The sequence below is a fragment of the Aquarana catesbeiana genome, linkage group LG12 (assembly GCF_042186555.1).
Source record: "Aquarana catesbeiana isolate 2022-GZ linkage group LG12, ASM4218655v1, whole genome shotgun sequence".
Lineage (NCBI taxonomy): Eukaryota > Metazoa > Chordata > Amphibia > Anura > Ranidae > Aquarana > Aquarana catesbeiana.
In genome coordinates, this window is record NC_133335.1 from 61,629,926 (window position 1) to 61,702,014 (window position 72,089).

General features: G+C 43.6%; 1 pseudogene; it reads left to right on the plus strand.

Annotated features, from left to right (window-relative positions):
• The first annotated feature begins 17,155 nt into the window (after positions 1-17,155).
• LOC141113759 (BET1 homolog pseudogene) lies at positions 17,156-17,492 on the plus strand (annotated as a pseudogene).
• The last annotated feature ends 54,597 nt before the right edge of the window (positions 17,493-72,089 follow it).

Consider the following 72,089-nt stretch of genomic DNA (forward strand, 5'->3'; position numbering starts at 1 on the left):
TACAGGTAACGAGCCGAGATTAGGAGTACTTCTTAAAGAGAGTGCTCCTAATCTCAGCTTGTTACCTGTATAAAAGACACCTGTTCACAGTAGCAATCAATCAGATTCCAATCTCTGCACCATGACCAAGACCAAAGAGCTATCCAAGGATGTCAGGGACAAGATTGTAGACCTACACAAGGCTGGAATGGGCTACAAGACCATCGCCAAGAAGCTTGGTGAGAGCGTGACAACAGTTGGTGCGATTATTCACAAATGGAAGAAACACAAAATAACTGTCAATCTCCCTCGGTCTGGGGCTCCATGCAAGGTCTCACCTCGTGGAGTTTCAATGATCATGAGGACGGTGAGGAATCAGCCCAGAACTACATGGGAGAATCTTGTCAATGATCTCAAGGGAGCCGGGACCATAGTCACCAAGAAAACAATTGGTAACACACTACACCGCAAAGGACCAAAATCCTGCAGCGCTCGCAAGGCCCCCCTGTTTAGAAAGCACATGTACAGGCCCGTCTGACGTTTGATAATGAACATATGAATGATTCAGAGGAGAACTGGGTAAAAGTGTTGTGGTCAGATGAGACCAAAATCAAGCTCTTTGGCATCAACTCAACTTGCCATGTTGGGAGGAGGAGGAATACTGCATATGACCCCAAGAACACCATCCCCACCGTAAAACATGGAGGTGGAAACATTATGCTTTGAGGGTCTTTTTCTGCTAAGGGGACAGGACAATTTCACCACATCAAAGGGACGATTGATGGGGCCATCAAATCTTGGATGAGAACCTCCTTCCCTCAGCCAGAGCATTGAAAATGGGTCTTAAAACAAAACAGATATGGGCTTTGAGGCCATAGAAAGGCCCCAGGGACTTTTAAACGGTGCTGGAGTCAATGAGGTAGAGAATGTAAGATAAAACAATTCCTTTATTAAACAATGTTTTAAAAAAACAGACATTGACTAAAGACAAAACATTTAGAAATAGATTTACAAAGTAAATACAGAAAATTCATTTCATGGATGCAGAAATTAATACCACTTTCTCAACATGTTTCGCTTTCCTAAGCTTCTTCAGGAGATATATTATGGTATTATGATCGGCTATAAAGGTAAAAACATATATATGAAAATGAGAAATACATGTCTGCTGAATATATCTTAATCATAAATTGTTTTAGGTTTAATCATGAAGGGAAAAACAATAATTCATAAACACATTAATACAAATAAATAAAAATATATATATATATATTTACATTAATAGAAAAAAAAAAAAAAAAAAAAAAAAAAAATATATAACTACAAACACCACATAATACATCTCATCACAGATTCCTTTTGGATCTTACCCATAAAGAGGGAAATATAGTGAGAAGTAGATTAGTGCTTGACTGATGTTTTGCTCTTCAGTCTGAACCTCATTAAAAAGGCATGCAGAGAGGGATAAAAAAGTTTCTAAAAATAAAATTTTTCGAAAGAGAGAAAATTTGAAAACAAGAAAATTAGCAAAAAGAAGCTTCTTTAAGTATATATGTATAAGGTTAATTAGCAAAAAACGCTAAACTTAAGAATAAAGATGTCATCCAAGATGGAGGTAAAATTATATACCTTTAAATAGAATCAATTTACAAGTAATCCAAACATTACATCCGAAGGATGGTGAAACGCCAAGTTGCTGTGTATATAAACCGATGGTCCTTATGATGCAGCAGGACGGCAGAAAATAATGGGCAGCAAATAGGGCCAAGATCACCGCAATTAACCTGTGGATAGCTAAGCCTGGAGGTATAACTGCAGCCCACCACAAAAGAACCTGAGGGTATAAGTAAAGAAAGGGGATTGACTGAGTTGAAGTTGAAATTGAAAATGGGTCGTGGATGGGCATTCCAGCATGACAATGACCCAAAACACATGGCCAAGGCAATAAAGGAGTGGCTCAGGAAGAAGCACATTAAGGTCCTTGCGTGGCCTAGCCAGTCTCCAGACCTTAATCCCATAGAAAATATGTGGAGGGAGCTGAAGGTTTGAGTTACCAAACGTCAGCCTCGAAACCTTAATGACTTGGAGAAGATCTGCAAAGAGGAATGGGACAAAATCCCTCCTGAGATGTGTGCAAACCTGGTGGTCAATTACAAGAAACGTCTGACCTCTGTGATTGCCAACAAGGGTTTCCCCACCAACCACTAAGTCATGTTTTGCGAAGGGGTCAAATACTTATTTCACTCATTAAATGCAAAACAATTTATAACTTTTTTGAAATGCGTTTTTCTGGATATTTTTGTTGTTATTGTGTCTCTCACTGTTAAAATAAATCGACCATTAAAATTATATACTGATCATTTCTTTGTCAGTGGGCAAACGTACAAAATCAGCGGGGGGTCAAATACTTTTTTCCCTCACTGTATATATGCTTCTCCGTATTTACGGTTTGCTCCGGTCTTAGCGCCAGTCGGAGGGTTAATAACTAATGCCATGTTTGATATCAGTATTATCATATGTAGCAGTGATTGTTATTCCCTTTGAACTATTTGTTTGTGTTTATTTAGAATATTTGTCTAAGCTCCTGAGGAAGCGCTGAAGCGCACAACATGTAGAGCATTATTATACTACAAATCATTGGTAAAAAAGTAAACACAGTAATTGAAATCCAAAATGAGTGTGTATACATCAAAAAAAGTCCAAATCAAAGTGATAAATTTGTGACAATAATCATGAGTGTCCATAATCTTGGCGAATCTTCTAAATAGACAATTATGTTGTGAAATTGATGTCAATCTTCGTGACTAGTCACGTAATGCTCCCAGAGCTCTTACCTTTAGATGGAGAACAATAAGCCTTAGATTGGTATCCTGAGATGGGATTGCTGTATAACCGTGTTTCCAGTCGATGTCCGTGTGGATGGTTATGGACGTGGTTCGCGATCTGCTGAATAAACCTTCTCCCTGCTGACAGCTTGGTTAGCCTCAGGATCCTGTGGTTCCGTTATGGACGTTCAATATTCGCCATTAAAAGAAATAAAAGAAAACAGGTCTCCCATAGTGTAATATGTAAAGATAATACAGTTTTTTTTTTAAATGCCAAGTTGCCACTTACGTTTAAAAAAATAAAACAAGCTTCTCTGTGTGTATCCATGTGTCAAACATGCTCCTTGCATCACTTTCTGTCTCTCAGACTTCCGGCCAATCCCTACGCACGTTACATCACAACACGTGACTTCATCAGGGTAACCCCAGATAAGCTTGTTTTTATCTTTTTAAATATAAGAGGCAACTTGGCATTTCTAATAAACGGTATTATCTTTACATATTACACTATAGGAGGCCTGTTTTCTTTTATTTGTTTTAATGGCGAATATTGAACGTCCATAATGCAACCAAGAGATCCTGAGGCTAACCAAGCTGTCAATCAAGGCAACCAAGTTGCCTCTTATGTTTAAAAAAATAAAACAAGCTTATCTGTGTGTATCCATGTGTCAAACATGCTCCTTGCATCACTTTCTGTCTCTCAGACTTCCGGCCAATCCCTACGCATGCATGACCTCCGGCCAATCCCTACGCAGGTTACATCACAACACTTGACTTCATCAGGGTAACCCCAGATAAGCTTGTTTTTATCTTTTTATATATAAGAGGCAACTTGGCATTTCTAATAAACGGTATTATCTTTACATATTACACCATGGGAGGCCTGTTTTCTTTTATTTGTTTTAATGGCGAATATTGAACGTCCATAATGGAACCACGAGATCCTGAGGCTAACCAAGCTGTCAGCAGGGAGAAGGTTTATTCAGCAGATCGCGTCCATAACCATCCACATCGACATCGATTGGAAACACGGACGATATACAGGCGATCCCATCTTAGGATACTGATCTAAGGCTTATTGTTCTCCATCTAGAGGTAAGAGCTCTGGGAGCATTACGTGACTATCTAGTCACTGAGATTGACATCAATTTCACAACATAATTGTCTATTTAGAAGATTCACCAAGATTATGGACACTCATGATTATTGTCACTAATTTATCACTTTGATTTGGATTTTTTTTGATGTATACACAATCATTTTGGATTTCAATTACTGTGTTTACTTTTTTACCAATGATTTGGATTATTTCACCTCAATATTAATGTGTTAGAAGTCTGCGTGGATCACTTTTATTATCATTTACCCTTTTTTGTGTTTAAGTGTACACTTTAGATCCTGCAGCGATTTCACTGACTTCACATTAGTTTATATCATACATTCACTTAATTAGTAGCGCGAAGGTCCTCGATTTAAATTATTATACTACATCTACCCTCACCAAGCCCGATTGGACACTGGTTATCGTCCCATTTGGATGCCATACATCTACCAGGAATGGGTTTTGGTTGTTATGGTGGTGTTATATATATTCTCTAGGCAGTATTTGTTTTGTGTAATTTTATAATATGTCTATATTTTAACTATTTTTGTAATAAAATAACATAATCTTTTATCAAACCTCGTGTACTTGTGCCTATAAAGTCCATGATATTGTCCACATATAGTTTTACAATGTAGTTAGGATATGGCATCTCCCCTACTATTCTTGTAAGCATCCATCCTGTTGTGATACAAGTGGTTTAATTTAATTTACTCAGTAAAATAATTGGCCTCAGGTGATACACAGCGGGGAGACAAATCCTTCTACATAAGCTGTACCTGTTTATCTGCAGTCTTCTCTTCTCTACATCGGTTCAAAGTCCAGAGTTTGTAAAGCTTGTCTAATTTTACCGAAAGCAGGGGGCAGGGAGCTGAAGTTACACTCTGCAGATCTCAGCGAGAAGAGGTCTGAGAGAAGGGAAGAGATACACTCCCTTCACAGAGGAACACAGCGGAAGCTGTCAATCACAGGCTGTGTGCTGGAGCTCCCTCCCCCTGTCACCATTTTATCTCTTGGTGTCAGGAAAACTTGTCAGAAGTGATGACAACTGTGAGAAATGACACTTAGTGCTCTGTTTCGAGACAAGTACACACTATAGAGGGTTATGCTTTGTTCATATTTCATGTCAGAGGTTTACAACCACTTTATTATAGCCTCATAGCTGATGTGTTTGAAAAGCTTCATCCCCTTCTGACTTTGGAGGATGAGTGCTCTTTGGAACTTTATAATGTTCTCGTGGGACTTCAGTTCAATCTAAAACATGAAATACTGAATTCTAGACAGGAGTGCTAAAACAAAGCAAATTAATCTGTTTTCTGTAAAATTCATATCTTTTCCGTCATTTGTTTTTCTACCAGTAGTGGTCAGGGGTGGACTAAACATGGGTGCAGACTGTACCACTGCACAAGGGGAGTTAGGGACCCATTTGTACTAGATCAAGATCAAAGGGATTGTGGGAACCCTATCTTCTGTCATGTAGACCCAGGCACTGTTCACTTTTAGGGAAGATAAGAGGCAGGAGGCAACCCTTATGATGCCCCAACTGTTCTCCTGATTTTGTACTATGCAAGTGGTATCAGTCAGAGAGCACCTCCTTCATTTCCTTCTGAACAGCACCAAGTCATACAGAATGCTTCTATTATTTCCCTCTTGATATCATTCAAATTGGTAAGTTCCGAAGATGTTCACGAACACTGTTTGCATACTATGAAATAGAGTTTAGGGCAGACTTTCTCAACAAAGTTTCCTCCAGAAGTTGCTAGGGGTTTCTTGAGCAGTGAGCAATTTCTGCTTCTCGATTAAGTAACCACTGCCACCAATGATCTTTTCCAAATAACATAAACTTGAGTAACAAAAGTACTTTTTTTAATATCATTTTTTTTCTTTCTTTGGCTGTCAGAAGAAGGGAAGCCCAAGTAAGCTCCATTGGCATGACTTAAATTGAGTCCGTAAGCATCCAATCATCAAGGTCTAGAAAGACCACATCAACTATTTGTGGTAACACATCAAGTGTGTTGGTGCAGTACAGTGTCTTTCTTTCTGAATGGCTTCCCAATGCACTTATAATGGATGTGCGTGTGTTGTGCACAACCAAAAACTGGTGCGTGCATAGTGTGAATAGGCTATTAGGGGGAAGGAAGTGAGTCATATGCTACTCTAAAAAACCCTGAAGAACCTTGTATTTTTCCATGCTCCTGGAAACGGAATAGATCATTCCTGAAGCAAAATGGCGGTTAAATAACTAGTCCTCATACACTTTTGTCTCCTGCCACACACATAATCATAAACGCTTGCTTCAGCCCATGTGAAGGTGGATGGAGCCTCCAGACACTGGTAAAACTGGCTTTTTGGAGGAAACAATAGGCAACCATTGTTGCCCCGTGGCTTTACCACACCCAAAGATATGGATCCAGAAGGCCAGATTGGCCAATGAGAAAAATTATTTCCCAGCACAGTTTTTCAGTCCATTGGTACAGCACAATAAATGTCAGCGAAGGAGTTAATACGCCTTGTCACTATTGAAGTACATGCCATTGACTTGCTCCCGGTTCTGTTACCGAGTGATAGATAAGCAGGCCATTATCAGATACTCGTTATCTCAGGTCGCATGTTAAAAAATTACCCTTTGAAAAGGTCTCCTGGAGAATTAAAAATAGATTTTTTCATGACATGTGGACCTTTTAGTCACTTTTCTGTTTGAGTGAAATAGTTTAAGTGAAATGTAAAAGCCTAAAGGAAATGTGCACCTTGTCCTAGGACACATTAGGTGTATAAACACTGAATGTACTCACGACTTAAAACAGTATTAAACCCAAAACAGAAAATGGAATATATTGCAGCTTACCAATCATTAGATGTGGTTATTGTATTTGTTTTCTTTCTTTTTTTTGTTGCTTTTTTCCCTCTGTTTTTACTTGGTGATCTTTCCAGTATCACGCCTGTGGTGGCCATAGACTTAAAGGGGTTGTAAAGGTAAAAATTTTTTCACCTTAATGCATTCTATGCATTAAGGTGAAAAAACTTCTGACAGAACCGCCGCCCCCAGCCCCCCCGTTTTACTTACCTGAAGCCTCGAAAGTCAGCTTCGCGTTCCCGACATCTGTTCCTCCGCTCACCCTGGCCGCTGATTGGCTGCAGTGGATGGATTGAAAGCAGCGCAGCCATTGGCTCGCGCTGCTGTCAATCACATCCGATGACGCGGCGCGCCGGGGGGCGGGGCCGAGTGATACAGCGAGCGGCTATAGCCGCCGGCTGTATCACGGGAGCGCGCCCGCAAGCACTCACCACCGTGCGAGGGAGCTCGCATTAAGGTGGTGAATGCTTGCGGGGAGGAGCTGAAACAGCCGCCGAGGGACCCCAGAAGACCAGGTTCGGGGCCACTCTGTGCAGAACGAGCTGCACAGTGAAGGTAAGTATAACATGTTTGTTATTTTTAAAAAAAAAAAAAAACACCTTTACAAACGCTTTAAAGTGTATCTGTACTTTGTTCATGGAGGGGTAGACAAAAGGTTGACTTTAATAGTGCCACATCAACCCCAACCCCCCCAGCTGCCAATCACCAAACACTGTCATATGGTGGAAAGGAGAGTAAGTCACATGTTTCCCATACAATGAAGTACTGGGCATTTCTTTTTGCTCCTGATGGCTGAGGAGCTAAGGGTAGGTAAGTATGGAAATACTGCTGCTAGGCTGCCATGAAAGTGAACCTATTGCTCTGCACTGCATGTTCACCAATGATGGATGATCACATTTGCAGGTATAATTTAACTATCCTCCAGTCATTCTGTATTGTTTAATATGTATGTTCCTGTCACCAAAAGCATGCTTGATCATGCATGTTTAACTGAATGAAGAGCACATGGGCTGAGACTTCCCAGCTCAAGAGGATAACAGTGATTGGAAAAGAAAGGGTATTGGTTGGGTAACCAAAATTCTGACTTTTAGGGCATGGAAACAATGGAGAGGTAATGAAGAGGCAACAAAAAATAATCATAATATTATTTATTGAAAAAAGTACATAGTATATCACAATGTTCAAAAAAGGTTAAAAACACGAAAAGATCATTTGTACAGTGAGCCCTGAGCCCTCACCGAGAGGCTTCTTCAGGGCACCATCAAGGTTTAGAGATGTAAAATATACAGAGAAAGAGCAAATCTCACTATCTGTAATAAGATATATGTCCAATAAAATCAAAACAAAAAACATAAACATTGCATGAACATATTGAATCATATTAAATTAAAAAGCATATGTTTCCACGAGAAACCACAGGAGACATAGACATCAACAAAAAAGATACCTTCAAATGGAACTAGGCCTCCTGTACAGGTTCGCTACAATCGGAAGGTTTCCAAAGATGTAGGATATTTACAGTAAACTGTAAAAAAAGAGAGGGAGGTTGGGGGGTGAACAAGATGCAATTGATTCTCATGGCTAATGTACCAAGCAATAGATGCTAAAAGTGGCATAAGGGACAGAAAATTACCTACTTTATTTATAGCCTTTCAATGTAATTCTGGCAGGGGCAGGGACGTGTACATCTTCGGTTCAAAAATTAAACAAAAGGCATTAGGAGTGTTTTCCCCCCTCTTTTTATAGTGATTGGAAAAGGTTGGATAGATCCTGCTTATTAGGAGAGGGAAACAGTAAATAAAAAGGTTGGATGGATCCTGCTTGTTAAGAGAGGGTAACAGTGATTAGAAAATGTGGGATGGATCCCACTTACTAGGAGAGGTAACAGTGATTGGAAAAGGTTGGATGTCCACCTCTTATGAGCAGAGGGTAACAGTGATTGGAAAAGGTTAGATGGATTCCACTTATGAGGAGAGGGTAACAGTGATTGGAAAAGGTTGGATGGATCCCATTTATTGGGAGAGGGAAACAGTAACTGGAAAAGGTTGGATAGATCCTGTTCATTAGGAGGGTCTAACAGTGATCGTAAAAGGCTGTATGGATCCCTCCTATTAGGAGAGGGTATCAGTGATTGGAAAAGGTTGGATAGATCCCACTTATTGGGAGTGGGAAACGGTGATTGGAAAAGGTTGGCTAGATCCAGTTTATTAGGAAAGGGTAGTACTCATTGGAAAAGGTTGGATAGATCCCACTTATTGGGAGAGCGAAATGGTGATTGGAAAACGTTGGATAGATCCCGTTTATTAAGAAAGGTTAGTACTGATTGGAAAAGGTTGGATAGATCCAACCTATTAGGAGAGGGTAACAGTGATTGGAAAAGGTTGGATGGATCCCACCTATTATGAGAGGGTAAAACTGATTGAAAAAGTTTAGATGAATCCTACTTATTGGGAGAGGGTAACAGTGACTGGAAAAGGTTGGATTGATCCCGTTTATTAGGAGAGGGTAGTAGTGATTGGAAAAGATTGGACAGATTCAACTTATTAGGAAAGGGAAACAGTGATTGGAAATGGTTGGATAGATCCTGCTTATTATGAGAGCGTAATACTGATTGGAAATAGTTGGATGGATCCCCCAAAGACAAATACATTTCTGCTGCTGCTGCCTATCAGCGGCTGCAAAGGGGCACTTGGCTGACAATCACTAAGTACAATCAGCAAATCTCAGGAATATCTAGCCTAGCTCCAAATTTCAGGGGTCACTACCTAAAATGGAAAATAATTGTAGTTAAAAAATGATATATACTTATATTTTTTAATCATCCACTTTAGGGTACAGAATGCTTCAAAGAAAACTCCTGATTTGTTAAAAATTAAATAATTTTTAGATCCTACAGTACTCGCTGAAGTGCAGTGATCTGAAGGAGGCGGGAGGGGCTGGCTCAGGCTTCCAGCGGGAGCCTGTATTGGGTATTCTGTTTAGCCACCATGCCCCCCGACCAAACAAAGCCTGCCTCTTGCACACATTTCCTTGCAATTACAGCTTGGCTCTTGAACACACCCCCCCCCCCCCCCCCCACACACACACACACAAGCACAGCCTGCCCTTGCTTTAGGCTCAAAAGTTTGCACAGTGTCCTGTAACCTCCCCCCACTATCAGGAAGAAGAGATGCATAGTCACATGACAGTACTTTTTAACCTTTTAAAAATTATTAGAAAGATAATTTCTTAGGAGAAAGAGGGCATAAAGAGGAACTTTCCATTTAAGGTGAATTTTTGCTTTAAGGTAGTATGCAACAGACAGCTTCTGACTTTAAGATCCTCCACCCAAAACTTTCATAAAAATATGGAGCAGAGTTATACTACCTAATCGTTTCTCATATGTTGTGATAAAATGTCTGAAATTGAGATCCCAGATCTTCACATCCAATGCAGCCATGAGAAGGGGGTTCAACTCTCCTGGATGTGTGATTCTTGGGATATTTTTGGATGTGCATACAATAGAAGAAGTGGAAACAGAGCAAGAAACTATTGTAATGCAATAACATTTTGGGAGACATAAGAAGCCAGTGGGCGACTAAGCCCAGCACTTGTAACTGAAATTTCACGTTTTGGTGGACTGACCCTTTAACTACAGGTGGCACAAAGGATATGGTGGTGGTACACAAAGAACTATGGGAAACACTGAATTACAGAAATGCCAGTCACCACAGACTTAAAGTGCAACTAAGCACCACAAACCAAAGACACTATTTATTCATTTGTAATATTCAAACCAAACTCACTCATGAATCCATTCCTCCAAGCTTTATTTTGTTGAGAAATCACTTTAAAAAAACACTTCAATACCATTTTTTGGCCATGACCATCTTGAGTAAGGGCAGATGATTCATGTACCTTTTACTTCCTGGAATCCATCTCCCCTTAGCTCAGACATGCAGGCAGGGAGGAGGGTGTGCTTAGGTAAGAAAACTTCTCCTCCCCTCCTGAAGACTCCTGAGATGTATGACATCATTTGCCTAGGCCAGAAACCAGAAAGAAACTGAAGAAATGTGAAAAAAAAAAGTTCAAAACAAGTAAATGTAAAAAACTTTCCTAAATAGTTACTAAGGATAGCAGCATAAGGACCTAAGAGTTGCTGGAGTTTCACCTTGGATATATTTATGCCTAGCTACAATATTGGGCTCATAGCTGTTTGTTGCAATGCATTGTATTCAATTGAATGAGCTACCAACACACCAGAATAGACAAAAAATCAGACACGCGCCATTTCTTCTGACAATGAATGTGCAGTGTGGTGTGCTGGATTAATTTTCCGGGTAACCATTGACAATGGATGACACTGCAACATGTTAATGCATGGAACATGTGTTGACCTATATGGCAGTAATGCATGTTACCACAACACAAATGCATGACTGGGTGCTTAAAGTCAGGTGCACATGGGCATGGCGGTTCACAGAACAATATAATACACAGAATCCTAGCAATAAATTAACAAAAAGTCTAAACTGTTTCATCAATTTATGTTGGGTTGATGCTGGATACATTTGCAAATATATGTGAAGCCGCACTTCCGTGTCAAGGTCCCACTGCAAAGTGCAGTCCCTAACTCTACTCTAACATTGTTTCCAAATAGAGCCATACAGACCAAGAAATACGAGGTTTTGGTTGCATACATCTGCAATCATATGTGAAAACACCTTGCCTGGTCTAAAACATTCCTGAGAAAAAGTACCAGCCTCCAACCTCCCCTCATAGGCGGTCCAACGCACGCATACAGAAAAGACAACCAGCCTCCAACCTCCTCTCATAGCCGGGCCAACGCACACATACAGAAATAACAACCAGCCTCCAACCTCCCCTCATAGGCGGTCCAACGCACGCATACAGAAAAGACAACCAGCCTTCAACTTCCTCGCATAGCCAGTCCAATGCACACCTACAGAAAAGACAACCAGCCTCCAACCTCCTCTCATAGACAGTCCATCGCATGCCTACAGAAAAGACAACCAGTCTCCAACCTCCTCTCATAGCCAGTCCATCGCACGCCTACAGAAAAGACAACCAGCCTCCAAACTCCCCTCATAGCCAATTCCAGTGCACAACTGCAAAAAAGACTACTGGCCTTCAACATCCCCTCATAGCCAGTCCAATACACACCTGCAAAAAAAGACTACCAGCCTCCAACCTCCCCTTATAGCCGGTCTAACACATGCCTGAAAAAAAAAGTACCAGCTTCCAACCTCCCCTTTTAGCAGGTGCAACGCACGCCTGCAGCTAAGACTACCAGCCCATCAGTGCCACCCATCAGTGCCTCCTCACAAGTGCCCATCAGTGCAGCCTATCAGTGCCCAACAATATCCATCAGTGCCGCCTCAGCAGCGCACATCAGTGAAGAAAATTTACCTGTTTTCAAAATTTTATAACAAACTATGAAAAAGGTTTTTTGTTTTCAAAATTTTCAGGTCTTTTTTCATTTATTTAGCAAAAAAATTAAAACCCAGTAGCGATTAAATACCACCAAAAGAAAGTGCTATTTGTGTGAAAAAAATTATAATTTTATTTGGGTTGCATGTGCAACAGTGTTGATTGAGCATGCAATTGTCATTCAAAGTGCGACAGCGCTGAAAGCTGAAAATTGGCCTGGGCAGGAAGGGGGTGAAAGTGCCCAGTATGCAAGTGGTTAAAATGTGAAAAAGTACCTAAAGCGCCATCTGCTGGTTAAGAAGCAGAAAGCAAAATATTAAATCTACATATTTAATGGTACATTTTGTACAGATATAAAATAGATAAGTTATTGCAGCTCTGTGATAAATAACACTTAATTAATATATTTTGAATTTGATGCGGTATCAGTCTTTTACTGTACAGCAGGGCTTGAGTGTCAGTGGAAAAAGCAGCATAAGGAATCCGTGGGTTCATGTGATGACAAGAGGCACGCTGATAGAGAGATAAAGAGGAGCGATAGAGAGATGCGCTCATCTCTGTGCTCCTTCTCCATTCACTGTCCAGTCACAATCTTGGACGGGTCCTGGACTAACTGGGCTCAGAGGAAGTGGGTTAAATGATGCTGGCTGGAAAACTGAGGACATCTAGTGGCAACGAGAAGAACTACAGAAGATAGCTCTTGATTGGAGAAGAATATCGCATCAAAAGCTGCTTTTTATTTTATCTTTTAATAAACTATATCTTTTGATTTGTATAATTTTATTTTTTCAGTCTCAAGCATAGTAAATAAACAAAAATGAAGCACAGAATTACTATACATCCCATTTAAATCTTCACAGCTGGCACCTATAAATAGTTCATGTTCCCTTTAAGTGCTGAACACTTACATCAATTAAATACACAATTTCAACTGAGGCAGAGGGATTTGTTAGAAAAGAGGGATAATAGATAGCTGCAAGGCCACAGGTGATTCAGTGGATTGGTGGAAGGAAAGTAATGAGATTTTTAGGACTCCAAACTGCATACCAAAGATAATGGAATGAGCCCTGAAGAGTCGATAGGCAGCATGTTTACTGGTATGGCCCTATAGCGTTGTTCCTCCGCCCTCCCTTCATGTAGATCATGACGTTTTACTGATATCTACTAAACGGTAATAGGGAGCACTGGGAATGGTTTGATAATTACTGAGCCTAAAATAAACTCGTCTCTAGTGACTATATTATATCTAGTACTTGAGATACGAGATGGGAGAGAAATAATATGTTCCATACTGGAGCAGTCATTTTCTTTCTTTTCTTTTTTTTTTTTTTTAATTATACATCCCAAAATCCATAACCATGTTCAATATTTTTTTTCACATAAGAATGAAATATGTCCATGAATTGTTATGATGGTACATTTTTTATAAAATTACAGAAAGTTTGCTCTTCTGTGGGTTCCCAAATTGATGGTAAAATTAAAGGCGGCTTGTTCCCGCCAGAAGTGACTCTGCCTTAAAGGAAACCTGCACTGGGAGCTATGTAAACTGCCTCTGGAAAATCCTAGTTGCCTGGCATTCTTTGGTTTCCATAGTTTCAAGTCATGGACCTGGAAAGAGAAGGGAAATCAGGAAAATCATAGTGAAGTCAGGAACTCTGATCTGCATACCTGTTCACATCCTTGGTCTCTACTTAGAAAGCAGTAAAACTGTTAAAGGCTTTTTGAATAAAAAATAAAAATAAATGAACCCATATTGCAAAAAGAAAAAACGTGCATTTATTTTTTTATGCATTGGAGCACACAAAGCATTGCAACCATGGTCAGTGGATCATGGATGCAATGCACAGGCTCCTGTAGACCAAAGGTCCATAAAACCGGCTGTAGACCGGTGCCGGCCCATGGCTTCATGGGGGCCAGGCCATGTGACAGGGGGTGGGCAGTGTGCAAGGCTTAATGTTCATTGGCGGCCACTTGCATTGCTGCCTGGGGCTCCGCATCTTGACGGTGGTGGGGGGCCTGCTGTGGCCTGCACGTATGGGGGAGTCCTTGTGTGGGTTTAGTGCGCTGCCACCCTCCCACTGCCAGAGGGTGCCTCCCCTCCCCTTCTCCCACTAATTCTACTCACTTGCCTCTTTATTTGCATCTGTTTGACTAACCACATGAGCCCTATTTAATATTGAATTACGCACATGCAATCAGCCAAACAGAAACAAAAAAAGATTAAAAACATATTTTTTTCAATAATAATATTTTTTCATATTAATATTTTTTCAATAATAATAGATTGTGGTTATGAAATCAGCCGGATACAAATAAAGATTTAAATCTTTGACTGACCACATAAGCACAATCTATTATTATAGAAAAAAATATGTTTTTAATCTTTATTTGCATCTGTTTGGCTAATCACATGAGCCCTATTTAATATTATTATTGTAATCAGCCAAACAGATATAAATAAAGATTAAAAACATATTTTTTTCAATAATAATATTTTTTTCTATAATAATAGATTGTGCTTATGTGGTGCTGATTTCATAACTGCAATCTATTATTATTGAAAAAATATTAATATGAAAAAATATTATTATTAAAATATATGTTTTTAATCTTTTTTTGTATCTGTTTGGCTGATTGCATGTGCGTAATTCAATATTATTAATAATATTCAATAGGACTCATGTGATCAGCTAAACAGATGGAAATAAAGATTTAAAAAATATTTTTTTTTTTCAATAAGTTTATTTCACCAGTAGTATCACCATGCATTTTCCTGAAGAAGCCTGAAGAGGCGAAACATGTTGAATAACATGCGTGATGAATGACATTATATGACTGTACGGTATGCTTTTAATCTAAAAACATTTTTTTGCAATTGAATCAAACTTTGTAACAAATAATTTGTATACAAAATATTTCTCTGTGTATTTATGTGTCCATGCACCTGAAAAGCCCCATACAGTATTTCTCCCATTTTCCTTTAGTGCTTTGTCAAGGTGAGTGAATAACTTAGGCTTTATGTACACTGCTGCTGGTAAACAGATGTTTAGGAGTAGTTGGGTGTTTCTTTCAGCTGACCCTGATCTCTCCTCTAAGTTATCTTATCAGTACATGTACACAGGGTTGTTTCTAGTAGTTTCTAGGCAGTTGTGTTTATAAGCATTTTTTGGAAAGCAAAATAATGCTTTCGGGACGGGACAGAAATAAATCAAAACATTTGAAACGCTAAATGACTTTAACAGCTTGTAAATGCAGCAACTCGTGTTCAGCTACGTTTCGTTTACAGGCGTTTTTAATGGAGATACATTTTGACATTTGAAAAAAAAAACGTTGGTTACTATCTGTCAAGGAGAGGTTTTAAAACGTCCCGTGTACATTAAGCCTAAATGTTGGTATCCTGTAGGACAGGTGTTGGGAGTAGTGCCCTTTATTTGTTTGTTGGTTATTTGTTTATTTGTTGCTCCTCCTCTGGTGATGTAGTGGGTGAAGTCTATGTCCTTCAAATATCAGATGTGGTTGGGGCCTGGCAGTTTGGGTATGATAACAGGTTATGCCTGACCAACATTAAGTAAGTCTGTGGCCTGTGGGAGAGAGCCCACTGCAGGCCAGGATATGGATACTGAAGGGAGAAGGTTGGAGAACCTTGGCCACCCCTGACCTTTGCCTAGCAGGTCTGTGGCTCAGTTTAGGATGACCTTGGGGCCTAGGACCGAGGAACACCTTGTGTGTGTAACCACCTTTGGGGTATCACTGGAAACAACTTAGAAAATGGCTGGATGTGTGTGCCTGATTAATGCAGTAAAGCGTTGAAAGACATCTGCACTGGACATTCTTTATTCTAATTTCCAGGTAATAGGGTTTAAGCTGGGAAAATAGGGGAAGGCAGACTTTAGGCCAAGAGATTGAGTGATACAAGATGGCGGGGTATCTCCAAAAAGGCTGGTACGTGACTCCCACCTGGAGAAGAATATGGACAGGATCTAGGTCAGTTTGGCTTGAACCGCTTTCCACTCCAGGTCCCTTACACAGGTGTGACCAGTTGTGTGGATCTAATATTAAAAAAAGGAAAAAACTAACACCGCTGATACCTACTTTTCCTTATCTCTGCGCTATGGTGTTTAAATTTCAACCGCAGGCACAGTGTAAAAACTAAATACTACAACAAATTATTTCACATGTTATGTGTATATCAGCAGCCGCTTAAACAAACAGATCAATTGCTCTAATAAGATAAATACTTCCCAATACTACACAGTATCAAGCAATTCATCAAAAGCAGCGTTCCTGTCACTATTTAAAATGACTGGCTAACAAATGTCTGTCGATATAAGTGAACAAAGAGCAACAATAGGGGTAGCAGGTGGTGATGAGAAGGATTCCAAAGTAGACACAGGTGGTAATCTTAGTATTGTCTGTAAAACGTGCACCTTTCACCAGATTCCTCAAGACAGTGTGCCACACTCCCCTCTGGGGTTTAAACTCACCGAACCGCTGTAATGCACAAGCCTCAACAGATATCCAGATGCTACCATCGTGTGACATTGTGTGGAGGTAGCATCTGGATATCTGTTGAGGCTTGGTTCGGTGAGTTTAAACCCCAGAGGGGAGTGTGACACACTGTCTTGAGGAATCTGGTTAAAGGTGCACGTTTTACAGACAACACTAATGCCCTGTACACACGATAGGATTTTCCGACAACAAAATCCATGGATTTTTTTTTTTTCCGACGGATGTTGGCTCAAACTTGTCTTGCATACACACGGTCACACAAATCTTGTCTGAAATTCCAAACGTCAAGAACACGGTGACGTACGACACGTACGAAGAGCCGAGAAAAAAGTTCAATAGCCAGTGCGGCTCTTCTGCTTGATTCCGAGCATGCGTTGAACTGTGTGCGTCGGAATTGTGTACACACGTTTGGAATTTACGACAACGGATTTTGTTGACCGAAAATTGAGATCCAGCATGGACCGGGATGGGATGAAGCATTGGGACGGCCGCCCAGAGATGAGCGGCTACAACGTCTATGAACAACAGAACGATAGGCTGACCGAGAGCATCCGCCTCAAAGCGAACGCCCTGAAGTCACTTTCCATTGATATTGGTACAGAAGTGAAATTCCACAATAAATTACTGGGAGAGATGGATTCAGACTTTGACTCCACAGGCGGTATCCTGGGCTCCACAATGGGCCGACTGAAAGCGCTCTCCAGAGGCAGCCAGATCAAACTTCTGTGCTACATGATGCCTTTTGCTCTCTTTGTCTTCATTGTCATTTATTGGTTTGTGAAGCTTAGGTGATGATTTTTGTATATATTTTTATATATTGTGCCACTGTTGTAAAAAAAGAAAAAAAAAAAAAAAAAAAAAGGAAAATTTGAGATCCAGATTTCAAATTTTGTGTGACGGAAATTCCGATGGAAAATGTCCGATGGAGCCTACACACGGTTGGAATTTCCGACAACAAGCTCCCATCGAACATTTTCCGTCGGAAAATCTTATCGTGTGTACGGCGCGTAAGGTTACCACCTGTGTCTACTTCGGACTCTTTCTCATCACCACCTGCTACCCCTATTGTTGCTCTTTGTTCACTTATGTTGATAGACGTTTGTTAGACAGTCATTTTAAATAGTGACAGGAGCGCTGCTTTTGACAAATTGCTTGATACTGTGTAGTATTGGGAAGTATTTATCTTATGAGATATATGTGGATCTGTATAGAGAACAACAGACTCAAAACAAAGTGTAAATAAAGAGATTTATTAAGAAAACAGCACAGGGGCGTGGCCAAGCAAGGCATGCAGTAGGAAGTGCTTCTGTGTGCTCTGCTGAGAATCCTGCTTCCAGCACCGCCATCCTGCCTCGTACTGGTCCGGGACACACACCGTGGGTAGCTGCCATGCCTCCACAGTCCTTGGCTGCCTGTATTGCCAGCACCAAGATGTCTAAAAGAGGACAGGGCCTCCGTTATCCACCCAATACTCCTGGTTAAGATTGCTTCCTCCCACCCCGTTCGGCAAAGGAGGCCGTACAGACATACCTGCCAACTTTCTGAGATGGGAATGAGGGACACCCATTGGCAAAAGCATGAATGCATAGGAAACACCCCCTGCCAAGCCCCCTTAAAGGAGAATTATACAAAAAAAAATATTAGATAAACCCACGAGTGCTTTTTTTACCACTACTATTCCTTTATATTGGCTTTTGGAATTTAGAAATGCAGCAATTTAGAAATTGGATGAAAGGTTTAGTACTGGGAAACACTCTCTGAAAGATAAAAAGTCCATTTTATATACAACTATATAGATCAGACCAAAATGAGGGACAAATGAGGAGGAAAGGGGGACAGAGGGACATTGTTCAATCAGGAACAGTCCCTACAAATCAGGGACAGTTGGGAGCTATGCACACAGAGACTCTTCTCCAAAGCTGTAAAGGACCCTCCACCAACCCTATCACTGGATCCTAGAGGGATTGAGTCGGATGGGGAATCGGAGGACATGGATTCCATCCCCCTGCTGCTGGCTGATCCTCCTGTCTCCTCAAATGTGAGTACACAGTACACACAGCTACATGCTTTCAAAATGGTGGCAAGTGAACTGCAGGCCTGCACTGATCCTGAACCTACACTTAGAGAGATGCTGGCTGCTATCACTACCTGTAATGCATCTGTCCAGACTCTTCTCCAAAGCTGTAAAGGACCCTCCACCAACCCTATCACTGGATCCTAGAGGGATTGAGTCGGATGGGGAATCGGAGGACATGGATTCCATCCCCCTGCTGCTGGCTGATCCTCCTGTCTCCTCAAATGTGAGTACACAGTACACACAGCTACATGCTTTCAAAATGGTGGCAAGTGAACTGCAGGCCTGCACTGATCCTGAACCTACCCTTAGAGAGATGCTGGCTGCTATCACTACCTGTAATGCATCTGTTGCTGACTCCTACCGGACTCATACCGTCCTCTTTCACTACTGAATACGGACATAAAACTTCTGGCTCGGGTTTTAGGCAACAGACTCTCGGGGGTGATTGGCCACTTGGTCCATCATGACCAATCTGGGTTCATTCCTACATGCTCGATTGCAGATAGTATAAGGCGTTTGTTCCTTAATTTGCAGATTCTGGCAGACAACCTTGGGGGTAGAGCCGTTCTTTCATTGGATGCTGCCAAAGCGTTTGACAGTGTGGAGTGGCCCTACCTCTGGGAAATCCTAGCCCGCTTTGGCCTAGGGGACAACTTTATCAGCTGGGTGCAAGTTCTATACTCAGCGCCTTGTGCCAGGCTTCATATCAATGGCTCCCTTTCCTCATAATTTTTACTGCACAGGGGCACTAGACAGGGGTGTCCATTGCCCCCCCTTTTGTTCGCATTAGTGATTGAACCCTTGAACCCTCGTGAGAACCCTGCTATTGTGGGCCTGCGTAGGGGTCAGCTGGAGGAGAAAATGCGGATGATGCGCTGTTGTACCTGGGAGATACCGGTAGTTTATTAGAAAATTTAATGGAAACTATCAAAAAATGTGGTGAATTCTCTGGATTTACCATGAACTAGTCTAAATCTATACTTATACCTCTCGATCCATTGGTATCGCCTCTACCTGCTGGTGCCTCCCAGAGAGCCATGGCTTCGTCATTTAGGTATTTAGGAGTGGTGGATTCACCAAACCCTTCTGAATATCTAAGGTTTAATTTAACCCCTCTTAAGTGCCAGGGTTGGTGTAAATTGCCTCTGTCGGTGGTGGGCCGAGTAAATCTGATAAAGATGATTTGGGCCCCACAGCTCCTGCATATCTTTTATAACTCCCCTGTGTGGATATCTAATCAATGGTTCGAGCGCATTGACTCCCAAAGTAGAGATCTTATATGGAAGAGGAAGCAGGCCCAAATTAGATTATGTACCTTGCAATATGGCAAAGACAGGGGTGGATTAACGGTCTCACATTTCAAAATGTATTTCCTGGTGTCTCAACTCCAACAACTGGCTGGATGGGGAATTAAGTAAAATTCAGACCCTATAGCTCAATTAATCTCTCTATCCAAACCCACTTTGAAAGCCGATTCTCATTTAGAAATGGATCTCCTGGGTATTCCCCCTTCCTCTCCAATGGCAGATTTGCTTAGGAGGGTTTGACAGGCAGTTAGGGAGGCCTTGTCTATCACAGGCCCTATGAACTTTACTCCATTGTGGAATAATCCTAATTAGCCTGAATCGTGTAAATTGCAGGGATTCTCCTCATAGAGACAGCATGGGATCTGGTTCTTTCCCTAGCTGTATAATGGTAGTACTCTGAAGGCGTTTGATCAGCTGTGTGCGGAGGTCTCTGTGCAAAGTAAACAATTCTATCAATATCTTCAACTCTGGCATGCAATCCAGACTCAAGCATGAACGCACTCCTTAGTTATATCTAGCTCCTCGCTAATGGGGGAAATCCTGTACACTACCACTCGCAAGGGTCTGATATCGAGGGCCTACTCTGTCTTGCTGTTCTCTATTCAGGATCACACATTGTTAAAAAGTAGGGCTTGTTGGGTCACTGATATTGGAGCTATAGATGGGGATCAGTGGGATATGGCCCTAAGGGCATTCCCTCCTTTCCCAACTATTTACCTTACACAGAGCCTATTGCACCCCTGATAGGCTGTACGATTGGGACCAAAGGGACTCCCCCTTATGCCCAAAGTGCTCGATGGTAAGGGAAGACTTTATACACATGATATGGCGCTGCCTGAAACTTGCCCGCTATTGGGCAGAGATTGTGCATGTTATTTCTGATCTAGCACAAATACCTATACCTCTTGATCCTCTGGGGTGCTTGTTGGGAGCAACTGATGCTGAAATGTATCCAAAAGGTACCGGTATTTATATTATGGTATCCAGGTTATTATACCTAGCTAGAAAGCTGATTGTCCGATTTTGGTTGGCGCCCACTGTGCCTTCTAGGGCACAGTGGATCACCTATGTTAATTCTCTTCTACTTAGAGATCAGTTGGCTTATCGCCATAGAAAAGCGGTAAACAAATTTAACTTCTTTTGTCAAAGTTGGCTTGATAACCCAAGTCTTGCCCCACTACAATTAGTGATGGATTAGTTATTACAATTATAAGACCACTTAGAGTTATCATTGTTATACCCCAAGTTTGGAAATTTCTCAGTTGCGCATCCGAGAGTAGACAAAGGAGACTTCTGACTAAACGTTCCACAATAAACTTGGGCTGTTTTGTCTTATTTTGTTTTGCTCTTTTGTTATGTTTTTCTTTTTTACTGTTTTTGTGTTTAAAAAAAAAGTTTTGGATATGCTTTACATATGATGTGATGCTCTCTGTACCTGGTTCTATATTCCATTTTCAATGCAAGTGTTGATGGTTGACATCTTCCAACGCTATAATTTACAAGCACTTTTTTTTCTTCCTTGTCAATAAAAAAAGTTTTGATTCAAAAAGAAAACAGCACAAGTCACAATCAACATATACACAATAATCCATACAAAAACCCAAATACAGCAAAAAATACAAAAACTCTACAAACCCATATATAAAAAAGTGAACCTAACCAGTGGAAGTGAATCAAAGTAAAGCAAAACACAAGCAAACCTACCTAAACTAACTAACTAAGCTATGTACAGACAGCAGGATGAATAGGCAAGAACAGGATCAGGCTAAGAAGCAATAAATAGCAGGACAGAAACAGGCCAGAATTGGGAGCAGGTACACAGGAGCAAGGACAAGCATAAGGATTTTAGGGTCACTGGTTACACAGACCAAAGAGCATGGGCACACAGGCAAAACGCTGAGGCACAGAGTGATTTTTAAGTCACTAAATTCTTTCCCAACAACCAGCATCAGTTGCACACTTCTTCCTGGGACCTGTAGGGCTCTGGGACACACCCACTGTTGGACACCGGGAGTATACCTTTCAGGTCTGAGGACCACAGTGCCACCAACAGGTGCTCCTGGTTCCTGACACTCATTAAGTATAATAAAGACAGCATGGACCATGCCCCGTAAAAGGTGGAAGTTCCTGTATTTTGACCCTGAGAACTTCCTATTAACCAAACAAAAATAAACAATGAATAGCAGCACTAAATAAACTTAAACAACATACACCAGTGATATTGAAATCAGCAGTATAAAAAACAATATAAAACGTCCATGAATGTGAATAAGTAGTGCTTCAAGAATCAGCCAAAAGGTTTGCAATACAGTCCAAAATAGTGAATTTCGTCCTCCACCGCACCACCAGTGATAAACCATAAAAAATGCTCGCTTACCAGATGGCAAGCTATAAACGCTTGCGACCTATACCCGGCCAGGGCCTTTATCCCAATGGGGGGCCACAGGAGGACTCCAGGTAAAACCCTTCTAGATGATCAGCATGGGGAACGCCAAACTCATCAGCCAAAGATCGTGACAGTATGGAATATGGTGGTATTCAGATGTTCCCAGAACAAGAAAGGATCACCATAGCATAATACTGTTACACATCATTTATTCAAGTAAAAGAAAGCCACTTACAATGTTTCGAAGCAATAAAAACAAAACAGTCGGCCGGCTTGTACGGACACCCGTCCCTCGAACAGTCCACGCGAGACGTCAGCACGTCAGCTCCTCCCGACGCGCGTTTCGTCACACAATGACGTCTGGGGCACGGGCGACGCACTGACGTGTCGCGTATAAGTAACAACAAAGTAAACCAAGCCTCGATGTGAGTCCGGACTAGGAAATCATCTAGCGTTCCACCTAAGAGCATGGAAAGAGTCCCGATCCGCCATATTGGACACTGGAAAGGTGACCGTCTACGGCGGGGCAGACAAATAATACAAACAAAACCCAAAGGTGTTAAAAGCATAGTCCCCCATGTAAATTAATTAGCGACTACATGGCACCAGTCATGTTAGACTTCTACACCGAGAGAAGACCATAGGGACTGCTTGGGATTACTAATAAACAATTTCTTAAAAAATTAAAAATAGGGTATTAAAGAGGACAAAAAGAACCAAATTAAACATGACAAAAACATAAGGATATTAATAAAAGTGGAGAATAATAGTAAAAAATAGGGTGTTTACCAAATATTGGGCAAACAACTCAGTAAAAACAATATTTAATAATTGAGAAAAATCCTATCAAGATAGATCCCTATAAGGTCTATGTGAGTAAACCACATATACCAGATGAGTGGCCACTAACCTCCACCCCCCTGCAAAAAAAATTTTATTGAAAAAACTGACACCTCATTAATGCAATAACAAGGACAAAAATTATTTCCTATGGCCCACATCAAGTCTGGTTTGTATCACACAAATGAGTCAAATAACAAAACCTATAAAAAACATACACTAGGATATCCAATTGGCTGAATATCAGACAGGAGTAAAGATTTCATCATAATGAAAAAATAAAGGAATAAAAATAAGGTACAATTACAGATTAAGAATTAAACACCAGGAAGTGCAGATGTAAACTCCTCCCACTACCCCAAACAAAAAACGCCCTCAAGAGTTGTCTATGAAGGCATTTGTGTCAATATCCACGTTAAGTCCATACGGGGTATAGCATTTAATTTTGTGGATCCATAGCATCTCAAGTCTGGAGATACTCCTGACGAGAGAGCTACCCCTCCAATGTGGTAGATATTTATCAATCCCCAAGAAAATAGTGTTAGAGGGATCTTTGTTGTGTGTAGTTAAATAATGCTTAGAGACTGAATGTTTTGGGAATACATTTCTAATATTAGTAATATGCTCGTTGAGTCTGATGGAGAGGGGTCGCCTAGTCCTGCCCACATACTGTAACCCGCAAGGGCACTGGAGCAGATAGACGACCCCCTCCGTCGAGCATGTAATAAATGGCTCAATATCATGTTCCATTTGTGTACTATGAGCAGTAAACCTGTGGGTGCGTCTTTGTGTGCCTATATTAATGGAGCACACTCGATATCTACCACATTTATAATATCCTGTCAGATTACCAAAAAAACAGGGTTTTGTAACAGGGGGATCCAAAACGTTGGGGGCCAATCTGTCTTTAAGACACAACGCTCCTCTGAATACCACCTGCGGTCTGGCGGGTAAGATGGATTTAAGGATAGGATCATTTTCCAAAATGTACCAATGTTTCCATATCAAGTTTTTAATACTATTATGCTGCACAGAATAGGTAGTAATAAATGGGATACGAGAAGAGTCCCATTCACAAGATGGCCTAACACCCAATAGTTCACTTCTATCCAAATTGTTAACTGCTTCCAAGGTGGATTTCAAAGATTCTAGGGGGTAACCCTTCTCCAGGAATCTTTCAATCAGTACGTCTGCCTGTTCCAAAAATTTTGTAGCATCCGAGCAGTTCCGCTTGAGACGCGTAAACTGGCTCTTAGGCACAGACTGGAGCCATGATTTATGGTGGCAACTGTAAAAATATATCAACGGATCCGCGCTTCTAGACTAACTAACACCTGCAGCCCCCCTAAATGGGAAGGGGACACCTATGTGATCCCCCAAATAGTACAGTACAAGGTATAGGGAGTGGCGCTGTGTTAGGAGTGTAACTGGAATTTAAAAAAATTTTTGAATGTATGAATTAATTTAAATAATTTTTTGGTATGATCCAGAAGTTTTTTAACAGAAAAAACTATTCTTATTATAGTGAAAACACCTTAGTAAGTGAAAAAATGCTTCTATATGTGCAAAAAATCGCAAATCTTAAACAACACCATAAAATATAAATACATTTACATATTTGATAAATGTAAAGTGATAAATGCCCGAAGCAGTGATTATCAAACAGCAATATATAAATGTGCAGTAATCATACGCAGTAAAGAAATCATTAATAATGTGTCAAAATCGCAGATAGAAAATCGCAAACTAAAAAGTCACAGCTAAAAAATCAAAAAACCATATGTTATTCAGTGCAAAAATGTTCATAGAAATAGTGCAACAAAAGTTCTTCTTTGAGTGATAAAGTGCCGTGCTGTAGCAACTAATGATCCCCCCAATGTGGTTGCACTCACCGGAGCGCTCCACCCCTGCAGGGGTACGAGCGTATACTGTTAATCCTGTCAATCCAGTCCCGTGGGTGTCAATTTCCTTCCACGCTGCCCCAATCCAGAAAACCAGCTGTACACATAGAGAGGTGGGGACTACCTGTCCCTTGAAGTGTCAAAAAATCCCCTCTGGATATCCACTTAGGTAAAAGATATTAAAAGAAGAGGTATCCACATAGCGTGATTCTGTTTAAAATATGTTAATTTATTTAAATAAAAACAGTTCAGTCACAGTAGGCTGATATCACACTAGCGGTTATTTAAAAATATATCCAAGTGTTTCCGAATATGAGAGGGAGCCCACAGTTTCCTACAACCTCCCTGTATTCCGGGGCCGCAGCGTCAGCGTGAACCGCCGCTTGCGTTCCACCACTCGAATATCCGGAACCACGATCCGCGGAAATGACGTTGTGCGTGCCAAGATAGTCCCGCCTTACGCGTTTCGTCACTCGGACGTCATCGGAGGCGCTGCCATCTTGGCACTCCCAACGTCCTTTATCGAAGGTGTAGCTATAGCTGCGGCCAATCAAAACCCGGCTATTGAACCCACATGTCCCGCGGCCTAAATCAGATTAGGGAATTGATCACTTGCGAAAGTACCCACGTCACATATGTGATCGAATGTCCCTGCCGATTACAATATGTGGGAAGGACCACCAGGCCGCTTTATGTTAGGATCAGGGAACATATTAATAATATTAAAAAAGGTTTCCCAAAACACAATCTTTCGAGGCACTTCGATGAATTTCACAATAGGGACCCCACGGGACTGATTTTTTATGGCATTGACCTGATTAAAGACTATTGGAGGGGGGGTAACAAGAAAATAAAAATATCCCAGAATGAAACTAAATGGATTTATCGTCTGGGCAGTCTGGTACCAAGAGGGTTGAATGTAGATATAGACCTTAACTGCTTCCTGTCTAATTTTTAACACTATTATTTCCCTTTAAACCATTAGGGAATTTTAGATATCAAACAGTATGCCAAATAAAAAATCTTTTTAGATTTCAGTAGATTTTCATGAATTACTTAGGGATTATTAGAGACCTCACTAATACTTTTTATGTAGGTATGAGATAGGAATATGTACATATACACATGATTTGAGTTCCTTATCTCAGTACATTCGATTTTTAATGATTTTTAATTACTTCTAATCCTTAGTAGACTTATTAATAAAATATTTGATCATTTATGAATCAAAAATCTCTATCCTGACACAATAATAGAAACATTTTTTTATATATTTTATCCAACTTTGTTATATACTTTACACATATCTGAGTCCAACTGTGTTCTTAGGGATCCCCAGAAGTCAGAGTACAGAGTAATAAATTGAGGAATACTCAGTTATTAATGAATCTAAGGCCTTCATATATATTAAATCCTTTACCTTTATAACTTTGCCTACCCCCCTTCTTTTCTAACACACGGGTATGGTCAGAGTTTTTATTAAGCACAAGAAATATTTCTTATTTATATCTATATCTATAATAAATACTCATTTTTATAATAAAAACTCATATTTGGGATAAGGGATTTTCTAAAAAAGAATTTAATATTTTTATGTATTTTTTATTTATATTCTTTCTCTTATGATCTTTGATTTTATTGTTTGATTTTTTCTTCTGGAACTCAAGATGAAATAAGAATTTTAAAAAAACCTCGTTCCTCTTGGGAATACTGTAACATAAGGTGTTTCTAACAATGGTTTAAAACATTTATTTTTACATTTATTTTTACTGGAGTAGGAATACCACTGTATATTTATGAGTCTGTATAATATTTATGCTGTGGTGCACTTATTGATGTGGGTTATCGCTGCGGCTATTGTAGTATTCGTTTTGGGTACGCCAGTAGAGGGCGCAATGGAGCTAGGTTACGCTCCTATAGGATTTCCCATTACTACATTGTTTGCTGTAGGCCTAATCTACCTGGTAACCAATTACTAAATTAGGCCGCGGGACATGTGGGTTCAATAGCCGGGTTTTGATTGGCCGCAGCTATAGCTACACCTTCGATAAAGGACGTTGGGAGTGCCAAGATGGCAGCGCCTCCGATGACGTCCGAGTGACGAAACGCGTAAGGCGGGACTATCTTGGCACGCACAACGTCATTTCCGCGGATCGTGGTTCCGGATATTCGAGCGGTGGAACGCAAGCGGCGGTTCACGCTGACGCTGCGGCCCCGGAATACAGGGAGGTTGTAGGAAACTGTGGGCTCCCTCTCATATTCGGAAACACTTGGATATATTTTTAAATAACCGCTAGTGTGATATCAGCCTACTGTGACTGAACTGTTTTTATTTAAATAAATGAATATATTTTAAACAGAATCACGCTATGTGGATACCTCTTCTTTTAATATCTTTTACCTAAGTGGATATCCAGAGGGGATTTTTTGACACTTCAAGGGACAGGTAGTCCCCTCCTCTCTATGTGTACAGCTGGTTTTCTGGATTGGGGCAGCGTGGAAGGAAATTGACACCCACGGGACTGGATTGACAGGATTAACAGTATACGCTCGTACCCCTGCAGGGGTGGAGCGCTCCGGTGAGTGCAACCACATTGGGGGGATCATTAGTTGCTACAGCACGGCACTTTATCACTCAAAGAAGAACTTTTGTTGCACTATTTCTATGAACATTTTTGCACTGAATAACATATGGTTTTTTGATTTTTTAGCTGTGACTTTTTAGTTTGCGATTTTCTATCTGCGATTTTGACACATTATTAATGATTTCTTTACTGCGTATGATTACTGCACATTTATATATTGCTGTTTGATAATCACTGCTTCAGGCATTTATCACTTTACATTTATCAAATATGTGAATGTATTTATATTTTATGGTGTTGTTTAAGATTTGCGATTTTTTGCACATATAGAAGCATTTTTTCACTTACTAAGGTGTTTTCACTATAATAAGAATAGTTTTTTCTGTTAAAAAACTTCTGGATCATACTAAAAAATTATTTAAATTAATTCATACATTCAAAAAATTTTTTAAATTCCAGTTACACTCCTAACACAGCGCCACTCCCTATACCTTGTACTGTATGGTGGCAACTATCAATAGAAATATAAGAGTTGCGGTCCATGCTTTTAAAGAACGTGGAGGTGGTAAACTGGTTATGACAGATGGTTATATTTCAATCAAAAAAGTTAATATCAGATTGACTAGCCTCAAAGTTCCAAAAAATCCCTCTGGTGTTCCTATTAAGGTCTTCCATGAAGAGATCTAATTCATTCCGAGGTCCATCCCACAGGAGGAGGACGTCGTCAATGTACCTGGCCCACAGCTCAAGCTGGGGCCTCTGGCAAACATTGACGACATCCTCCTCCCACAGGGCTATAAAGAGGTTAGCGAGGCTGGGGGCATATTTCGCCCCCATAGCCACTCCCCGGTCTTGACAATAAAACTGTTTGTCAAACCAGAAATAGTTGTGTGACGCCGCATATCTCAAAAGATCCATGATGAAGTTAATTTGTTCATCATACAACTCTGAATCTCGCCTCAGATAGTACTCAACAGCAAAGAGGCCTAAATCATGGGGTAATATCGTGTACAAAGATGTCACGTCTGTGGTAACCATCCACATAGACGGAGTAGGGGTATGATTGGACAATATGTTAATCACATGCTTCGAATCTTTAATAAGGGAAGGCATTTTAGCAACTAAAGGCTGTAAGAAGAAATCTATATACTTGCCCACCCGGGACGTGAGGGAATCTATCCCACTCACAATAGGACGTCCCGGGGGGGCAAGTAGGGTGTTTGTGAACCTTAGGTAAATAGTATATAACAGGCGTGTGAGGTGCCTTTGGAATTAGATAGAGCCTCTCCTTTTTATTAATGATCCCTTGTGAAAAACCATTATCTACTATCTTGGTTAATTCACCAAGATAGGAACTCTTGGGGTCTGATTTCAAGGGAGTGTAGGTATCCCTATCATTCAGGATCCTATACATCTCCACTAAATAATCACACCGGTTAAGAATGACAATCCCCCCCCCCCCCTGTCAGCAGGTCTGATGACTATCTCCTTATTATTACATAATGAGTCAAGGCCTGCCTGAAACTCCTGATTATTTCTTGCCCTCTTAATGGGCATCTTTTCAAGATCTCTAAGCAAAACATCTCTAAATACTTTTACAGACGGAGCCATTGCCCCAGGGGGATTGAACAAAGAAGCGTTGGCAAGTCCGGTATGTTGGTAATCATTAAACAAATCCCTTCTTTAAGTAATTGGATTGGAAAGCATATATCTTTTGACATTGACTCTACGGATAAATTTATGAACATCCATATAAGTTTCAAATTTATTAAGCTTTCGGGGGGGTGCAAACTTAAGACCCTTATCAAGTACCTGTTTCTCTTTATCATTTAAAATGACTGTACTTAAATTAAAAATACCTTTCCCAACTAAAATTTTTTTCTTTTTTGTTCGTATTCGTCTGCCACCTCTGGTTCCTCTTCTTGATCTGCGGTTCTCTTGGTACCCTGGTTGGGCTTGTGAAAACCCCATTGTTGGGAGTCATGGCCCACAGGGGCTAAATTATTAGGGTTCATCCCCCCACCATTCTTATGCCTCGTACACACGGTTGGATTTTCCGATGGAAAATGTCCGATCGGAGCGTGTTGTCGGAAATTCCGACCGTGTGTGGGCTCCATGGGACATTTTCCATCGGATTTTCCGACACACAAAGTTTGAGAGCAGGACATAAAATTTTCCGACAACAAAATCCGTTGTCGGAAATTCCGATCGTGTGTACACAAATCCAACGAAGTGCCACGCATGCTCAGAATAAATAAAGGAATGAAAGCTATTGGCCACTGCCCCGTTTATAGTCCCCACGTATGTGTTTTACGTCACCGCGTTCAGAACGATCGGATTTTCCTTCAACTTTGTGTGACCGTGTATGCAAGACAAGTTTGAGCCAACATCCGTCGGAAAAAATCCTAGGATTTTGCTGTCGGAATGTCCGAACAAAGTCCGACCGTGTGTACGGGGCATTAGAATAATGGGGTAAGCTCAAAGCTTCTCTATTCTTAGTGGGGTAGGGATTACCGCTACCCTCAGCAAATTCAACTACTGGACCATCCAGTTTGTGGACCACCCGCAATGTACTGTGGGCGGGGCAGCCTGTACAGGCACTGTGGCGTACCTGTATGTTGCTGCCTGTTTCCAGGTACAGGGCATACACTACCCCCCACCCCCGCCTATTCCTGCTGTGATTGTACACAGCGGGAGTTTGTCAGCAGGTCCCAGCCATTGATTCATGGCAGGGACCTGCTGATTGGCTGTGTCCAACAACCATGTGATGGCTACAATAAGGCGAAAAGCCCACTTGTTAACACTGAATAATTTCACTAATGGAAGGATAAGCTCCATGTTCCTCCTGGGACAAAGCCGCGGCATTGCCACAGGAGGGACGTGGAGCTTATCGCCCTATTGCAGCCATCTCATGGTTTGATCTTATACTACCCTACAAATAGAATTAGATGTGGATCTCAAAGGACCAGGAGATGTCCATCTGTATGGATTTCTTTCTTTTACAATAGTGGCAATCTGTTGTCTTGTATTCTCCCCGGTGGTTCACTGATATCTCCACAAAATATCCTGCTGATGTATGATCTATAGCTTTGATTTATCAGAATGATTGTGTTATAACACAGTGATTTTGTATGCAGTTATCTGTAAAGTCTCCTGAAGAAGCCATAATCTGGCGAAACATGTTACTGCATCTTTATTGTAGCTGCATGGATGTTCTTTGATGGTTTTATATGAAATCTCTATAATTTTAAAATGTTTATAATAAAATTTGGATATTATATATAAATTTGTGTTTGGCACCTTTAAAATCCTGTCATCTTTCTATACATGCTTTGAATTCAATTTAAGGGTGTGGTGCCTGTTACTCTCAGACACCAGACAATCTCCTATCAAAATTTTAAAAAGACTTCTAGATTGAGCCTGAACTGGTTGGTGTGCCACTGGACAGGTAAGGGGGACTCGGTTTTGTTCAAAGCAATTGGGGGGGTGGTGGGTTAGGTTTGGTCAGAGCAAAAAGAATTTGCACTTTAAAGAAAAATATAGTACTGTTAAAAATAATTGTATTTCAAGAAATGTATGTATAAATACCTTGTACTATTTGCTCTGTAAACTGCAATCATTTTCTTGCATAAAAATACATTTTTCTTTGTCTATTCCCTCCACTCTGCTGCTCCCCAACAGGAGCCAAATCTGCGGGCGTTACTGTTGTGGATAGTGTCGGAGCCCAGCTGCCACCACCCCTTGGTGTCATTTTTACCACCCCCATATGTAGTGAGCTCCCCCTCTTGCGTTCCTCTGACTGCACTTGTCTCGGAAAAGTGCAGGGGGAGTGAGATAAGAGCCGCCAATTAATGCTTCCATCTCTTTTGGACAGCGTTGTTGGAAATGAGGGGAGCATGCCATCAGCCTGGGACTAAGTTCTATATGCGAGCTAAGCATCCTTAGCAAACCAAAATGAGCCTTCTTCTTTTAACTACACTTATCCTTTAAGTCCATGTGTCTGGCCATGCCAAGACATTTGAATGTAATAATCTGATCTGTTTTTAGAAACAGTCCAGCACAACTAATCAGACACAAGTCAAGTGCAAGGGTAAAAGGTAAGGGTCAATGCTCTCGCGTCTGCCATCGATCTTCCGTCTGAATCAGCTTTACAAACACATTGTCAAACAGATTACCTTTGAGTAATGAAGCAGAAGTAAACCTGTGGATAAGATGGGAGGACTATGCCGATATCATCTGTACTCCGGAGGAATATTAGAGGCAATTGTTTCACTATCAGTGATGAGCCCGAGACAGCAAAGGGAAGAATTAGCTGTAGGATCTTTCCTCTGAAAATCTGATGGAAGTTATTGAAGCGTATGTTTCATACAAAATGAATCATAGGACGATATTAGGGTGTTACAGGGTCCAATACATACATAGGTTGGACTTAATGGACTTGTGTCTTTTTTTAACCTCACCTACTATGTAACTATGTAATAGGATCATGTGTTTTATATACGGTATATACAGTGCCTTAAAAAAGTATTCATACATAAATGTATTTTATTGGAATTTTATGTGATAGACCAACACAAAGTGTGTAATTGTGAAGTGGAAGGAAAATGATAAATGGTTTTCAATTTTTTTTTACAAATAAATATCTGAAAAGTGTGGTGTGCATTTGTATTCAGCCCCCTTTACTCTGATACCCCTAACTTGTGGAACCAATTACCTTCAGAAGTCACCTAATTAGTAAATAGAGTCCACCTGTGTGTAGTTTAATCTCAGTATAAATACAGCTATTCTGTGAAGCCCTCATAGGTTTGTTAGAGAACCTTAGTTAAACAGCACCATGAAGGCCAAGGAACACACCAGACAGGTCAGGGATAAATGTTGTGCAGGGTTAGGTTATAAAAAAGTATCCCAAGCTTTGGACATCTCATGGAGCACTATTCAATCCAACATCCGAAAATGGAATGAGTATAGCACAACTGCAAACCTACCAAGACATGGCCACCCACCTAAACTTACAGGCCGGGCAAGGAGAGCATTAATCAGAGAAGCAGCCAAGAGGCCCATGGTAACTCTGGAGGAGCTGCAGAGATCCACAGCTCAGGTGGGAGAATCTGTCCACAGGACAACTATTAGTTGTGCACACCACAAATCTGGCCTTTTGTGGAAGAATGGCAAGAAGAAAGCCATTGTTGAAAGAAAGCTATAAGAAGTCCAGTTTGCAGTTTGCGAGAAGCCATGTGGGGGACACAGCAAACAAGTGGAAGAAGGTACTCTGGTCAGATGAGACCAAAATTGAACTTTCTGGCCGAAAAGCAAAAAGCTGCAAAAAAAAGAAGAAAACTAACACTGCACATCACCCTGGACCCACCATCCCCACGTGAAACATGGTGGTGGCAACATCATGTTGTGGGGATGCTGTTCTTCAGCAGGGACAGTGAAGCTGGTCAGAGTGGATAGAAAGATAGATGGAGCCAAATACAGGGCAATCTTAGCAAAAAACCTGTAATGCCCCGTACACGCGGTCGGATTTTCCATCGGATTTTCCAACACACGAAGTTTGAGAGCAGGCTATAAAATTTTCCGACAACAAAATCCGTTGTCGGAATTTCCGATCGTGTGTACACAAATCCGACTCACAAAGTGCCACGCATGCTCAGAATAAATAAAGAGATGAAAGCTATTGGCTACTTCCCCGTTTATAGTCCAGACGTACGTGTTTTACGTCACTGCGTTCAGAACGATCGGATTTTCCGACAACTTTGTGTGACCGTTTGTATGCAAGACAAGTTTGAGCCAACATCCGTCGGAAAAAATCATAGGATTTTGTTGTCGGAATGTCCGATCAATGTCCGACCGTGTGTACGGGGCATTAGAGTCTGCAAAAAACTTGAGACTGGAGTGGAGATTCAACTTCCAGCAGGACAACAACCCTAAGCATACAGCCAGAGCTACAATGGAATGGTTTAGATCAAAGCATATTCATGTGTTAGAATGGCCCAGTCAAAGTCCAGACCTAAATCCAAAAATTTGGGTCACTTTTATTCCTGTTATAAGGCATGTAAACATCCCTTATAATAGAAAAAAAGCATGACAGGACCTCTTAAATATTAGATCTGGGGTCAGAAAGACCTCAGATCTCATATTTACACTAAAATGCAATAATAAAAATAAAAAAAAGTCATTTGAAAAAAAAAAAATTAACCACTTCAATACTGGGCATTTATACAACTTCCTGCCCAGACCAATTTTCAGCTTTCAGCACTGTCGCACTTTGAATGACAATTGCGCGGTCATACTACACTGTACCCAAACAAAATTTTTATAATTTTGTTCCAACAAACAGAGCTTTCTTTTGGTGGTATTTGATCACCTCTGGGATTTTTATTCTCTGCTAAACAAATTAAAAAATGACTGAAAATTTTGAAAAAAAAATGTTTTTTTTTTTGTTTCTGTTACAAAACTTTGTAAATAAGTCATTTTTCTCCTTCACTGATAGGCACTGATGGGGCTGCACTGATGGGCACTGATAAGGCGGCACTGATGGGCATCAATGAGGTGGCACTGATGGGCACTGATGATGGGCACTGATAGGTGGCACTGATAGGCGGCACAGATGAGCACTAATAGGCGGCATGGATGGGCACTGATAGGCGGCACGGATGGGCACTGATAGGCGGCACGGATGGGCACTGATAAGCGGCACAGATGGGCACTGATAGGCGGCACAGATGGGCACTGATAGGTGACATGGATGGGCACTGATAGGCGGCACTGTACACTAATAAATGTTACTGATGATGCCAATCAGTGCCAAACAATAATGCCTGCCAATCAGTGATGCCCATTGTGAGCACTGATTGGCATCCATTGTGGGCACTGATTGGCATCCCTGGTGGTCTAGGGTGGCATACCTGGTGGTGACTAGTGGTGGCATCCCTGGTGGTCCAGTGTAGGCATCCTGGGGGGGGGCTGCGCTGATAATCGATCAGCACAGACCCCCCCTATCAGAGGAGCAGCCGATCAGCTCTCCTCTACTTGTGTCTGACAGATGTGAGTGAGGAAAAGCCGATCTCCGGCTCTTCCTGTTTACACTGTGATCAGCCATGATTGGACACGGCTGATCACGTGGTAAAGAGTCTCTGTCAGAGACTCTTTACCTAGATCGGTGTTGCGGAGACTGACTGACTGACACTAGAGTTGCCACCTCATCCCTTTAAACCCGAACACATATTAATTACACAGCGGCTTGATATCCTGCCGGACATCATATGACGTCCAGTCAGGATATTGAAACCACTTTGCCGCCTTCATTTTGCTATATGGCGGGCGGAAAGTGGTTAAGAAAATTGAGCGGAAATGACGTTTATCGTTGCTTCCGCCAGTCAATGCTATGGAGCCAAGTGGGGGCCATCTTCCCCTCACTCGGCAGCCAGCCAAGCAGGAGAGAGGACCCGATCGTTTCCGCCGCTACCGGTGGCTCCGGTAAGCGGCGGAGACCACTGGATCGTTACAGGAGGGGGGCCCTCACACTCCCCCGATAAAAGTGATCTCGCTGTGAATCCGCCACTGAGACCACTTTGATCTGACAGCGGACTGCCGGCTGAAGAAGAGGATACTGGGGTTATGGCAGCTATCTGCTGCCATAACAACGGTATTCCTCTTCAAACAGCTAACGTATATCGTTGTGAGCCGGTCCGGAAGTGGTTAAAAAGGGGCGTATTTTAGAGATGTTACGGAGGTGAATTCTACAAGTTTTTGACAACGATTGGATTTGGGGCTGAAAGGACAGGTCAGAGTCTAGGATTACACCTAACACCCTGGCATGAGGAGAGGGATTGATGATTGCATTATTGATTTTGATGAAAAAGTCATGGAGGGGGCACGGGCGGGGGGGAAATTACCAGTTCAGTTTTAGAGAGATTTCATTTAAGGAAGTAGTGCGACATCCATGGTAAAAAGGGTCAGTTAGTAACTTAGTAATGCGAGAGGAGACTAAAGGAGTGAGGTGAGGAGTAGATAGATAGATTTGGGTGTTATCGGTGTATAGATGTGTAGCAATAACTCTCGGTGGAGCTGCTGGTTTAAGCGGGTCTGTTACCTTCACTCTGCTTCCCTCTGTTTCACCGGCACCGGGTCTAGGGTTCCGTTGAGTTTACCTCTGGACGACACACGCACACTGGAGTACGTTTTCAATGCTTTATTAAACACTTGACTTAGGAAATAGCAGGAAAGAGGCGGAAAGGAAACTGCAGAAGAAACTCAAACATCTTCTTGTAGGGTTCTTATAACAAATGTTCGGGTAGAATTCAGATATTGTATGGAATGCACTCCCCTCGTGGGACACACACCTTGCTCGTCTGGATAGGCCTCTCTCACCAGCCTAGCAGCCAGTACGCAGCACGAATCAAAGTCTCTGCCACAGACTTGCTTGGGAACAAAATCCGTACGATCCTCTGCCACAGGATGTATCAGATTTTCTGTAATGAATGTCAGTCACAGTGCCTGAACCTTTAAGCCAACCCGGCAACACTATGCTGTATAGTTACTTTCGGATACGTTCTCCAACCAAGTCACCAGGCCCCTCTATAGACCAGAATGCTGCGTGATCCCTCCAAGACGGGTCCTCCCCTGGGATCTCCTCGGTTGTCCAGCTTCGTCACACAGGACCGACAGCTCAGGCCCATTCCTCGGCCGCGGTGGTAGGCCCCAGACAAGCCTCTGGACCCACCCCTGCGCCATAGTATCGTGGGCCTCCCGATCGGAGGACCACGAGGTAGCTCCTTAATACATACCTGTCGGCCAGGAGGGCCAGCAGGTGGCTGTAAAACGAACCCCAAAATATGGCGTCTGTCCCATAAATACCCTCGCCGAGAATGCAACTCGGAGAACCACCTCCACCGAGTTGTCTCTGGGACAGAAGAGCATCCATACGCTTCAACACGTTGCCTTTCCAACACTAACCAGTGATAACAGCGACACCCACCGGTCAGCACCGAAACACACACAACGTCAGCCAAGCTGGAACAGAGGCAAACTTAACCTTCCTAATGAACAAATTACTAAATTTACCTAACATGCGGTAGATTGCAAATCTACCAGCGCTACAGATGGTATTGGAAGCCGTGGGTGGTTATCAAGTAACCAAGGAAGGAGGTGTAGATAGAGAAGAGAAATGGTCCAAGAACAGAGCCTTGGGGGACCCCCACAGAAAGGGGCAATAGAGAGGAGGAGACAGAGTTGTAGGTAAGGAGCGCTGTGATAAGTAGGAGGAGAACCAGAATAGAGTCCAAGGGAATGGAGTTCACTGAGAAGGAGCGGGTAGTCAACAGTATCAAAGGCTGCAGAGAGGTAGTAGGAGTATGAAGTAGTGGCCATTGGTTTTAGCAAGTAGTAAATCATTGTTCATTCCAAAGGCATTTTCCAACACCCGTCATGCCCTTGAAAGCCTATGATTGAATATTGTTTGTTCACACATAGCGTTTTGCTTTTAGGTCAAAAAGTTCAATTTTGGTCTCATCTGACCAGACACCTTCTTCCACATGTTTCCTGTGTCCCCCACATGGCTTCTCGCAAACTGCAAACAGGACTTCTTATGGCTTTTTTTCAACAATAGTAGTGAAATATGAGTGGTGTATCCGCGCAACGGAACAGAAGATAAATAAAAATTGAAAAAAAATCCAAAAAAGGACTGCTGCCTCCACAGATGTGATTTCCACCAAGATGGAAAAGACAAGAGGTAAATGAAGGGTTAGTGTGTGGGTGTGGCGCTGTCCTAGTTCATAGAAATACTTTGTGAATCGTGTGTACCAAATCCCATTTATGAAGTCGCATATAAAATACAAACAAAATCGCATATAGCAAATTCAACAAAATAAAACAATAAAGTGACCCCCTTTGAATTGGGGGAAGAGTGGGGGAGAAAACTGGGGGTGAAATCAAAAGAAAAACATCAAAAAGTGACTATGTTAGCAAAAATAATTCCAACCACATAAAGACCCCATACAGTAATTAATATAAAAGTCTTTAGCAAACATAAAATTGCTGGATAGATTGCATAGATTAAATAGTGAGTGGTGCTCAGTGCAACTTAGGTGAAACTCTTGACATCTCTGTAAATCTAGGCAGCTGTCTATATTAATCTTGGTGACCAGGTGCTCGTGTCTTGTGATCATGCGGACACTCACCAGCTTCATTAACCCCTGCGGGGGTAATGCCCAGTCACAGTGTATGCCACTGTGCGGCAATCCACAGGCTGTTTCTGGGTCACGGTGACGTTTTAGGCATAGGAGAAGAAAGAGGAGATTCCATAGCGTAAAACCATAAAACACTCTTTATTGAACGCAGATGACAGAATGATACTCACATTTAAGCAGTTTATAATAGGCAACCAAATGTCATCAAAACAGGAGAGCATCAGGTTTAAATTGGTGATCCTCTGGGAGATGATGCAAAAGCGTCAAATAGGCCACCCTCTACGCGTTTCGTCATAGGGACGTCAACTGGGCTTCTCCTTAACTTTATTCCCGACCTGTCTGGTGTGTTCCTTGGCCTTCATGATGCGGTTTGTTCACTAAGGTTCTCTAACAAACCTCTGAGGGCATCACAGAACAGCTGTATTTATACTGAGATTAAATTACACACAGATGGACTCACTAATGGATTAACTAATTAGGTGACTTCTGAAGGCAATTGGTTCCACTAGATTTTAGTTAGGGGTATCAGAGTATAGGGGGCTGAATACAAATGCACGCCACACTTTTCAGAAATTTTTTTGTAAAACATTTTGAAAACCATTTATCATTTTCCTTCAACTTCACAATTATGTGCCACTTTGTGTTGGTCTATCACATAAAATCCCAATAAAATACATTTACGATTTTGGTTGTAACATGACAAAATGTGGAAAATTTCATGGGGTATGAATACTTTTTCAAGGCACTGTACGGTACATATTGTAGTCATGATGAAATTGTACATTTTTCTGTATCTTTCAGCATAAAGTTTAATTACCCAGTCATTTTTGTTTTTAAATGCTGTGTATGTATCTCACCCTGTAAGAGCCACTGGTGAATTTAGTCCCATTTCCCAACTTAGAGCACACACAGCCAGGCACAAAGCATTTTTGGCATTTTTACACTGGTTGCAAAGAACAGTTTAGGGGTTTCTATTTGGGTTTTTCTTGGGAACGATGAACTTGGATAGGGAAAGAGAGCATGTGATAACCCGATAAACTGTGGAACTGAACAACTTGAAGACTCCTCAACTTCTGGCTGCACTGTACACAAAAATAAATGTCCTGCAGGATCTCTATGCTGCAGAGTGTAGCCTCCCTGACGGTAATCCCGAGTGTGGCTCGGGGTTAAATTTCAGTCCCATTAGCGGTAACCCCGAGCCACACTCGGGATTACATTGCAGGATCCTGGTGCGGCGCTACTTACCTTGTCCCCAGGATCCTGCGATGTCCCCCGCTGTGTCTGCGGGCTCTGTCTCCTCCGAAGCCTCTCTGTGCCAGGCTCCCTTCCCTGCGACCGTCGCGACGCATGGGGGCGGAGCCTGGCAGCAAATTAAAAAAATGTAAAAACCATAACACATACAGTACTGTAATCTAACAGATTACAGTACTGTATGAAATTATTTCACATCCCTTTTGTCCCCAGTGCTTTGGCCCATGCCCTGCATGCAGTTTATGTTATATATACTGTTCTTTCTGCCTGGAAACTTAAGATTGTCCATAGCAACCAAAAAGTGTCCCTTTACGTCAAAAGTGGCTTTAGACCAGCTAGAAAACAGCAATAGTAAATTAGAACACTTGCAGAATTGAGCAATAGTGAATCGTGGGGAAATTTATTTTATTATTATTATTATATTATTATTTTTTGTAATTATTTATATTTATTTATTATATTATAATTTATGTTTTTGTGTTTCAAAGTTCATCATACCCGGGATATCTACTAGACTCTTGTTTGGACAGATTTAAGTGTGTTATTGTTAAGAATTACAGACCTACAATATAAAACGCCAAATTTCCATGCAAAATAATTGTACCACTTTCGGCACCTAAAATCAGAAATAATCATACCGCCAGGGAGGTTAAAAGCTACACGCAGTCACTACTCTTCAGAACTGGGGTCTCTTACTCACATAGCTACAGGATTATCAGTTACCTCCTGCCATATCCACCAGGTTCTTCTCTGTTGACGGAGATGTAGACACCACCATAAAACAGCTGGACTTTCTCCCACCAACTTCCTCCTGGCTCTCTCAAGTGAGCTTCTCCAGACCTGGACTTGCAAATAGGCCCCCCGGCTAAGCCTAGCTGGGACCCAGTTGTCTTCTGGCTGGCTTCCTCCCAGACTTCTGCCCCAGGAGGCAGAGCCCAGTACAGGGGTCTCCTCCAGCAGGACTGGACCCAGGAACACTGCACCCTGCTGCTCAGGCCTCAGACTACTTATGGACTCTCTCACCACCCACTGGGCACACCTCCCCATAAACATTCAGGCTGCATGCCCTGCCCTTCCTCCCACTATGTTTCTAGAATCCTCTAGAAGAAAGGGGGAAGTAACAGAGCAGCAGCCTGATGTCACCATGATGCAGGAATACATTTTGGGGAGGACCTTCCATTCACGAGCTTGCCTAAATGACTGCCTTCTACTGTTTAAATTTCAAAGTGCAACAAATGTTAACCCTAAAATTTCCACAGGTAAATGGGTGGTGAAATGGGACCTTAGATGAGTCATGCATTTTTTTATATCTGTTAGATCAGTGGTCATCAACCCTGTCCTCAGGGCCCACTAACAGGCCAAGTTTTATGTATTACCTTGGGGAGATGCAGACTAGAATACTGCAATCACTGAGCAGCAAATGATATCACCTGTGATGTATTTCAATTATCTTGCAAACCTGGCCTGTTAGTGGGCCCTGAGGACAGGGTTGATGACCACTGTGTTAGATAATTAAAAAAAATATAAATGCTGATCCTGCCTTGAATCTAGTAAGTCAAAACCGTCTTGTGCTCCCTGCCTGTTAGCATTATTCCCTGCTCAGTCTGTGGGCTACAGATCCCCCCCCCCCCCCATAATATGGAGATGAGATGAGGAGGTGTTCTGTAGTTCCTGTAGAGTGACAATGCTGCTCCCCCATAGATACAGTGTAGTGAATGAGCATTGTTAGAAGACTGAAAAAAAGAAAACCAATACAACATGCACATGGGTGCCTGGGAGTGTACAAAGTGAATTCCAGAAGTATGGCCATGGGTGCTGCATACAGCCGCCTGTAGAAATCAATGGCTGTATGCGAGTGTAGCAATATGGACTATTATTGCAACAAACAGCTATTCCCTGCCCTACCTGCATACCATATTATCCCTCTAGTGCTCAGCGTTATCAAACTGACATCATATTTGCAAGCCCAACCAACGGGATTGTGGGATTGGTAGTTCCAACAGACGGCTGTTCCCCTGCATGACTATGGATCCGGACTACATATCCCAGGGATTTTTGCTACCACCAGGGAGATTGCTGGGAAAAACTATAAAAGACACCAGAGACCCGCCTCACGCTCTCTTCCTCTGGGGCCTCATGTGTGAAGGACCCCTCCATGCCGGGACAGTGAGGTCGTGGCCTACCACGTGGTCCACAGCATTCCTACCTAACCGAGAAGGAATCCAGCACTGCCTGCTGTTTATCGGACATCTGATCAACACCATCTCGACAGTGCAGCTACCCACGCTTCGTGCTCCGTGATAGGGGATCATCATAAGTGGATCTGCAGCCAGAACATTCTTTCGGGAGTCGCTAGCCGGAAAGCTATGAATCGGCCTGGTCATTGGTGAGAGGGCCATTGCCCATCTTTGCAAACCTTTCCTTTTTTTCATTGGGACACTGTGCACAGACAGCTTTACCTTGGGAACACTTCACTGCACCTTCATTTGAACACTGTACATAAGTCTCTTTAGCTACAGTAATCACAAGATATACTACCACTCTGCTACTACACTCTATTGGATACAATTAATGAGCTCCGACTGCCGGTGAAGACCATTAGGCCCCTTTCACACTGGGGCGGTGGGTGCGTCGGCGGTAAAGCGCCGCTATTCAGGCACTAGTGGGGCGCTTTTTCTCCCCCCCGCTTTGCCGGTGGTATAGACGCACTGCCCATTGATTTCAATGGGCAGGAGCGGTGGAGGAGAGGTATACACACCACTCCTTCACCGCTCCAAAGATGCTGTTAGCAGGACTTTTTTTAGCGCACCGCTCCAGTGTGAAAGCACTCGGGTTTTCACACTGAAGAGACAGTATCGGCTCTTTCAGGGCGCTTTGTAGGCGCTATTTTTAGCGCTGTAGCGCCTGCAATGCACCCCAGTGTGAAAGGGATCTCAGATCTGCAACAGGGACATTCTGTCATTGCTAATTAAAGGACCCTTACATCATCCATGTTTAGCTGCATCTCTCATTAGGATCAGAAGTTAAACAGGCCGGCCTGGGTTCTCTTTCTAGAAGTATTGTCAGTATTGCTGTTAACTTGTTTATCCTTTCAGGTTATGCTCAAGTGGTTTTCTACTGTACATAGGTATATATAATATTCTTTTGTTGCCTTCTGTCTCAACTGACATTTCTTAAGTAGTCATTCGGTTGAGTATGTGCTGTTATTCCAAACTCAGTTGAACCCTCACCTTTTTTGTACAACCATACCTTATACTGAAGTATTCCAGTAAACGTTGATAGAATATAAATGCATTGAGTGCTGTCGTATTACTTAATCACTTAAAGACCGAGCCTCTTTTTGAGATTTGTTGTTTACAAGTTAAAAACTGTTTAAAAACTGTTTAAAACTACTTAGAACCCCCAAACATTATACATTTTTTTTCTAACACCCTAGAGAATAAAATGGTGGTCGTTGCAATACTTTCTGTCACACCGTATTTGCACAGCAGTCTTACAAGCACACTTTTTTTTAAAAAAATACACTTTTTTGAATTAAAAAATAAGACAACAGTAAAGTTAGCCCCATTTTTGTAAAAAATATTGTGAAAGATAATGTTACGCCGAGTAAATTGATACCCAAAATGTCAATCTTCACAATTGCTCCCGCTCGTGGAATGGTGACAAACTTTTACCCTTAAAAATCTCCATAGGCGACTTAAAAAAATTCTACAGGTTGCATGTTTTGAGTTACAGAGGAGTTCTAGGGCTAGAATTATTGCTCTTGCTCTAATGATTGCGGCGATACCTCACATGTGTGGTTTGAACACCGTTTTCATATGCGGGCGCTACTCACGTATGCGTTCGCTTCTGCACACGAGCTCGACGGGACGGGGCGCGTTTAAAAAATTTTTTTTTTAAATTTATTTTTCCTTTTTTTTTATGCTGTTCTTTTAAAAAAAAATTGTGTCACTTTTATTCCTATTAAAAGGAATGTAAACATCCCTTGTAATAGAAAAAAAAAGCATGACAGGACCTCCTAAATATGAGATCTGGGGTCAAAAAGACCTCAGATCTCATATTTACACTAACATGCAATAATAATAATAAAAAAAAAAAAAAAAAAAAGGCCCTTTAACCACTTGACCACTGGGCACTTAAACCCCCTTAACCACTTGACCACTGGGCACTTAAACCCCCTTCCTAACCAGACCAATTTTCAGCTTTCGGTGCTCTCACACTTTGAATGACAATTACTCAGTCATACAACACTTTACCCATATGAAATTTTTATCCTTTTTTTCACACAAATAGAGCTTTCTTTTGGTGGTATTTAATCACCGTTGGGTTTTTTATTTTTTGCGCTATAAAAGAAAAAAGACTGAAAATTTGGTAAAAAAATGAATTTTTCTTTGTTTCTGTTATAAAATTTAGCAAATTAGTAATTTTTCTTCGTAAATTTTGGCCAAAATTTATACCGCTACATATCTTTGGTAAAAATAAGTACAACTTGGTGTATATTATTTGGTCTTTGTGAATGTTAGAGAGTCCAAAAGCTACGGTGCCAATATCTGAAAATTGATCACACCTGAATTACTGACGGCCTATCTCATTTCTTGAGACCCTAACATGCCAGAAAAGTACAAATACCCCTCAAATGACCCCTTTTTGGAAAGAAGACATTCCAAGGTATTTAGAAAGATGCATGGTGAGTTTTTTTGAAATTGTCATCTTTTCCCACAATTCTTTGCAAAATCAAGATTTTTTTTTTCTTTTTTTTTTTTTTCACAAAATTGTCATATTAGAAGGTTATTTCTCACACACAGCATATGCATACCACAAATTACACCCCAAAACACATTCTGCTATTACTCCCGAGTATGGCGATACCACATATGTGAGACTTTTACACAGCATGGCCACATACAGAGGCCCAACATGCACGGAGCACCTCCAGGCGTTCTGGAGCGCCCAGGCCAATTCTGACATTTCTCTCCTACATGTAAAAATCATAATTTATTTGCTAGAAAATTACATAGAACCCCAAAACATTATATATATATTTTTTTTAGCAAAGACCCTAGAGAATACAATGGCGGTTGTTGCAACTTTTTATCTCGCACGGTATTTGTGCAGCAATTTTTCGAACGCGTTTTTTTGGGGAAAGAAACAGTTTTGTGCTTTAAAAAAAAACAAAACAGTAAAGTTAGCCCAATGTTTTTGCATAATGTGAAAGATGAAGTTACGGCGAGTAAATAGATACCCAACATGTCACCCTTCAAAATTGCACACTCTCGTGGAATGGTGCCAAACGTCGCTACTTAAAAATCTCCATAGGTGACACTTTAAAATTTTTTCCTGGTTACATGTTTTGAGTTACAGAGGAGGTCTAGGGCCAAAATTATTGCTCTCGCTCTACCGATCGCAGCGATACCTCACATGTGTGGTTTGAACACCGTTTTCATATGTGGGCGGGACTTACGTATGTGTTCGCTTCTGCATGCGAGCACACGGACATGGGCGCTTTAAATTTTTTTTTTTTTTTTTTTATTGTTTATTTTACTTTATTTATTTTAGTTTGACACTTTTTCCCCCCCAAAAATTTTTTTGATCACTTTTATTTCTATTACAAGGAATGTAAACATCCTTGTAATAGGAATATGGCATGACAGGTCCTCTTTACAGTGAGATATGGGGTCAATAAGACCCCACATCTCACCTCTAGGCTGGGAAGCCTGAAATAATAATAAAAAAAAAACGATCTTGGCTTCGATCGTAGCGGTGAGTCGGTAGAAGCACCGGAGGGTGGCGGGAAGGGGGGGGCGTCCCCTCTCGCCTCCCATAAGAATGATCAAGCAGTGGAACAGCAGCTATGATCATTCCTATGGTGTAGGAAATCGCTGGCTGAAAAAGCTGATATCTGAATGATGCCTGTAGCTGCACCCATCATTCAGATATACCCGCTCAAAGTCAGGGACGTCATATGACTGTGGGCGGGAACTGGTTAAAAATTGCGGAGTATTGCGGGCTATTGCAGAGTATTGCGGGCTATATTGCAGAGTATTGCGGGGTATATTGCAGAGTATTGCGGGGTATATTGCAGAGTATTGCGGGGTATATTGCAGAGTATTGCGGGGTATATTGCAGAGTATTGCGGGGTATATTGCAGAGTATTGCGGGGTATATTGCAGAGTATTGCGGGGTATATTGCAGAGTATTGCGGGGTATAATGCAGAGTAGTGCCGGGTATAATGCAGAGTAGTGCCGGGTATTATGCAGAGTAGTGCCGGGTATTATGCAGAGTAGTGCCGGGTATTATGCAGAGTATTGCAGGGTATAGTGCAGAGTATTGCAGGGTGTTATGCAGAGTATTGCAGGGTGTTATGCAGAGTATTGCAGGGTGTTATGCAGAGTATTGCAGGGTGTTATGCAGAGTATTGCAGGGTGTTATGCAGAGTATTGCAGGGTGTTATGCAGAGTATTGCAGGGTATAGTGCAGAGTATTGCAGGGTATAGTGCAGAGTATTGCAGGGTATAGTGCAGAGTATTGCAGGGTGTTATGCAGAGTATTGCAGGGTGTTATGCAGAGTATTGCAGGGTGTTATGCAGAGTATTGCAGGGTGTAGTGCAGAGTATTGCAGGGTGTAGTGCAGAGTATTGCCGGGTGTTATGCAGAGTATTGCAGGGTGTTATGCAGAGTATTGCAGGGTGTTATGCAGAGTATTGCAGGGTGTTATGCAGAGTATTGCAGAGTATAGTGCAAAGTATTGCAGGGTATAGTGCAGAGTATTGCAGAGTATAGTGCAAAGTATTGCAGGGTATAGTGCAGAGTATTGCAGGGTGTTATGCAGAGTATTGTAGGGTATTATGCAGGGATGGCTGAGCATTGAGGGATGGATGGATGTGACAGCAATTGTCACTGAGCACCGCTGTGGGCACTACACATTCAGCCCACAGCGGTGCTGCCATCCGATCCCTCCCCCTCTCCCCTCGCACTGTACCGATCGATACAGAGAGGGGAGGGAGGAACCGGCGTCATGAGATGACGCCGGTCTGTTGACATGTGATCGTTCCGTCATTTGACGGAGCGATCACATGGTAAACGGCCGCGATCAGCGGCCGTTTACCGTGATCCGTGATGCGCCGGGTCCTCCGGACCCGGCGGTCACGGAAGTTCTCGGGTGCGCGCCCCAGGGGGCGCGCGAGAGCAGTATTCTGGGAGGACGTCCATGGACGTCCACCCAGAACTAGCCGACCGCGCTGTTGCCGTCTTTCGGCTATGGCCCGGTCGGCAAGTGGTTAATAACCAGACCAATTTTCAGCTTTTGGTGCTCTCACATTTTGAATGACAATTACTCAGTCATGCAACACTGTATCTATATGAATTTTTTGTCCTTTTTTTCACACAAATAGAGCTTTCTTTTGGTGGTATTTAATCACCGCTGGGTTCTTTATTTTTTGCGCTATAAAAGAAAAAAGACCGAAAAATCTGTAAAAAAATTAATTTTTCTTCGTTTCTGTTATAAAATTTTGAAAATTAGTAATTTTTCTTCATATATTTTGGCCAAAATTTATACCGCTACATATCTTTGGTAAAAATAACCCAAATTAGTGTATATTATTTGGTCTTTGTGAAAGTTATAGCGTCCACAAGCTATGGTACCAATATCTGAAAATTGATCACACCTGAAGTACTGACGGCCTATCTCATTTCTTGAGACCCTAACATGCCAGAAAAGTACAAATACCCCCCAAATGACCCCTTTTTGGAAAGAAGACATTCCAAGGTATTTAGAAAGATGCATGATGAGTTTTTTGAAGTTGTCATTTTTTCCCACAATTCTTTGCAAAATCAAGTTTTTTTTTTTTCTTTTTTTTTTTTTCACAAAATTGTCATATTAGCAGGTTATTTCTCACACACAGCATATGCATACCACAAATTACACCCCAAAACACATTCTGCTATTACTCCCGAGTATGGCGATACCACATGTGTGAGACTTTTACACAGCGTGGCCACATACAGAGGCCCAACATGCAGGGGAGCACCTTCAGGCGTTCTGGAGCACCCAGGCCAATTCTGACATTTCTCTCCTACATGTAAAAATCATCATTTATTTGCTAGAAAATTACATAGAACCCCAAAACATTATATATGTTTTTTTAGCAAAGACCCTAGAGAATACAATAGCGGTCATTGCAACTTTTTATCTCGCACGATATTTGCGCAGCAATTTTTGGAACGCATTTTTTTTGGAAAAAAAAAAGTTTTTTGCTTTAAAAAAAAACAAAACAGTAAGGTTAGCCCAATGTTTTTGCATAATATGAAAGATGAAGTTACCCCGAGTTAATAGATACCCAACATGTCACCCTTCAAAATTGCACGCGCTTGTGGAATGGCGCCAAACTTCACCACTTAAAAATCCCCATAGGCGACGCTTTAAAATTTTTTACTGGTTACAAATTTTGAGTTACAGAGGAGGTCTAGGGCCAAAATTATTGCTCTCGCTCTACCGATCGCAGCGATACCTCACATGTGTGGTTTGAACACCGTTTTCATATGTGGGCGGGACTTACGTATGCGTTCGCTTCTGCATGCGAGCACACGGACAGGGGCGCTTTAAAAAATTTTTATTTTTTTTTATTGTTCATTTTACTTTATTTATTTTAGTTTGACACTTTTTTCCCAAAAAAAAAATTTTTTGATCACTTTTATTCCTATTACAAGGAATGTAAACATCCCTTGTAATAGGAATATGGCATGACAGATCCTCTTTACAGTGAGATATGGGGTCAATAAGACCCCACATCTCACCTCTAGGCTGTTCCTGAAATAAAAAAAAAAAAAAAAAAAAAAAAGATCCTGGCTTCGATCATAGCGGTGAGTCGGTAGAAGCACCGGAGGGCGGCGGGAGGGGGGGCGTCCCCTCTCGCCTCCCGTAAGAACGATCAAGCAGTGTAACAGCCGCTACGATCATTCTTATGGTGTAGGGAATCGCCGGCTGAAAAAGATGATATCTGAATGATGCCTGTAGCTGCACCCATCATTCAGATATCCCCGCACAAAGTCAAGGACGTCGTATGACGGAAGGCGGGAAGTGGTTAAAACGCTTTTTTTTTTTTTAACACAAAGTTGTCCATTTATACAATATTTCTAACACATAGCATGTATATACCAAAAATGACACCCCAAAATAGATTCTCCTACTATTCCTGAGTACGGCGATACCACATGTGTGAGACTTCCACAGCCTGGCCATATACAGAGGCCGAGTGCAGCCGAGCATGGCTGGGTATTGCAGAGTATCGCCGAGTATGACTGGGTATGGCAGAGTATGGCTGGGTATCACCGAGTATTGCAGAGTATGGCTGGGTATTGCAGAGTATGGCTGGGTATCACCGAGTATTGCAGAGTATGGCTGGGTATTGCAGAGTATGGCTGGGTATTGCAGAGTATGGCTGGGTATCACCGAGTATTGCAGAGTATGGCTGGGTATGGCAGAGTATGGCTGGGTATGGCAGAGTATTGCGGGTTATGGCAGAGTATTGCAGATTTTTGTGGGGTATTGCAGAGCATGGCTGGGTATGGCAGAGTATGGCTGGGTATCACTGAGTATTGCAGAGTATGGCTGGGTATCACTGAGTATTGCAGAGTATGGCTGGGTATTGCGGGATATTTCAGGGTATTTCAGGGTATTGCAGGGTATGGCAGAGTATTGCGGGGTATTCCAGGGTATGGCAGAGTATTGCGGGGTATTGTAGGGTATGGCAGAGTATTGCAGGGTATGGCAGAGTATTGCGGGGTATTGCAGGGTATAGCAGAGTATTGCGGGGTATGGCAGAGTATTGCGGGGTATGGTAGAGTATTGCAGGGTATGGCAGAGTATTGCGGGGTATGGCAGAGTATTGCGGGGTATGGCAGAGTATTGCGGGGTATTTCAGGGTATTGCAGGGTATGGCAGAGTATTTCGGTGTATTGCAGGGTATGGCAGAGTATTGTGGGGTATTCCAGGGTATGGCAGAGTATTGTGGGGTATGGCAGAGTATTGCGGGGTATTCCAGGGTATGGCAGAGTATTGCGGGGTATTCCAGGGTATGGCAGAGTATTGCGGGGTATGGCAGAGTATTTTGGGGTATTGCAGGGTATGGCAGAGTATTGCGAGGTATTGCAGGGTATGGCAGAGTATTGCGGGGTATGGCAGAGTATTGCGGGGTATTGCAGGGTATGGCAGAGTATTGCGGGGTATTGCAGAGGGAATTGCAGAATATTGCAGAGCATTGCAGGGCATGCAGAGTAGTAGGGATGGCTGAGCATGGATGGATGGATGGCTGGATGTCTCTGTGCAGCGCTGTGGGCACTACAGATGCAGCCCACAACGCTGCAGCCATCCATCCATCCGCCTCTTCGGTCACTGTGTACCGATCGGTACACAGGAGGGGAGGAGAGGGGGAGGAGAGGAACCGGCGTCATCAGATGACGCCGGTTTGTTTACATGTGATCGCTCCGTCATTTGACGGAGCGATCACATGGTAAACGGCCGCGATCAGCGGCCATTTACCGGGATCTGTGATGCGCCGGGTCCTGTGGACCCGGCGATCACGGATGCTCTCGAGTGCGCGCCCTAGGGGGCGCGCGAGAGCAGAATTCTGGGAGGACGTCCCTGGACGTCCTCCCAGAGTTAAACAACCGCCCTGTAGCCGTCATTTGGCTATGGGCCGGTTGTTAAGTGGTTAAGTGCTATGGGCAAAAGTGACGTTTTGACGTCGCTTCCACCCTGCAATGGTATGGAAACGGGTGGTCCCCTTACTCGTCTCCATACTACAGAGGAGAAAGGATCCGATCACCTCCGCCGCTGCCAACGGCTCTGGTAAGCGGCGGAGGGCACCGGAGCATGGCGGGAGGCCCTCTCCCGCCGCTGATAAAAGAGATCTGGCGGCAAATACAATGCAGAGACCACTCTTATCGGAAAGCGGACCGCTGGCCGAAGAAGAGGATACCGGGGTTATGGCAGCTAGCTGCTACCATAACAACGATATTCCTCTTCAAAGTTAGGACGTACATCGGCGTGCGGCGGTCCATAAGTGGTTAAAGATGTTGCAATGATGTCTGAAGCCAGAGTGTCAGGTGGGTTGGAATGTTCACAAGGTTATGACGATGCCGATGAGCAGGTGAATGCAAGAAGTCCCCTAGGGGGTCGTGTTACACGAGTATATGCCGGAACTTGCATAAACATACACATGCATATGGATTTACAACCCTGGAAACAGATTGCCTGCCTAAAACCAAAAAAAAAACTAAAAAACGAATGCAGCTACCACATTTAAGGATTGATGAGATGTAATTATTTTAAATATTTGTTTTTGAGTATAATACTGCTTTACATTCAAGATCAGAGTTCCTGAAGGAGTGTAAGATTACAGTAAACACCTGCTGATAAATTTTTAAATCAAACTACAAACCCATTTGGGATACCAACCCACTCCAGGGAGTCCCGCACTCTACAGATCTACCGCCTCATTTTTACTGCTAACATTGTCAATTTAATTGGCCCCATGTTAAAGCTAAACTCTAGGCAGATAAAAAAAGACACAAATGAATGCAGCTCTGTAATCATTAATACATTCTGAAATAAATATATAAATACAAGCAGTGTGAGTGCCTGCATTATACCTGGTAATAGCCTCTTGCAGTCCTTGTACAGCAGGGCTGAAGTGTAAGAGGAAGAAGCAGCACAGGAAGACAATTAGTTCATGTGCTGCTGATAGGAAGTGAGAGCAGAGTCCAGTTGCAGGATGGGGTGGGTCTGAAACAACCTAGACTCAGAGGAAGTAGATTGAAGGATGCTGGCCAACAGACTGAGGAAATCTAGTGGCAGAAAAAAATTAAAGAATTTTAGATTGCCTCAAATGCTGGTTTTGTTTTTGTATCTTTTAAATCATTTTTATCTAGATATTTTCTTTGGAGTTCTGCTTTAACCGTCTCAGCTCAGACGTGTCGCTTTCATTAAAATTACCTTTTTTTTTTTTTTTTCCTAAATCCTGGATCAACCGTTGATTTAGGTTTCTGTATAAGCAGGTTGTTGCTTAACAATAACCAAATTAATTTTCATATCTTCAAGCACTGTAATCACAATATATATATATATATATATATATATATATTCACATAAAGTGGCCAAAATCGTAAGTGAAATTAATCTCAAAGAAACCGATTTTGTTAGTCTGTCGATGCATTTGTATTACTACTACCAGGAGTGTCTAGATTGTCAACCAACATCAGAACATTGTTTAAGGGCAACATATGTTACAGGATGAGGGCAGATCATAATACCCCTCTTCTTCATCTCATCAACCTCTGCCTGGTTTGCATTAGTATAAAGGCAGACATGGGGTGACTTGAAATTGGGATGTTCAGCCTACAAGAGAGTGATAGAAAATTGCTTGATTCCCCCATCCAGGCTAGTCTCCGTTGTGTCAATGTTCAGCCCATAATTTTACACCCACCTCAGTTGATATTTAAACCTACTTTTGTCGAACTGGGTGGTGCTTGCAGGGTCAACCACCACATGAATTTTGCCCAATTCAACAGAAATCTTGTGAAATTGAGCTGTCTATATGGACATTTAGGGAAGAATCCACCAACTGGGCAGACATATGTAGCCATGGTGATAGCACTACTGACAAACAATCCGTCAAATCACCCCACTGCCAGACTTCATGCATCCTTTCCAGAGACAATGAACAGTCATTTGTTCCTGTTGTTTTATTGGGGGGTACAACTTGGGATATGGGATGCCCATAGAATCAATTATTGCCATCATATTTACAGATTTCAGTTACTTTGATCATAGTTAGAGCCTGAAGATTGAATGTGCATTAGGGTAACCACATTTCCAAACTGCCATTCAGGGACCCCCCCCCCCCCCCCCCCCCCCCCCCCCCATGCCGCCCATACTTTTTTTTTGCCAATTTTTGGGGAAGAATGGAGGGGGACACGGAGGAAGAACGGAGGGGGACACAGAAGAAGAATGGAGGGGGACACAGAGGAAGAACGGAGGGGGACAGCAGCAGAATGGAGGGGGACACGGAGGAAGAACGGAGGGGGACACAGAAGAAGAATGGAGGGGGACACAGAGGAAGAACGGAGGGGGACAGCAGCAGAATGGAGGGGGACACGGAGGAAGAACGGAGGGGGACAGCAGCAGAACGGAGGGGGACATGGAGGAAAGATGGAGGGGGAGAGCAGCAGAACTGAGGGGGAGTGGGGGGGACAGCAGCAGAACTGAGGGGGAGTGGGGGGGACAGCAGCAGAACTGAGAGGGAGTGGGGGACAGCAGCAGATTTGAGGGGGATTGGGGGGACAGCAGCAGAACTAAGGGGGAGTGTGGGAGACAGCAGCAGATCTGAGGGGGAGTGTGGCTGTGTGGGGGACAGCAGCAGATTTGAGGGGGATTGGGGGGGACAGCAGCAGAACTGAGGGGGAGTGTGGGAGACAGCAGCAGATCTGAGGGGGGTGGGGGACAGCAGCAGATCTGAGGGGGAGTGTGGCTGTGTGGGGGACAGCAGCAGAACTGAGGGGGGTGGGGGTCTGGGGACAGCAGCAGATTTGAGAGGGAGTGTGCATTGCTCACTGCTGTAACTAGGTAGTGGACTGTGGAAGTTACACTAACCTGTCCTGAAGTACTCTGGCTGGCGGGCGGACCTCGTGGGCGGGAGGGAGCCGGAGGGAGGACTCGGACGAGGCGGCTCAGTCAGGAGTCAGGACTCACTCAGGACGGAGAGAAGCTGGCTGGCCGCTGGCAATGTGCGGCTGCTGGAGTAGTCGGCTCGGCGGCGGGTCCGGGACTGGCAGGCACCACCACACTGACTGGGGCTGCTGGGCACAGGGCAGGCTAGTAACTAAGTGTGGACTGGACTGGCGGCTGCTCTCTCTCTCAGACAGAGGCGCGCTGCTCAGCTGTAGCGTGTAGAGTCTAGAGTGCGCCGTGCGCATACTTGACTAAGTAGAAATCTTCTCCTGCAGCTCCCTGTGGACTGTTACTCCCTCTGAATTTCCATGCAGACTATTGCTCCCTGCATCTCCATGCAGACTGCTGTTCCCAAGAGTTCTCTATGCGTCAACGTGTGAGGGACAGAAACATCACTTTTGAGCATGTAAAAGTAATTGTCTTAGATCTCTTCACCTCCGGCCCAAACTTGCTTCCTCTTGCACAACTGGTTTCCTTCTGCACAACTTGTAATTACATTTGAAATATAACACATCCTCTTCTAATGGGTATGAAGAACTCACTCTGAATAAGCCCCTCTACTGGCTCTGGTGACTCGCTGCTACTAGGCCTGAGGCCTGCAGAACCTCTCCCTGGAGGCCTAGTAGATTAAAGTCTATCTTCTAGGAAATGGACTACTGCTCCCAGCCAGTCCAACTTGCAAACCATGTGCCAGCCGGCCACACTGATTTGACACACATCCCCACAGTCTCCTCTCTGATCCAGGACTCCTCACCATCCGTGTGCATGAAAAAAACTCTGCTAGTGACCGTGTAGAAGCAGAGTTCCCTACCAGATTCTCTGGCACCTCCAGCCATCCACTGTAACACTCACCGACCTTCCAGCCCTGAGTCCTTGATGAGGAACTTGTCCGGAGCATGCGTTCCGGCAGCTTCTCCTGCCTCTCTGCTCCAGGGGTTCCCTGCCACCGACCGTGTGGTGACAGAGACATTGCCAATGACCGTGTAGAGGCAATCTTCCCTCACAGTTCTCCCCGGGCCTCCTCCTGCGATCGCTACACCCCCCCCCCCACCCACCCAGATGAGGGTGTGCTCCTGCGGCTGTCTAGCACTTCATTCCTCACGTCACCCAGTCGACTACTCCTCCCCAGCAGCATGTCACCCCCTGCCAATGCCACTTAGAGATTGGTCAGGGCTCCCACATGTGCTGCCTGCCACTCCAGCTCTACTCCCAGCCTCCTCTTCCCGAACATTCTCCCTGGAAGCAGGGGAGGTGCCTGAGAACTGAAGTACAGGTGTTCACACCCACTGCTACTCTAACCACTCCTAGCCCCCAGATCAAAACAGACAGGCCTAGCTTGCAGCATAGGCCTGCCTAAATTTGCCTGTGCTAAACAACCTAGTAAAATAACCCTTACTAGCACCTAACTTCTGGTAGAGGGTGCTACACATAGATATGTGTGTAGTGTGTGGCAGTGTATGGAACAGATATTATGGCTCAATCACTGGAACAGGGGGTCTGCAGTTGTTAGAGACACACAATACTCGCACCATCCAACCCCTATTTAGATTGGTTACTCCTCATAGACAAATGAGGCCCAACATCCAATGTACCTGCACAGGGTCAGTAGCTAACTAATCCCAGAACTCACTTATAGCAGAATTCAGCATTTCACAACAATACTAAAATGAAGGGAACCCCTATGCACTTAGGTATCTTACATGGGTTGAAGTGTGCTGCAACACATGGCAACCTGTCATAGTACATTGAGGTGTGGTACAAATGTTGTTGCACATACAGTAAAACCTTGGTTTGAGGGTAACTTGGTTTGAGAGCGTTTTGCAAGACGAGCAAAAATTTTAAATACATTTTAACTTGATATACAAGCGATGTCTTCATATACAAGTAGCGTCATGTCACAACTGAGTATTAAAAAGAAAAGAGGTGCCTCTAAGTGTAGCAACATGGTTACAGTTAATAAAGGTACAACATTTGTCAACTTACTGTATATGGTTAATGTTTAAAACAGGCACATCTAAGTATGCAGGCATCCGGAGTAAAGCTGTTCACATAGACCATCCTCCTCACCGACATCGAGGTCATCCCTTCCACGCTGCATTCCAATCGCTCTACTGCAGGGTAGTCTTCCCGGTCATGATTGCAGACTGACAGCAGTGAGAGCCGGCGGTGTGGGGGATGGTCTATGTGGACAGCTTTACCCCGGATGCCTGCATACTTAGATTTGCCTCTTTTAATCATCAACCATGTGAGTTAGTAAATGTTGTACCTTCATTAAATGTAACCATATTGCTACACTTAGAGGCGCCTCTCTTCTCTTTTATACTCTGTAGCTCCTGTTGGATTTTGCATCTAATCCCCTTGCGGAGGCTGCCATTGTGGATGGACATTTTATGGTCACACAATCACATTGCTATAATCTTTTTGTATGGACTATAAACTGAAGGACTTATGAATAAATGGTTGTGGAACAAATCATTTTAGGTTCCATTATTTATTATGGGGAAATTTGCTTTGATATACAAGTGCTTTGGATTACAAGCATGTTTCTGGAACAAATTATGCTCGCAATCCAAGGTTTTACTGTATAATGTTTGGGATTCTTTGGTGCATTGCCAACCCAATTTCCCCCTTACACACTGAACACATTACCTCCTTTTTCCTCTGCACATAATGTCCCTCCTATACACCCCCCCCCCCCATATCCCCAGACCCTCCCTGGAACACACTGTCCACTGCCTGTACACATTGTCACCCTCTTCTCCTTCACACATCCCCCTTCTACACACTGTCCGCCCTGTACATATTTTCCACCCGCACAGGGTAGAGAGTGGTAGGAGAGGGTGCATTGTGATAACATCAGGATGCTGTTGGAAGGGGAGGAAAGGGGAATATGATGTGAATTGACAGGAGATATGTTCTGCAGAAGTGGGAGAGGGGTGACAGGAAAGATGTTCTGCAGAAGTGGAAGGGGGTGACAGGAAAGATGTTCTGCAGAAGTGGGAGAGGGGTGACAGGAAAGATGTTCTGCAGAAGTGGGAGAGGGGTGACAGGAAAGATGTTCTGCAGATAAGGTAGAGTGGTGACAGGAAAGATGTTCTGCACAGCACAGTTAGGAAACACAGGGACATGCCACAACTCAAGGCTTACCTTGCTAATGGGCGCTGCAGCCCACAGAGCTCTTCTGAGATACATTTTTCAGGGTACTGCTTAGACACAATTAACATTTGTAAATGTTCCCTATAACATAGCAAATCACCACTTTTTTGAGTTTAGGTCTGCTTAATGAATGGGGAGCAGTTGTTACTTTGATTTCCCCTTATTCCAGAGTGCCTGTGCACAATCACATACTAGGAAGTGCACTGCGTTTTTTCAGGAGGAATTCTCTCAAGCCTTAACCATAGAAGCCTCTACGAATAAACCCCAAAAAGGGCAAAACGTGTCTGAGTTGTCCTCTACAGGTGGAGAGCAGGAGCTTAAGCCATCTTTTACTCAGTTTATTTACATTCCTAAATAGGGAGTCTGTGTCTGTGTACAGATGACCACCATTTTGCTGATGAAATCCTCACAATCACAAAGAAGTCAACTGAATGAGCCAGGGTAACCATGAGATCCCTTGGTGTCACATACCAGGTTGGGGGCCAAGGTGCTGAGAGGGCTCCCCTTGCAGCTAAGTGCAGAGCACCCCTGAAGGTGGTACAGGGAATGCAGGGCCCAAAGAAGCAGGGTTTGCCAGTTACTGTAGTCTGAAGAGCTGATCACTGGAAGGTAGCTGGAACAAGCAGAATGCACTGTAAGGCAGATGAGCTTGGGTGGCACCAGATGTACTTGGCAGCAGGGCAGACCGGAAGCAGAATCGGGAGCTTGGTCAGGGGTCATCCACGGTTAGACAGACCCAATGAAGCAAGCAGGAGCAGAGTCAGAAGTACAAACCAGGGGTCAAACTAGGAGATCAGGATAAGCAGGTCAAGGCAAGCTGGGTCGGTAACGGGAGGTCCAAGAGTCAGGATACACAAAAGCATGGGAAACACAGGGAAGCTTACAATAATCCAGCAATCTAGTGTTCACAGCAGCAGGTTTATATAGGCCAGTGGGCACCAGCATCTGTCACGCTGTGCATGCGCCATCATGCATCTGCGCGCGCCGGTTTGCTCTGTGTGCACCATTGCACACAGAAGTTCGCCAGATGCGGCCATGATGAAAATTGGCAGTGCTGCTAGCTTCCCTGACACCTGGATGCTGAGAAATCATAAATTGTTAAGATATTCTTCTTACAGCCAAAAATGTATTTCCTATCATGAGACTTCAGTTGTACTCTCTCTCGAAAGATGTATGTCATCCTTTATATTTCCATATTAAAAGACACAGTTATTCATGCATGTCGGGCACAAACCCATAAGGAAAAACCTTAGGGACTTAGGTCTTAACACATGAGGAAGAAAGGTACTGAGGTGTTAAGATAACGACATTTTGGGATTTATTAGTATAGGACTATAGGAAATGTCAGAAAAAGACATATTAGTCACCATGGTAATTACAATAGTTCACCACTAGAGGGCTCTGGTGTTCTGTACCAGTGTTGTAGTATACTGAGTATTATTGCAGAGGAAAATTAACAAATGCAATCAAATCATTACAATGTAACATAGGTGAAGAAAGAATTTAAATTAAAACATGACAGGGGTTCTCACTATTCCACAAAAAATAAAAAAATAAATAATTGTATGCACACCCAAAGGTTAGCTCCTCATATCTGATTTATTAAAGTATATAACAGCATCACATGATATAACCCTCCAAAATGTGACCCCCTCCCCCCATCCCCCATGTGTCTCCCAAAGGCCAGTGCCCCTCCTCCCTCACTCCCTGGGATAATGGACATTAGGGTCCCATGTCTATCCCTCCCTTCTTCCTATGTGTAAATGGTGGGGCTGAGGGAGACCACCCCCTCTGAGCTGAAACCAGAAGACTGTAGAAGCTACCCCCCCACCCAAGATGGTACCCCTGATGAATACACCTGCAGCCAGGGAACCAAAGCGAAAAATTATGCAAGTAAGATGACCTCCCAGAGACCTGAATGGAGAGCTCTGCACCTTGGAGTCACAATGGGCGAATGCAGTAACCACTTCCATCACAGGTAATTCTGGGAAGTAAATCCAACTGGTCGGTGGCCACCTATTTTGCAATTCTCATCCCATCTGTGCGGGTATTGACAAGTGCAGAGGAGCCTATATCAATGATAAAGCAAACAGGGAAGTTCGTGTAACACCCTGGAGTTTAGGCAGGGTTGCTCCTCACAAATTTACTTGCCAGGAATAATTATCCTCATTGATTGTTAGAGATCTAGTGATTTCTCCCTAAATTTGAACTTGTCGCACTTTTCTCTTCTACCACTAGGTGGCCGGGTACTTGGTGGTACTAGATATGAGAAGGGCAAACCAAGGTCAGGTTAAGAGTATATGGGGCATCTCAGCCAATGGGTAGGGGTTTTCTTGAATCCCTTGGCCTGCTGGGAGAACCTATATATTCGGGTGGAGTCAGGTGATCTATGTTCTGTGCCACCTGGACGGCTGTCTGGCTGGACGTGTGTTGTTTTGACTGGGCTGCTAGGCCGGAGATTGGGCCTATCCCAGGCACATCTGGCTGCTAGACTGTCTGAGGGCCTATCCAGCAGCAAGAGAGCAGCGCAGGGTTGGGACTGCAGTCCAACCAAAACTGACAGTTCTGTCGGCCGGAGAACCTGTCGCAGTCAGAGGTAGAGGGGAAGCTGTCGCCAGTAAGGGACTATCTGCTTAATTACCAGGGACCACAGTGAGTAACTGAAGCAAGTACTGGAACAGCATTCTCACCAGATGTGACGGTGAAGATTTGGGAAACTTCAGTGGGTATCAAGCCAGGGACCCAGCCAGTGGAGGTGACGCTTGCAGAGCAGCCTTGTGTGTCAAGCCAGGGACTGAGCAGGCCAGCGTGGTGAAGCTTGACAAGTATCTTGAGTGCCAAGCTAGGGACCCAGCAGAGAGGTGGGGGTGACGCTTGAGGAAGATACCACCGTGAAGATTGGTGGAGCTCAAGGGATTCAGTGGCAGTGAATCAGAGGGTCTAGTGAGAGACTGAGAGCTCAGTGGGCTGAAGAACTACAAGAAGAGATTGTAGTGAAAGAGTAAGGAACTGTTATGTTTGTGTTAGGAACTGTTAAAGACTGTTGCCATAGGAGACAGCATTCCTGCACCTGCAGATGTCGCATCTTGCTTAATGCCTTTCCCTGCGTGGCTGTCCTCCTATTAAAGTCTCGGAGTCTGCCAATTAATCTGGCAACTACCAAAGGGTGTCCTGGCCCTATCTCTCTGTCCCCCAAAAGCTTGTTAAAGGAAATAAACTTTCTTTTGCATTCAAGAAGTGTCTGGTGCCTGATAACTTTAAAAACTCTGCATCTACCATGCCTCACAACCCACCACATACAGAAGGATGTCAGCTATTCCTGGTCCTGGAGGTCCTGATTAGATCAAAGGAGGCCCGGGATCCTAGATTCATATGACCAACAGGCTGCTTGGAAATTATATAATGACCTATAGCATATCAGTTCAATGTCATAAGGAGGCTTCAGCCCACAGGGTGGATCACAGTAAACAGTATACACATAACAGTCATATAATTGTATCCGACCCGGCCAGCGTGAAGCTCGGTCCCAGCACTCCGGGTACCCTGAAATAACTGCCCATATGATTGGTCTACAATGTGTAATAGTACTCACTTCCTCTTACAAAGGCTTGATGTTGGTTATAGTCCTCTGATGTTTCAAATCCTGATTGATGCTAGATGAATGCGGTCAGATCTGCGATGCTGTTTGTCAGACGGCTAATTCAGTGCAGGTGATTGTCCTATATAAGTGCCGCGAGCAGGCAATTCCCATGAAGAGCCATGTACCTATGTGCAGGGAGAGGCATGGAGAGAAAATCCAGGAAGTCCAGTCAGGCAAACACAGCGGGAACAACTGCAGACTATCCAATTGCCAGTGAATCCCGTGGTTGGGGATTCCTGTGGGTTCCTCTGGGTAGCTAGGCATGTGGTGCATCAGGGGGTGGGGGGTCTATTCCTGTGAATGGTCTGTCTACATATGTTTCGTTCCTCCCCTGTAACGAAACATATGTAGACAGACCATACACAGGAATGCCCTGGTCAATATTCAGGCTGGTTATTTGAATTCTCCCTCCCTAAGCTGTAGAAACGTCTTCTAGAGGCAGGGCAAAGCAATCAAACTCCCAGCCCGTGAAGCACCGAACAGACCAGGCCAAACAATCTCTGCTCCCCTGATTACAGAAGTAGCCAAAATGTTAATTTACTTATCAGCCTGACTAGGAGGAGGCAACACATACAGTAATAGTATAAGGCAGTGGTCATCAACCCTGTCCTCAGGGCCAACTAACAGGCCAGGTTTTCTGTATTGCCTTGGGGAGATGCAGACTAGAATACTGCAATCACTGAGCAGCAAATTATATCACCTGTGATGTATTTCAGTTATCTTGCAAACCTGGTCTGTTAGTGGGCCCTGAGGACAGGGTTGATGACCACTGGTATAAGTCAACTTTATGAGCCCCAAGGCTGGCTTTACATCTATACATACAGTATATTGAATGGCACTAAAATAACGCAACTTCAACATACTTGCATTGCATCCTACAGCAATGTTACATGCTGCCATGCGTTGTGGTGCATAAGAGAAAATATTGCATGTACATTTTCTAATCTGTTGTAAATAAATAGGCAGCCCTAACGCAATAAAAGGTTAAAACACTGCACCAATATAAATGGGGTGTTATTAAAGCTTCCAGATAGCTTAGTGATACACTTTAAGATTTCGAGAGGGTGCCCATACCTGGTCAAAAGCTTTGCAATGCATCCTTAAAACTTCCTGTACACACCAATCTTCAAACTAACGTATACAAGCCAAGACCTGTGAGTTCTTGGCAATTAAATGACCTTGTCACCACAGGGTCACCTACCAGCCTATAAAAGTGTAAGAGCTTGTTTACACTATTGGCCCAAGGTCAATAAAAATAGGCTGTTGAGCCATGGTTGTGGCAGTGGTGTAGGCGTTTAAGGGTTGCAATGTACTTGATCATGGTGCGGAACAGATTTTTTTCCTATTTACTGCAAACCAAAGCTTCATAGAGGAACAGCAGAGTCTGGGAACCAACGCAGGTGTCGCTAGGGGGGTATGGGCACACCTTCAGAGCCCCATAAAAGTGTTCTTTATAGCTACATGTCTTTATCAGAAAGCCTTTTATTGGCTCTAAAAATCAATCGCAAGCAGCTGCAGTAGACAAGGGGCTAACCCCTTCACACCTCCTCCCAGTGGCCCTTTAATGTCGTGTAGCCCCCTTTAGGTAGGTAGGTGCTAGAGTGAGGATTCTTTTGGTTAGGTTTAGGTAAATTTAGGCAGGCCTGGCTAGCAGCCATGCTTGTTTGTTTTGATCTAATCTGGGCTGGGGGTGGCTCAGGGTAGCCGCTGGTGACTCACATGCAGCATCACTGAGACCTCCCTCTTCTTTCCAGAGGATTCTGGAAAGAATGGAAGAGAGGAGAGGTGGAGCTGCCTGGGGTATTCTGAGAAGCCCTGACCAATCCCCAACCTGGATTGGCAGGGGGAAGGCCTCCATAAATACCCATGAGTCAGCCCAGCAGGGGAAAAGTTGTTGGGTGGAAGAGATGGAGTAAGAGAGCGCTGAGGCTGTCGGGCCTGGAGGGAGCTCCCTAGTCTAGGGGGGTGACCTTGGGTCTGGTCTCGGGTGCACTCGGGACCCCTTTCAAGAACACATGAAAAGGTCCTGGACCAGAGGCACAAGAGAGAGCAAGGAGAGGACAGCGGAAAGGTGCACTGCTGAGAGACTCCAGGGAGAACAACTGGTCGCAGCCAGGAAGGCTGGTGAGTAAGGCACAGTAGAGAGGACTGGGGAGGCACGCCTGGGAGGACTGGGAGTTTGCAGTCAAGGTATGGGTGCAGAACCAGTGCAGTGGACTGTGGAACGGGCAGTGGAAAAGAGCACCAGAGACTTTCTATTTCACTACACCATAGGGGCCGTGGTCGTTGCCTACAAAGGGCAATTGCTAAAGGCCTGGCTGAGCCAATGTCAGGCCTAACCACTTTGTGCTAGCTGTACCTGAAGGTCAGAGAGGAAGCGCTGTGCTGGAGAAGAGAAACTGAAGATTAGAGAGCAAGTGATGTGCTGGAGGAGAAAGGAGTACCTAGTGGAAAGGGAGAGATGTGCAGGAGGAGAGATGGTGTGTATATAGTAGTCCCATGCAAGTTTTGTCAATTCTGATGGGCATCCCATATTTCCCTTACCCCATCCAAGTTCAATCCCCTCAATAAACCAAAAAAAAACCCAAAGTCCTCTGACTGTTTCATGTTTCTGAGTTACTGAGAAGTGAGTGGTGGGCTGGGCAGGGTGTCAGGTGAACCACAATATTCAGCAAACCCTGCGGGGGCATGGCTGCACTCAGAAGGCAGCAGGGGTTCTCTATCACATGACCACCATGAAACAAGAAAAGCTGCTCCAGGTGAGTGAGTCTCTGGTTAATCCCCACACACACTAGTCAGGTGCTAGCCCAGCTCGCATGCTGTGTAATGTAAGGAAATGATTCCGGACAGCTGCACTTCCAAAGTTCTGATTAGAAGCTATAACCAAGAGCTCTCAGAGACAGCTCGGTTAATATACTGGGCGCGCATGCTCCACACAAAACCTCAGACCGCCGTGGAAACATATGTGCAGTGGCTGGGCATTAAAGTCCACTTTTTCCTGCCAAAGCATATATGCCTCACACGGTTGGCAAGAGACTGAGAAAAACCTATGCTGTGCCTATTCAGGGCAAGCAATAGGTTTATTTCAACCTGTTACCCTTAGCATATACTTACATTTTTATTCGCTCTCCTGTAGCGATGGTAGCTGAAGAAAAAAACCTGCACTGTTTTCCAAATGTAGCATGGCCCCCTTGGGGACTGCTTGGATCTACCTGCTCATTTGCATCGCCATGACCTTGTGAACATTCCAACCCACCTGACACTCTGGGTTGAGACATTATTGCAAAACCTTTGAGTAATAAGGCAACACTCAATACGTTTATATTCTGTTAAGGTTTACTGGAATACTTCAGATAAGATGTTGTTGTAAAAGAGGTAATGATTCAACTTAGCTGTGGATAACTGCACAAGCTCAGTAGAATGATTTCCCCAGTAAAACAGTTAGAACAGTTAGCAACAGGATACTATATTTATATATATTGTAACGATCCGGGGTGATTATGCTCAAATGGTGTATGCGTTTTCGGGAACACCGGTCAGTCCAGACTGCATTTTTAAACTTCACAGAAAGGCTTCCCTCGCAGGGGGTTCCACCATCATTGTATAACAGAAAACTTCAGCCTCCCGGCTCACTCACTCTTACTTAGTCGAACTCCCTCATGGAGCTTACTTGCTCAGCTTCGCACTGCTTGGTTGCAGGCCACATCTGCCTCCTGCAGACATACATGCTCAGACTCCTAGAGACCGCCTGTCTCTCTTTCGTGGAGCCACCTCCACCTGAAAGCCCTCCTGACTCCTATACCAGGCCACCTGCCTGTAGGGTGGAGCTGTTCCCAAGTGTGAGCCCTGAGCTCTCTTCCTGACTGCCGGTTCACACAGGGGCAACATGACTTGCAGGCCGACTCACAGAGGCGACCTGCACACAACTTCAGCAGCGACTTGCAAAACGACTTCTGTATAGAAGTCAATGCAAGTCGCCTGAAGTTGCCCCAAAAGTAGTACAGGAACCTTTTTCTAAGTCGGAGCGACTTAGAACGGTTCCGTAGTACAGAACGGGACGGGACTTGTCAGGCGGCTAAGTCGCCTGACAAGTCGCCCCTGTGTGAACCGGAGCTTAGGGGAATATAAACCCAGCCCACAGGTGTGCAATCATCATGCCTGTCTTTGCAAAAACCAGCCTGAAGGTGCTAATATACACCGTGACCTGGGGTCGCCTCTCTACAATATATACACAATGAAAAGTCACTTGGACATAACCTGTTCTGAAGGGATAAGCAAAGTTAAGCATCAATTCTAACAATACTTCTAGAGAGAAAACCCAGGCCGGCCTGTTCAACCTCCTATTATCCTAATGAGAGATGAAGTTAAACAAGGATGGTAATAGGGCCCTTTAACCACTTCAATACCGGACACTTTTGCCCCTTCCTGCTCTGGACAATTTTCAGCTTTCAGCGCTGTCACACTTTGAATGACAATTTCGCGGTCATGTAACATTGTACCCAAACTACATTTTTATAATTTTATTCCCACAAATAGAGCTTTCTTTTGGTGGTATTTGATCACCACTGTGGTTTTTATTTTTAGTTAAACAAACTAAAAAAAACGAAATTTTTGAAAAAAAAAAAAGTTTTTCTTCGTTTCGGTTATAAAATTTAGTTTTCTCCTTCAGTGACGGGCACTGATGAGGCGGCATTGATGAGTTGGCACTGATGAGGTGGTACTTATGAGGAGGCACTGATATGTAGAATTGATAGGCACTGATATGCAGCACTGATGGCCACCATTAGGCAGCACTGATATGCAGCACTTACGGGCACTGACAGGGCAGCTGTGATGGGCACTGACAGGCGGTATTGATAGGCACTGACAGGTGGCACTGATGGGCAGCACTGATGATGTGGTACTGACAGGTGTTACTGCTGGGCACTGTGGTGGGCACTGATTGGCATTAGTGGGCACTGACATCTGTTTCTGATGGGGCACTGACTGGCTGCTGATGGGCACTTATTGGCACATGTGGTGGCACATCTGATGGGGCTGTGCTGATAATCAATGTGCTGATTATTAGCACAGACCCCCCTCTGACAGGTAGAGCCGCCGATCGGCTCTCCCTGTCAACGCGAACCGAGGAAAGCCGTTTACTGGCACTTCCTGGTTCACTCGATGATCAGCTGATCACGTGGTAAGGAGCCTTTGTCAGAGGCTCCATATCACGATCAGAGATGCAGTGTGTCAGATCTCTCCGATCGCCAAGCTGCGCGCCCCCCCGCGGGCGCGTGCCGGCATTTTATCCTGCTGGACGTCATATGACGCCCAGTCAGGATAACAGAACCACTGTCCGGCCATCATTCTGCTATAAAAAGAAGAGAAAGAAGCGCCACTAAGTGTATTATTAGGTACAGTTTATCATAGCCCCCATATTGGGTTACTCACAGGAGGTAGATATAATGCAGACTTTTTATCAAGGTAATTGCTGGGGGGCCTGTCCGGGGTCTAAACCCCCCAGCAATTACCTTGACAAAGAGCGTGTATTATATCTACCTCTTGTGAGTAACCCAATATGGGGGCTATAATAAATTGTACCTAATACTATACTTAGTGGCGCTTATTTCTCTTCTTTTCATCTGTTTACTACAGAGTGGGCTGCGCTTTGGATCACTAGCTGACACAAGTGTATGGCCTTCCTCCATGAGACTTTCTCAAAAAACTTTTAAACAAAAACCCCTTTTTTTGATCTGTTTGTCTTTGCGCCTATTACCCAGTTTAATTGTTACATGTCATTCTGTTATAGGCCGGGCGGGAAGTGGTTGAGCAGCAATGACAGAATGTCCCCGTTGCAGATCTGATGGTCTTCACCGGCAGTCGGAGCTCATTAACTATATCCAATAAGGTGTAGTAACAGAGTGGTATTATATTGTGTAATGAATGCAGTTAAAGATGTCTATGTACAGTGTTGGAATAGAAGTGCAGTGAATTGTTCCCAAAGTAAAGCTGTCTGTACACAGTGTCCAAGTAAAACAACCAAGGAAAGGTTTGCAAAGGTGTACAATTGCCGTCTCACCAAAAACCAGGTCGATTCAGCGTAGAGTTGATGCTGGTCAGATGTCCGAAGAACAACAGGCAGCAGTGCACCCTTCTTGGTCAGGGGAGGATGATGTACCCCGTGTGGTAGGCCGCCCGCAACCTCACTCCCCTTGCATGGAGAGACCTTTTATCGCATGAGGCCTGGGAAGAAGAGAGCATGGGGTGGTTCTCTGGTTTCTTTTATAGCTCTTCCCAGCAATCTCTCCGAAGGTAGCTAAGATCCCCGGGATATGTTTTCCGGGTGTATGGTCACGTAGGGGAACAGTCACCTGATGGAACCACCAATCCCACAATCCCTTTTTGTTGGCTCACAAATATGATGTCAGTTTAGTAACGCTGGGCACTAGAGGGATGATATGATATACAGATAGTGCTGGGGATAACTGTTCGTTGCAATTGTAATCCATGTTGCTAGACAAATATTGTTCTATGGAGCAGTGTTAGGCCAAAGCTTTAACATAGGATCGGTGGCGGTACTGGCCACCGAACACGACATGAGGTACACGTCATGTGTACAAGCCATCCAGCTGCTGCACCAGTTTAAGAGTAGCAGTAGACCCATTCCTCCACCCCATATAGGGCAACCTTTCACGCCCACCAACTGAACAGAGCGCTAATTTTAATTCTTGTCCAGATTTAATTGAACTATTTCAATGGCAGCAAATAAGTGGAATGGGTGTATTTACAGAGGACTTAAAACAGTGTTGCGAACCGTCAGTATTTTTACTGGCAGCCAGTTAAAAATGGGCACTTTTCTCCTGTCAGTAAATGCCAGTAAGAGGAAAAGGCTACCAGTAAAAAATACGGCTGTGATGCTCAGCTCGGAACTGCGCATGCGCAGCTCGGTCCTGGAGCCAGGGGAGACCATCCAAGTGCCTGCTACAGTGTGTTCGGGCAGTGCCGGCGGGGTGGGGGGGGGTGTCTGGCGGAGGTGGTGTCTGAGCAGCCGGAGCCTTGTGTGTGGGTTTGCCGGATGAGATTAAGCCAAGAAAGGAACGGGACTGTCAGTGCTGTTTGGACCGGAGTGGACTGAAGGGACCACCTGGCATGGAGAGAGACTGTCACTGTGACTCAGGAGGGGATGTGTCATGTCGGTGATTTGTGCTGCAGCGCACTGCTGTCAGTATCACTGTGAGAGTCAATTTCATGTGTGCATTACCTATTCTAATGTATTACCCTCCTGAGTCCTGTCCCTGAGCTACTTACTGTATCGAAAATAAAATAAGAAATAGGCTTTTTGGCTTAATATCTACCTTAAATCACATTGTTAATTGCATATTGTACTTATTTGTAGCCTAAATACTGGAATTTGCATTTAAAACTGTAATTTTGTGCCAGTAAATTTTGGGTGTTGTGTCAGTAAATTTAAATCTCGTAGATTGGCAACACTGACTTAAAAGCACTCACCTAATTTAGTGTCTGTTTTTGTGTTCTCCACATCACAGCAAACACCTGATGGCTCTAAACTGACCTCCGAGCCAGGGCATGGTACACCGCAGGACACTAATCCCACCAGATTATAGTAAACCTTCCTAAGCAACACTGAGCTGCACCCGGTGCTCTCTACAATCAGACACTATAACAAAACGTAATAGGTGCTTCTAAAAATGACTGTCATTATCCTCTTTTTTTTTTTTTCTTAAACCTCCTGAAACAGATAATGAAGAACACTTACCTCTCCGGCTAGCGGTAATTCAGGTCTTTACTGTTTTTAAGAATCTGCTGCATCTGACATAAAAAGGTCAACAGATGCACGTGCCTACTGGAAACAGAAACGTGAGTTTGGGGCAAACACATCGTACTGAGGCCAGAGTGTCCAAATACACAGTGCAGCTGAGCCCCCTTCCCATCATTGATAGCGTAATGGCCGAGGATTTTTGTAGCGTGGTGGGCGGAGCCTGATGGGGATTCAGAGACACTAGTTCCCCATCAGGTCAGCTCCCCTTGTGATTGACAGCAGGCAGTGGGCGTATTCCATAGCTGTCAATCACAAGAGGAGAGTGGACCTGATGGGGAACTGGTGGAACAGTGAGAAACCAGTTAGAGAAAGCCAACAGCGTTCACTTGACCTCCGGAAGATTTACCCTCCTTCATGACCAGGCCATTTTTTTCTATACGGCACTTTGTTACTTTAACTGGTAATTGCATGCAACGCTGCACACTAATGAAGTTTATGGCTATTTTCCCCACAAATAGAGCTTTCTTTTGGTGGTACTTGATTACCACTGTCGTTTTTTTTTTGTGTTATAAACAAAAAAAAAGACCAAAAATTTTGGAAAAAAAACAATATTTTTTACTTTCTGCTATAAAACACATCCAATAACAAAAATTGAAAAAAATCGAATTTCTTCATGAATTTAGGCCATTAGGTATTCTGCTATGTACATATTTTTGGTAAAAAAAAAAAAAAAACTCAATAATATTGATTGGTTTGCACAAAAGTTATAGCGTCTACAAACTATGGTATATACAGTATACTGGAAATTTTATTTACTTATTTTTTTATACTAGTAATGGCGTAGATAAGCTACTTCCCAGGAATGATTGGTGCGGTGGGGATCAGCTGTGATCACCGATCTCTTTTGTATAGATTTTTAGCTGACGGACGCTTCTTCTCTCCCTCCCGCGGCTGTCAGCTAAAAAGCTATACAGGGAGATCGGTGATCACAGCTGTCCCTCCAGCCGCACCGATCATCCCCAGCTGCTCTGTGTGCTCCTCCCAGGCCCCCTCCATGTCCTTCTCCACTCCCGTTCTCCTCCGGCCCCCTCCATGTCCTTCTCCACTCCTGTTCTCCTCCGGCCCCCTCCATGTCCTTATCCACCCCCGTTCTCCTCCGGCCCCCCCATGTCCTTCTCCACCCCCGTTCTCCTCCGGCCCCCCCATGTCCTTCTCCACCCCCGTTCTCCTCCGGCCCCCTCCATGTCCTTCTCCGCCCCGTTCTCCTCCGGCCCCCTCCATGTCCTTCTTCACCCCTGTTCTCCTCCGGCCGCCTCCATGTCCTTCTCCACCCCCGTTCTCCTCCAGCCCCCTCCATGTCCTTCTCCGCACCCCCCCTTGTTCTCCTCCGGCCCCCCTCGTCCCCCGCAGCCAGCTCCCCTCCTCTCCTCTCTCGCCGGCTGCGAGGGGAACTAGTTAATGGACACAGCGAGCGAGATCGCTCCTGTGTCCTGTAATAAACTGTGTTTACTCTGCTCAGTTTATGAATGGAGAGAAGCCTCTGTCTCCTGTTCATTCATCTTTAGTGCGGAGAAAGGGACTGGGGAATGTGTGTCCTCAATCCCTTTGTCTGTCTCAAAGGGGAGATGTTAGGGGTCTGTTTAGACCCCTGACATCTCACCCAAGCCCCCCAAAAAATATGAAAAAAAAATTCACTCACAGTGCTCCCTCCAATGTATAATGTTTGGGGGTTCTAAGTAATTTTCTAGCAAAAAAAAACAGTTTTTAACTTGTAAACAACAAATCTCAGAAAGAGGCTCGGTCCTTAAGTGGTTAAGGAAGATCTCTACATGGAGCAACCACCAGGTTGACTTGTTTGGGCAGGCGGATATCAGCGGAGATGTGTCCGCTGACACCCGCCTGCCATCCGATCCGACAAGATCTGCTCAAAACAGACGGATGGCGATATGTTCGCCATCTGTCCATTGGATTCGATCCGATGAAAACGGACAGGCTGTCCATTTTCATCCGATCCCGCCAAAGAGGGCAGCGGAGCTTTGACAGGTCCGTCCCTGCACAGTGAGCAGAGACGGACCTGTCATCCGCCTTCTCAGCTTTGATCCACGGAGCAATCCCCCGCTGAGCTAGAGGAGTCTGTCTAGCGGATCCGCGCCATGTGAAAGGGGCCTTAAACAGGTTCTGTTTTTTTCATATATTGTTGAGACTTCACTAAAAACGCTCACGTACAGAGGAAGGAGGAGCAGAGAGGTATCTTCTAGCATCAGAGGCACGTCTTTTGTAGCGTGCCTCATTTTCTTTCCACCACTAAAGAGGATCACCACTTCTTCTGTCAATTACTGGTTCCTTCAAATAAAGATGAAGTTCATCGTCCAGGCTGATTATTGATGCAGATTCGGAAGAATCCTCAGCATGAGGCCCCAATAAAACGCTGAACATGGCATCAATTCGACCATGGTGAAGATTCTCTTCTGCTTGTCTTTTTTTACATTTGTCTGTTTTTGCAGCACCTTGCTCTTCTAGATTAGTAACATGCTCTTCCTGGCTTTCTGCAGGAACCTCCTGAACCTTGTTTTGAATATCTTCTGTCAGCCATTGTTTTGCCTTGGCCAATACATCATCAGAAGAGAAAGCATGACTCTTGTATCGGGGATCCAAAAGACATGCCAGCACAACGTTTTTATCCTCTTCACAGGCCTGTGCTGGCCATCAGGACTACCGGGAGTTTCCCGGTGGGCCGATTGGCAGTGGGCCACTACACTTCTCTCTCCGACTCAACATTATCATTGTTGGAATAACGCTGTCGCCGGGCGGCTCCGCTCAAGCACCCGGCGGGCGGCGTCACACAAGCACCAGCATCATCATGAGTCATGACGCTGGCTGCCACTCACTAGTCCCTCCCCCAGGCTCTCCCCCTAACATTACAGCCTTGGGCGGCCTGTTTGTCCCGGCGCCGTGACGTCACTCACGGCCGGAGGCGGCCCGGGGACATAGGAGGAGGCGGAGCCAGGAGCACAGCATAGCAAGCAAGCCTGGGCTGCAACCAAGAGGAGCCGAGGCCGAGCCAGCGCCGCTGAGGAAGAGGATTCGGAAGTTAGTGTTACCTTACTAAAACAGAACCAAGTTGCAGGCAGCCAGCAAGTACAGTCAGACAGGAACCAAAGCGACTGTGACTGTGTGTGATTCATTCAAGTAAGCACTAATACTTTACTATAAGAAAGTAACTGTGTAATAGTAGTAACTGAATATGCAGCATGGTGGGGGGAGGGGGGAGGGGTAAATCTGTACTGTAGATGTACTGCCACAGTGCCACTGGACTGGTCATGGTTAAATTATTCATCAGTTACCATGACCAGTGGCATTAAATTAATAATTGACCAGTGGCATTAAATTAATAATTGACCAGTGGCATTAAACTAATAATTGACCAGTGGCATTATATTAATATTATTATAATGCCACTGGTCAATTATTAATTTAATGCCACTGGTCAATTATTAATTTAATGCCACTGGTCAATTATTATTTAATGCCACTGACCACGGTAACTGATGAATAATTTAATGCCACTGGTCAATTATTAATTTAATGCTACTGGTCAATTATTAATTTAATGCCACTGGCCACGGTAACTGATAAATAATTTAATGCCACTGGTCAATTATTAATTTAATGCCACTGGCCACGGTAACTGATGAATAATTTAATGCCACTGATTATGGTAACTGATGAATAATTTAATGTCACTGGTCACAGTAAATGATTAATTTAATGCCACTGGTCTCAGTAACTGATGAATAATTTAATGCCACTGATTATGGTAACTGATGAATAATTTAATGCCACTGGTGAATTAATTTACTGCCACTGGTCACGGTAACTGATGAATGAATTTACTAGTGCCACTGCTGGTCATGGTCACTGATGCGCAATTGCGTATAGTATAGTTTTTTGCGCAATTGCGTATAGTTCATATACTGTTTTTGTGTGTGTTTGCAAAATTAAAGTGGGCCGGTCTGGATGAAGTCCAGGGCCAAATTTTTGTCCCAGTCCAGCCCTGCCTCTTCATGCCTCTCAAAGCGTTTGGTGAGGCTGTACCTCATGACCTGTCTGAATGTTTTAATGCCATGTGTGTTGGGTTCTTCATTCTCCTGAAGAAGCATCTTCAGCACTCTCACACATGGGATGACAGATGACACAGATGAGTCGTAATAACCTCTAGTGTCACTTCCTCTATGGGGAGGAGGGTCTCAATGACATTGTCTACAATGTCCCACTGATCAGCAGTAGGACAACAATATCCTCCATGTTCACCTGAACAGATGCTCAGAGCTCACTTCTGTTCCAGCATTCTTTGCAGCATGTGAAGTGTTGAGTTACATCATGTTAGAACAGCCTGAATTAAGTTATTTTTGGGTAGGTCAATGTCTGCCTGAATGCACCTCCGTCGCTGTTCGGCAAGGACTGAATGGTGGAAATGGCCTGCGCACCTCTTCAGCGGGCCAATTATATTAATCAAAGCTCTCTGTCTTGACAGACCATCATTTACCACAAGATGCAGGGTGTCTGCC